Raw genomic sequence first — 72,089 nt, forward strand, 5'->3', positions numbered from 1 at the left:
TTACACTGCTCCCTCGTCTACTTTCTCCCGCCTTTTCCTTTCTTCCTCACACAATATCTTTCAACATAAAAGTTGCATAAAACGTCATTTTTTTTCTGCGATAATAGTTGATCATTATTTTACCAGCCGTTTCTTGACCCAACTCGCCCCCTGCAGGTTGAGGACGATGGCGATGGAGCTGCTGATGTCATGTAAGCTTTGAGCGGAACCTAGTGACCTCCTTAAAACTATTGTAACGGACAGAGTCAGAGAGAGAGAGAGAGGGAGGGAGAGACAGCTGTACAGAGATGATCTATAAATCCCATCGGATTTCTCTCAACACAGGCCGAGGCCGTAGTTGGAAAGTCTGGAAAAATGTGTGCACAGAGTTGCTCAATAATCCATGTCCAGTTCTCATCGGCATATGTTTGGCTGACCAGAGGAGGGGGCGAGAATGGGTTGGTCAGGTCAATTGTTGGGGATGCGTCTTCTTGCCTCTCCTCGATCTCTCTCACACACGAGCGCGCGATGGCGGGAAGGAGGTTTCGGATTTCGGTCCTGAGACTGCGTGATAATACAGTTGGGGATGATTGACGCTCTCGCTCGCTCCCCTCCTCGTTCTCTCACCCCGTCATTGTTTACGTGATATGTATACTTTGTGAAGAGGTCATGTGGAAATTAGCAAAAGAGAAGCGAACGAGCTTCCAACGCGAATTAGAAAAAGAAAACGTTTTTAGAATTAGAAAAGAAAAACTGCATTTTATTTATTAATCTGAAATGAATATATCCGAAAGAATACAGGTGTATTTATATGATACATTGTTATTACAGCATAAAAAATGAAATATACAATTATTATTATGAGTTTGGGGGAATAGCGTAAATAGGACTACATTAGCTGTAGAATAAAAACATTTGAACATCTAAAGAAAAATAAAAAAAAATGATCTACAAAATGATATTGTAGCCTATTTTACTTAAGTGTTACCAGTTTTCAATAGTTACCTTTAAAGTTTATACAAATGAAACGAATTAAATTCATGACTGTTGAGGTATTTTGATTGATTTACATATAAATGGAGCACGGCGGAGAACCCAACCCATCCGAAGGCGCATTCCCCTTTCTGCATGCTACAACTCTCCGCACCCGAGCCCCGGAGATTCTCAACGGCCGCTTGTCTAGGATTTCACCCGCGGCAACAAGGTCAAATACGGGAAAACGCCAATTAAAAAAACAAACAATAAAAAGGATGCCTTGTGTGGCCTGCGAATAATTGTTGTGGCGACACCAGTGCGTCTGAGGGAGAGAGAAGAGACAAGCAGGCGTGCCATGATTAGAATTAATGATTTCACGCATCCCCATTCACTATCTCACATTCATTATCTCACACTGAACCAGTTCATGAAGCTCAGAGCTCCTGGGCTTGTTCACTGTCACGCTATTTCTGATCGAACCTGAAGTGCAGGACGCCCCACGCAGCATCCAGAATCATATCTAGATTTGAGAATCAGGCCTCCATCTTTCAGGCCTTCAGTGTTTCTGCGCCTGGAAAAAACGTGCAGCAAAATAATAATTCAAATCTCTGCCCGCCTTCCAATTCTAATGTCATTCACAATCCAATCTATTGCTCACGCAGGATTACATTGCTGAGGTTAAAATCTTGTTTTTCCCCTCCAGAAGCGGAGTCTGGCTATTTTAAGCCTATATTTTGATATTGCTTTTTATACAGTGGATTAATCTGCCACAGTGTACTGGCTTTTCCTCCCTCTCTGGTTTATTCTGAAGCAGGAGGAGATTATCCCCCGACAAAGTATCATGGTATCTTTAAAGTAGGGGAAATAACTTTTTGTGTTGTTTACATGATGAATTAACGCCCGTGCCCTCAGAGGCCTGTTCCTTGCAGATTTATGAAATTTCCTTGAGTCTCTGAATTTCAAACAAATTCATCTGATGACGTCCATTCATTGAGGAATAGTAGAGATCACTGGGTTCTCTCCGCGACACAAGCGTCTGATTTACCTGGCTGTAGAAATTAAAACACAAAATACGGAGGTGGTGACGCGCAAACCGAAGCGCATGTTTGGAATCGTTATCTGGTGTGGATTTCTGAAAGGTGGTGACACATGTCCCTGCTGACGGGGGTGTGGAGGTGGGGGAGGAGGGCTGCATCAGACGCAGCTGCGCGGGGTTTCGTTGCGCGTGACATGCAGCAGAGACGGGAAGATTCACATGATCTATGTTTCATTTTCTCGGCATTTTAAACGCTCGCCGTCATTACAGTAATACTCCAGTTAGCGCAAGTGGAAGGTGTGAGGAAAGGTGTCGGGAGGAAGGAAACGACAAGTCATGGATTGTGCTATTTGCTCTCAGGTGGGCTAGAAGTGAATTGGACCCCCTTAATGAATCGTCCGAGGTGTCTGGACCTGGTCGAGCTGATGGAGCTGTCAACTTTTGAGCCTCTCCGTCTTTCACTTTTTCACGCGACTGATAAAAAAAATGTGTTGAGGTGACAAAAGAAAAGAGCGGTTTTGGAGCGTTCGCGTCATGACGCAGAAGTGAACCCGTGTTTTCCTTCACAGAGGTCAATAAAGCTTCAAAGAGAGAAATGCGCCTCTCTGTTCAGTGGGACGCTTCCAAACGTCCCATACGATGACAGATTCATAATATATGTTTCTATTGGATGTTGTTAAACGACGCCAATTAACCATAAATGAATGACCGTGAGATGAGCAGTCTGATTACAACCAAGCGTGAGCAGGTTCAATTTCCCCGCGTCTGCCTCTGAGCAACAGCATTTATGAATTATGATATACTTGTTTCTTTCTTTCTTCATTTTACGAAAAATCTTGTAGTCGCCTTAGGGACACATGACTTCTTCTGGACTGGTATAAATACACGATTGCTGTGCTCGTGTTTCTATATGTTTCTATAGCTTCCCTCCTGATATTACCACTATATCAACTCAGTAAAAATGAAGTCGTCCGAACTTCTATCGGTTCCTCTCTTCGCGCTTCGCGCTCAATGACAGCTGGAATAGGGCTCCAGGACCCCGAGCTAGAGGAAGCGGCATATATATATATATATATATATATATATATATATATATATATATATATATATATATATATATATATATATATATATATATATATATATATATATATATATATGTATATATATATATATATGTATATATATATATATATATATATATATATATATATATATATATATATATATATATATATATATATATATATATATATATATATATATATATATATATGGAATTTGTACAAAGGAAAAACGATGATTCACTGCACGAGTTACTGACCTCAGGTTTGCATTGTTGGCTATTTCCCACGTTGTAACAGTGCTGAATCTTTAAGTATCTACCTGTCATTACGGCTCTCCGTCGTGCTCCCCTCCATGACCAGGAGAAGCCTCGCTCAGCGACCGAAAAAGTGTCTCCCCTCATGGTGTGCGATGCTCGCCCTCCGCCTTCACGCACCAACAAATGACAGTTTGTAAGGGGATTCTTGACGATCTGTGTCTTGGGTGTGCGGCATAAATAGAAGGCAAACAGCCCTGGCCGGGTTCTGATGGGAGAGACTTGACGGTTCCCACTGCCCTCTGATTGGTCCCGGCGGCGGCATGACGTCAGCAGGCTGGGGATAAGGCTGAGGCTGAACCTTTTAGACCATCACAGTCTATAGTGAGAACCAGCGCATCCCGGCATACACGCTCGTGAGAGGGAGAGGGGCGTCTGTACACGATCACCAGACCGCATCCAACTGAAGGTTGGTGGAGCTGCCGGTGGACTGAAGATTTTTTTGTGCGCGCATGTGCTGACGGTGCGGACGGAAGAATGGATATCCAGCTGTGCTCGAGTGCGCTGAGTTATCCTTCGGCGTGACTCCATGTTTTGTGACAGTTTTGTCTCCACAGCATCTCACTACTTCAGTGCCAGACCCGCTTCTCAACTGATCCGATTTGCAGGTCCTCACAAATAGTGGATTCATACAAGACTGTTATTTTGCCGCCTGTGGTTTTAAAACCGCAAGAGACAGAGGACGCTGACAACCGCCCTTGTTTTTGGATTTTTTTTTTTTTTTAAAGCTCGCTGGGAGACACCTTTACCACATTGACCCGGAAGACTGAAAGAAGTTTCGGTCAGAGGTCAGGTTTGATTTTCCTGTGAGTCTTTATCGAACCAAAGCCATGGTACACTGCGCCGGATGCGAAAGGCCTATCCTGGACCGGTTCCTTCTGAACGTGCTGGACCGAGCCTGGCACGTCAAGTGTGTCCAGTGCTGCGAATGCAAATGTAATTTGACAGAGAAATGCTTTTCTCGCGAGGGAAGACTGTACTGCAAAAACGATTTCTTTAGGTAAGAGGACGCAAGAAGATTGGATGAGTGCTTGTGTTTTGTTCAAGTGTATCTGTTGGGACCGATTTAAAAATGCATTTGCTTTCTTTTCGTTCTTAGTTAAATAGGAAATAGTTAGGAAATAGTTTAAAAAAAGAACAACCAAACCAAAACACGCAAACAAAAATAATCAAAACCTGCAAGTTCAATAGAAAAGTTTTACTGGTCTGAGGTGGAGATGTTGTTTACCTATGTAAGCAGGTGTGTTTGTGCACACCATAGTGTCGGTGTGCTCGCGTGGCCGTGGCCGCAGGCCTCAGCGTGGGACGCGCAGAGGCGAGAAGCTTTGATTAGACGCGAGTAATTAAATGCTTGTTAATTTGGATTCTCATGCAAAACCACAACAAAAAGAAGTGCGCGGAGCGAGCGCACACGGGGGGCGGCTTGTTGGGAAATCGAGGAAAATCACACTTGGGTGGGTGAGAGGGAGGGGAGCGGGCTTTTTATGCGCTGCACACGCAGGATCAAGCCTGAGCCGTGGCCTGGTGTGTTTGCTGAGTCCGGCTGAGGAGGACGTGATAAGTGGATTTGAATAGTTAAAATATGTCCACAAGATCAGGCTCACAGACAAAGCAATCGCAGACGCGCAGGCAGCGACTGCTGCAACACCAATACACATTTCTCTAACACATAGCTGATTATGGGCTGCGGTGAGAAGACTGTTGATTTAAACATTTGACCTAAAGAGCTGAACTGCAACCCCCAGGCGCATAGTATGTTTGGAAAGGTGAATCGATTCCTCTTGTTATGTGTTACGCGCTGTATCAGAATATATCCGACACTACATATATAGAAATGCATGTTTGAAATCACCCAAACAACGTTTAATCCACAATCCACGTGTTTGATATAAAGTTAGAAAAGTGCCCCGAATGGGTATTATTATTATTATTATTATTATTATTATTATTATTATTATTATTGTTATTAATTCACATCTCGCAGTGAGCGAAATATGTGACCCCATTCCTTTTATACTGACCGTATCTTGACATTATTTTTTTCCCAGACGCCTTTCTAATTTAACATCTTTCCTCCCTTTTTAGGCGGTTCGGGACGAAGTGTGGCGGTTGTTCGCAAGGCATCTCACCCAACGACCTGGTCCGGCGAGCCCGGAGTAAAGTGTTTCACCTCAACTGTTTCACCTGTATGATGTGTAACAAACAACTTTCCACCGGAGAGGAGCTTTACATCATCGACGAGAACAAGTTTGTTTGCAAGGAAGACTATTTAAGCAACGCCAGCGTCAAAGACACCAACTTACTCTCTGGTGAGTGTGGATATATATATATATATATATATATATATATATATATATATATATATATATATATATATATATATATATATATATATATATATATATATATATATGGGTTTACGCAAGCCTTAGGTAACGGAATGCAATTTACAAATATATGTGTTAGTATAATGATTAATATCATCTTTTTCTTTAGAGTAAATTCTTAAAAATGTATTTTGTTTTTGCTTGTGCTAAGCGTTTGCCAAACAACATGGGATAATTTGGTATGAATATATTAATGGACAAGAAGTCGGTGTTTAAAATATTTTTCTGCTCACCATTAAGAAGTCCTCTCTCATTTTCTGATGAAGTATGAAATATTTACTCCATGTTCTGACATTGTCATTTAAACAGGTGTTGAGACGTCGAAGGTTTATTTATCTAGTCCGCTAAATTGCACGTTTTATTTTTGCTCACTAAAATGCTCGTTATTCGCTATTAAATAATAGGTTTTACATAATTGCCTTCATTTTGCCCAACAAGTTTAGTCCCGTTTTTGCAGACGCAGATTTTAATGTACTTTAATGCTCTCTAATAATGATGACAAAATGATGTCATTCTTCAGTCACGGCGTGCAGCGACCCCAGTCTGTCCCCGGATTCTCAGGACCCCCTCCAGGACGACGTGGTTTTGAAGGACACGGAGATGGCCGCACTGTCCGACAAGGAGACGGTCAACAATGAGAACGACGATCAGAATTTAGGCGGAAAGCGACGGGGACCGAGGACCACCATCAAAGCCAAACAGCTCGAGACCCTGAAAGCAGCCTTCGCCGCCACGCCGAAACCCACCAGACACATCCGGGAGCAGCTTGCTCAAGAGACCGGACTGAACATGAGAGTCATCCAGGTAACATGACATCCTTTCCGACTGACTTATCTCAGCATGTGCCAAAAATCCGACGTAACAGCGTGAATGTAACGCAGAAAGGCCAACAACCATCAGACTTTTCGCACGTGATGCCTTTTGTGCGTCCTTGGCGCTCGGCGAAGCGCAATGGAAGCTCAGGGAGCGGCAGTGATCTGCGCGATTTCGGCTTCCCCGTGTGATATGAAAGTTTCAAAAACGCGTTTTCAGCAAATACCGAAATGCATGTATGCCAAAGTATACGAATGCATCACAATCACACCAAACCTTGAATTTTGCGCGTTCTCAGTAGAACACGGAGTAGGTGACAGCATTAAGTGCACTCCACGTTTAATGTGGACTTGGTTTCCACAACACTTGGCATGCCATCCAGGAAATGCCATCTAGGACGACATATCACGATGAATATAAGTTAAATATGAAAAAAAAAAGAAACTCGCAACGTCCATGGAGACGATGCTGTTGCAACTTACTTTCTTTCAGAAACGAAATACAAACAAGATACCGGTTGCAATTATTATTATTATTATTATTATTATTAGTAGTAGTAGTATCGTTGGGGTATAGCTTGTTCAAAGCGTGGTATCAGTCATCACTTTTTTTTTTATATTGGCCCATTGGTTCGCTAAACTCCTGTCGCTTCAAAATGGAAGAAAAGCAGATTTATGGCGATAAAACGAGAGCAGCAAATGATCTAACATGCATGAGCGTGAGTGGGGAAAAGGCACGGGCGCAATTAAAGGAATCCGGCCTATAGATTAGGAAATGATAACCTCTCGCAGCCCGCTAATATCTGGCCAACAAGCCGCTCATTAAGTATTAATTGCAGATTTGAAGCCCCCGCTGGCCCCGCAGCCCGGCTGAAGTAAATGGAGGGTTAAAAGATCATCAGGGAGGTTAGACGTGTGGCTCCGGGACGATAATTGGGCGCAGGCTCCTCCGGCGCGCAGCCTCGCAGATTTTACGCACCGGCTCATCGGGCACACTTATTTTCTCGGAGAAAATGATGCAAAGATAAACACGGATCTAATTACACTCCCTTTTATATTCGATAACTGAAGCCTTGCAGATCGAAATATGACCAATAATAATGATTCATTTATCATTCAACAATGATCAGAGATGCGTTTGTGAGCGTTCTTGCTGAGAACACGCGCCTCTCCGCTTGGTGGCATTTGTTCTAAATTGCATTTTTGTCCTTCTTCGTGCTGCGTGTCCAGGTTTGGTTCCAGAACCGTCGATCGAAGGAGAGACGCATGAAGCAACTGAGCGCACTTGGTGCCCGGAGACACGCGTTCTTCCGCAGCCCGAGACGGATGAGAACATTGGTGGACCGGCTGGAGCCCGGAGAGCTTATTCCAAATGGCCCCTTCTCCTATTATGGAGGTAAAAGCAAGAACGACCCCTGCGTCACGTGTAATTTTGCTGCCAAATTGTATTATCGATCAAACAATCACAAAAAGAATCCCCAAGATATATTTGCGTGAAGAGCTGCCGTATAAGGCATGTCAACATTATATATATATATATATATATATATATATATATATATATATATATATATATATATGAAATTGGAAAGGAAACATTGCTCATTGACATTGAGTAATATGCAATGACATGTATTAATAATAATAATAATAATAATTACCTTTTTTGTCTTTCTAAAAGTGCAATATTTTTATAGTGTTGGTAAAAAACAAAAATGAAACAGTGACAGAGAGAGAGTAAAGAGAGAGCAACAGCGCATTAAGAGAATGTGTGACCCATCTGTTCTGACTATTCCTTTTCCTTGCTTTCCAGATTATCAAAGCGAGTACTATGGGCCGGGAGGAAACTATGACTTCTTCCCTCAGGGGCCGCCATCATCGCAGGCTCAAACTCCCGTTGATCTCCCTTTCGTGCCCTCATCAGGCCCAACTGGCACACCCCTCGGCGGTTTGGACCACCCTCTGCCAGGTCACCACCCCTCCAGTGAGGTGCAGCGCTTCTCTGACATCATGTCCCACCACCCCGGGGACTCGCCCAGCCCCGAGCCCGGCATTCCCGGACCCTTGCACAGCATCTCTTCAGAAGTATTTGGCCCGAGTCCACCCTTTACCTCACTGTCTCTGAATGGCAGCGGATACAACAACCACCTGTCCCACCCACCCTCGGAAATGAGTGAAGGCACTGTCTGGTAGCTTTTGGGATGAAGGAACTCCTCACGTGAGAAATGGATGGACTGGGAATGCTGACATGGATAACGACAGGGTTAGGTCTACCGTTTTTTAAGTTATTCTGTTCGTAGTGTTCATTTGGCAGAGAGTTTCAGGCATTAAAATGCTCTTCTGTGTTGTGTTTTGGTGTTTGCGATGTTCATTTTGCTCCAAACCCTGAATCTAATGCCTGACCCTGAACCAGCCACTTCCTCATACTTTCACTGGACTTGGGGGTCATTCTGTCCCCATACTATTCCTCTTGGTGGCTCGGCCCAGCAGCTAATCCCTCCTGACAAGTGAAAGAAACAACCCAAATATCCCATGGTATGCCCCAAACCGAAAGTGCATACCGTCAAAGACATTGATAGCTTTACAGAGAGAGAGATTAAGGAAGAAGGTCAGTGGGTTGTTTGTACTGACCCATCACCGCAAAACGCCCTGGCACAGTGGGATGACCAGAAACTGCGGGACTAAAAAAGGCGGCCTTTTGACTGTGTGCTGCGCTCCGGACATGTGTGTATTTATTCAGACCTCTCAGCCACTCCAGGCGCTGCCATATTGACTCTTTTTTGGACATTTGATTTGTGAAGGCAGGAGGAATCAATCCATCCTCCCATTTGGACTATATTTATTTCTTATATTTGGGTCTTTTTTAGTTTATCACTTTCCACCAGGTCTAAAGAAGACCGCCTTCAAAAGGCAAAATGGATTGCAAACCCTTTATTTAAAGTGGAACTTGAACTTGTTGCAATGAAGTCTACCTTCTAAAATGCTCTATATTGGGGTTCTAAATGGGACTTAGAACAGTCAACTGTTTACGTATTCTATTTAATTCAGGAGGCCAGAAGACCATCTTTTAGAACCCCTCAATCCACATAAAAACGTTCCAAGCAACCAACCAAACTTTTGTATTGATTTCATTTTTATTGTATGAAGATAAAAAATGACAAACATTTCCTGGGGTTGTGGTTCACTGTGCTAGTTTGTACACACTGTTGTTTACATAAAAAGCATAAAATGAACAAAAACAGAGTAGTTGCCAAATAAAAATATCTATATAGCACAAATACTGTAAAAGTGCTTTGCACCGTCATCTTCAGAACATGTTCAGACTAAAATGTAAGTGTTTTTTTTCTCAATTTTTTTTTAGTCTGATGAGGTTCATAATATTGTTAATATTACTGAGACAGGTTTTATTTTTGTGTCTTCAAAGAAGGAAAGATATCCAAATTATTAAAAATTGATGGTCAAATATGCAGTGAGTAGTTGCTCTCAAGCCAAAATGGTCTGTCTTAAATTGTTCCAATAAACCGAAGCTTATGTGACCCCAAGTGCATACCAGAACATTCACTGCACACAGCAGCCACAAATGATCTGCTTAGAAGACCAGAAGGTATGAAGAGATTTTGCGGATCAGCAATCTGACGGCGGTGCCACAAATCAAGTGTTCAATCATTACTGACCATTAGAGGTTTTATCTGCTTCTGGTTTCTTGATGTGTGCAGTTCACAAATTCCACTGTTCATAATGATCCTGTTTAACGTACGAAACAAACTAAACGAAGATACATGTAGGTATAGTTGAACAGCAGAATGCAAGTCAGCCAAAGGCCTATTCAACGAATGCAGTCATGGAGTAAAAACTGCTGTACTGTTGTTTTGATTTATTTATCCTCCCTCCCCCTGAGTATCATTCCACAAAATGTTTTTCTTTTTTTTTCGCCATGTTGAAATTAGGAAAGTGATCTGTCACTTTATATGCCACCGTACCAAGTGAAAATCCCCATCACATTAAAATATATAATCTAGAGATAAGTCATCATTATGTCATGAAAATGTCTGAATGAATTTCTGATTCGATCTTAAAGAAAGGAAAAACGTCTTTTGCGAATAAATTGCATCCCTGCTTTTATTTTAATGCATTTAATTTGGGACATTTGCCTCTGAAAGACAAAGCTAATCTCTGTTCTTGACCCAGTGTGTCTGATGGCAACCTTTGGTGAGTGGATGCGCTTGATCTTCTCTGGAGAAAGTGACCTATTTAAAAGAAAACATGAAACGACTAGGGTTGGTGCAGACCAGGAAACTAACCTAGCTTAAATTAATGATTTTTTTTCCAGAGTAGGAATGTATTGGGGAAGATATTTCAGATTTTTTATTTAAACCAGGGCCACGTAATACAGAAGACAGAAGTTCATCCCTGCATGGTCAAGCTTCCTGAAGAATGACAGGAAGCGGGAGCGAGTTCCCAACTTCTTATCCGCATTTGCACTGACTCCTCACATGCTTTGCTCCCTCACACAGGTCTTCGACTCATCACAAGCCCCGCGCGTTTCTACTGTGAAGGACGATGATAAAATTGCCATGACGGTTGCTGTCCTGCTCCTTATTTTGGTTCCTCCATATTTCTCAAAACTTCAGCCAAACAGCTAAGGCCAAGAAAACTGGGTCAGCTGTGATAATAATCAAAAAATGCAAGCGCTGATAAGTAAATAAAAAATGGAAGTGGGGTGTGCAGTTCCTTCGTCACCTAGCATGGAGGTTTAGGACTGGTGCAATCCCAGCCTTGGCCTCTGTCTCCAGTTCATAATCCTCCATGAATTAGTCATGTTCTTGAGCGTTAACCAAGCTTCGGGAGGTGGGGCCATGAATGGATATAGGTCTCTGCTGAGCCCCTGGGCTTATCCCCCTGCCCCTCAATTGCAACTGGTAACATCCTGCACAAGCTGACCACCCCTGAGGCCACGGCGCTTTAAATTCAAATCTGTTATTGATTGGCCATCAGCTGTTGGTGCAAATTGACCTTGTCGTCTATAGCAGAGAAAATATAGCAAGTCTGAACAGCAGTGGATTGCTATTAAATGGCATGTGAAATCTCTGAGTCAGGGCATTTGTGCAACGTGAGTGCCGCTCCTGCATTTGTGCACTTGATAAGGTAGGTGATGCCAAAATATTCTATGTTAACTATGTAATCCAAGCTTTAATACTGAAGGAATTCTATTTCAGCGTTGCTCTCAACGCACTTGGCTAATAGTTTTTCAATGAAGACTAGCACTAGTTGGAAATATAGTTGGTCCTCAAGTCACAAGTGCAGAAACACGTGGCACAGAACCTGGTTCCTCCATATTTGTGCATTTGACACTGCGCACAATGTCTTAAGACTAAGTGCGTTTGGCTCAAAGGTTCGACATATGAATACAAGCGAGTTGGTAATGACTTGATCCCGTCTGGAGAGCTGGAGAAACTCTCGGTGGCGTGTGACCTTCTCGCCTTAGGCGACTCCGTGTTACATGCCGGAAACTATGTGTACAGCGTGACTCCACACAAGCGTGATAAATGTCGGACAGCAAAGGGTCTGATCGCTCTCTGCGTGGACGGCATTGTTCAAAAACAAACTCCCTGAACACTGAGGTGTGGTGGGGAGGAGCGCACTGGTCCGGGACTCGCTATATGTGCAGGTGTTTGATAACTCACGTGTTTTCGCCTTTATTAGGATGATAAACATCTGATTTTATTGACAGACAGATTAGCTTAAATGCATAATGTTGGGATCAAACTGTTGCTGTGCTGTTGCAACTGCTGTGATCTCACAGCTGCGCAGATGTCTCCATGAGGAGAGCAGCGAGGAGGAAAGACGGTGAAGTTGTGAAGCTACTGAAGATTGGCAGACCATTCACTGATCATTTTTGACGTCTGGACCTGTACTTCCCTGATTAAAATCTTTTCGATCGTCAGTCTCTCTTTGTTCAGCTTGTGCGAGCGGCATGGACAAATCAAGACGGTCCGTATTACTCAGTTTGTTTCATTTGTTCACTTGTTCATGTATACTTTTGGCTGAGGAACACCACATTCTGTTACAGCCATGGTGGAGGTCCATCGCAGTTAATATCTGAGGTGACAATGACTCATATTGATAAGAAGTGACAGAGAAATAAGGTGGTTAAGCCGATGGTCATAAATAGCTTCGGGCGTTGCCTGGCTGATGACGACTTACTTGAGACGTGCCTTGTTGTGGGCCACACACACACTATTTTGCGCCGACCTGAGACATCCCCAGTATGAAAAGCCCCACCGTACACAGAACCCCAGGCGACAGGACATTCCACCCCGAAATGAGCAGGTTTGTGCAACAATTTTGTTCAACTTTTATGAGAAAACTGCCCATTACATATGTAAAGCTCATTATATGTCATGTACATGCTAACTTGGCTACAACATACTGTTCTGCTTCATTCAAGGCACAACACTGGTAGATTTATTTCAAAACGGAGTGTATTCATATTCTACTTGGGCTTCTTTGCCATTGTTTTTTAGGCTTCTAGTGGCACCACATAACAACAATAGAATTTCTTATGTGTGTTAACTCGAGTCACCATCAGCGGACTCCACAACACAAAAGCTTAACAAAGTCTAACAAATAGCACCAAACTTTCATCAGTGTCTCCTTGATGAATATATTGCATTGCATCTGTATCTCCACCGTTGACACTGTTGCTGTATAAAGCAAACAGAGCACAGACGCTTAACATGCACTAAGACTTGCACTTGTTCAACAAACAATGATCTTATACCAATGTATTCCGACACTTAATAGAATTCACTATGAATTCAGAGTAATTCCGCTCTTTAAAATGTCTTGTAATTATGTTTTTTTAATCGTACATTCTTATTATTATTATTACAAATGATAAATAAACTTTCATTCTAGAGGGACGACAACATCATGCTGCTTACACATGCACGCACCTTTTCTTTCACCTTTTGTTTTCTCCATGTGAACAGACCCCACACAGAACATTCTTGTAAACAAGCATTCATAGGCTTGACAAGTTTTTTCTGTTGATCGGAAAATATAATTGTCTTTGTAAAAACAAAAAAAATGGCTTACGGCTTCCAAAAAAAACTCACAGCTGACAAACTGAAAAACATAACTGAAAAAACAAACAAGTAAACTAATACAAAAAAAAACCGCTCATATAGTGACTGTGAAACCAAATCAACAAGCTGTTGACACTTTTAAGTCAAGCGACATGATTGTTAATTAGATCAAACTCAGGTACACTAGCCCGTGCTTCCCCTTTCACTTAGAGCTGTTGGTCACTACAACCCCTCCAAAAAAATTACCTCTTCTTTCCAAATTATGCTGCAAACAAATAGAAAAAAAGTGTCAACACTCTTTTCTAAATTACAGTGTTTCAAAGTACTTCAACGCAAACTAAGATGCACCCTTCCTGGCTTTTCTTGATGCAAATTTCTCAACTATTTGAGCAAAGAAATGTTCAGTCCAATTGGAAAGTTTATGTTGATGACAGCACGGCCCATGGAAGATCTCAGGTATGTTTTCATGAGTTTCAGTTTTGAGAAGCACCTCTCTACTTGGGCACAGTGAATACGTTTACATGCAGGCCCAGAAAACCGAATTATTGCATTACACCTAATGCAGATAAGCAGCTTCGTACGACTGCTGGAGAGAAATTCGACTTTCTCTGAGTTGGACAACACAACCTGGATAATGCGGTTAATAGTTCGACTATGCTAGCATGTAGCCGAGTAGCTTGACTATAGAATAATAATAGGAGATTAGGTGATCAGTGGCATAAGCTGCGCGGCAGAAGTAAACAAACTCCTGTCTAATAACTTTACAATCGAGGAGTCATGTGTGTAACCTGATGTGTCTTCCTCAGTATTAGCCGATGTCTGCGGTGCACACCTAACAAATGTGATATTAGCTGTGTCTTGGAACTTGGGACAATGATGATCTGCAGATGTGTAGAGTCTTCAACTCGTTTTGACCCTTAGTTCTCACAAGACGATTAGAAGACCGGATTTGTTGGTTTAAGCCACTCCTTCTCAAATAGTGGGGCGGGCCCCCCTGCAGGGGCATGGAGCGATGCCAGAGGGGGGCGCAGGTGAGCTCGGAACATACTTTCTTGCTCTACCACAATAAAGTGTCATAGCACAACCACTCAAGATTTTTGTATTTTCATTTCATGCAAATTGATGCACTCCAAGTCTTTTCTGTGACAAATATACAATTAATAATTGTAAGTTGATCGATATTACTTTTTTTTTTTCTTTTCTTTAATGTTATGCAGAGGTGTACTTATGAAAATTTTAGAGATTTGGGGGTCGCAAAACATTGACTTCTTCCGTTGCGGGACGCTGCAGAAAATAATTGAAAAGCACTGGTTTAAGGAGACAACATTACCACATAGCACATAGTTGCTAAGTTAGTTGAGGCTCACGATGGTGATCAAAAGCACAACTCATCATTGAAAACATAGACAAAACAGTCTCTGGCATATTTAAATATGGGAGCGTGTTTGACAGCATCATAATGGTGACGTTGTTGAACCATGGCTCCGACGTGTTGATTCTAGACTTCCATAGTTAAAACTAGTTAAACTAGTTACTCTGTCTGCACGATCGTTGGCTACAGAGTTCAATATGACTGAAATAGCTTCTTGTCACATGTCAGCTTCAATGGTTCTTCCTCTACGGTCATAGGAACCGGAAGGACAGAAGAGCTCACGGTGCCAGGTGCATTACTCAGTAATATCCATTGCATGTAAATCGGACTCAGTGGCTTAATCCAGCTATGCCTTTAGTCGGGCTATCTGCAAGTAACCACAGTCAATGACAGCGAGTTAGAGTGACATTTGTGCCTTTCACTTGCACCTGAGTAACACGCTTGACCAGCTGATGCGTGCGGCAGTAGCGCTGGCGCACAAAAAACAAACAAACAAACAAAAAAAATCCATCATCCATTTTGTCTGTACATGGCCCAATCACCTCCCCTATAATGCCGGCGTCTGTCCGGTTTGCTCGAGCCTAAGACCGCCACTCTAGGCGACGTATTTTTAGGGACACATTAATGTAATGGCAATAATAATAATAATAATAACAAACTACGTATTCTGTGGTCCATGGTGAAGTTTGATTTTACAGTCATGACTTGTGGTTCCCTTTGCTCCTGACCTTGTTAACTTTCCCATCTCCCTCCACATTGCAGATAAACTATTTCATTCACACTGAAGAAGGAAAGGCGATTATGGAAATACTACAACTGTATGGCTAGTCGAGGCCACTCTTAGTATTAGTCTCAAAATGGAATGAAAAGGGATTTCGCGATTAACAAGCTCCATACATATGACCAGATCTCAAGGTGTCACACGAATCACTGCCACTAATCCTCGACCCTCTCCAGATTACTTCATACAAAATCACAATTATGACTAGTGTGGGCTGACACTGAAACCCTTCCTAACTTCTATGGAGAAGGCCAAGGCAGAGCATAGCCTGGTCATGGCTGACTGTGACGGCTCAGTCCAGGTAAGGATGCAGACCACCAACTCTCATTTGGTATCTGAGCCAAAACGCTGAGCAGAGAATCATATGTTTCATTCTACTTGGTGTATCCTGTGATTCTGTCTGTCAACCAGGTTTGTTTTTTTGTTTTTTAGGACAATCTTTTTTTGTTTTCTCTATTGGAAGAGATATGTTTTCTCCTGTAGCGCATGATCGCAAGCCCAAAAAAGTCATGTCCGTTATTAATTTGTCCACTGTCCAATAACAAAATGTGTTTCAAGCATCAAAGTGTCAACTTACAGGAAAGCCAAAATCAGTTTTCACCTGAACACAGTATCAGTGGTTACCCTGTCGGTGCTCACTGTTCTGTTGCTGTCCCTTACACGCTCAGCCAAGTTGCTAATTAAAGCAATCCCCATGCTTATCTACGTAGGAAATACCTGGATTAGTGGGAGATTTGCCACTCAAATGTGCGACATGTCCGATCAATTTAAAGCCATTAGACAATTAATTTACTTTGGTGGTAGCTGTATGCAGTGATGAGTATTGAGTGTGGCTACACAGTAATGATAGTTGGGAGGCAGGCCATGAACTGGGAGGAATAAACCGCCGTCTTCTGTGTGGGGTCAATAGCTGCTGTGGATTATTACGCTGCATTGGAAGAAACTAGGGTCTGCCCAGAAGACACTGTATCGTTCCCCTACAAAAATACCTACAGATGTGTTTTGTGAATTCCACCTTCTGCAATGTCTTTAAATACAGCCATGCAGAGTTTTACAGATTCCCATCTCATTCCTCTTCTTTCCATTTTAGGGCTTACCACAGCAAGTCAGCCACCTCATCCTACCTCATGTGATGTCACTGGAGGTTCCATACACTAGTGGGCCGTGCGATATTAATGAAGAATTTGTCAACATTTTTGAAAGAAGAGCAGGTTCATGTAAACAAACACTCATTTTAATTCTAACCATGTTGTTTCATGGTGACAGCTATGACTTAGGATAGTGTAAGAGGATGAGGTGTCTGAATGGCAACACTGAATGCTAATGCAAATATAATGTAAAACTATCTTAAGAAGGGTCAGAAGGACAAAACATAATGCGTTTGGGTAGACTTGGTCTTTTGCCAGTGAGTATTGACACCACCTCACTGCAGTTTTAATGGCTTTTCTCCGCTGTTTTGATAGTGTCGGTGTCACTGTTTGTTTAGGTTTAAAAAACGTGGGCATTTGCAGTCGGTTTCAAACCCGTTTGAGCCTTAACTCAGAGGTAAATAATCCTGCAAAGCAACGAAATGCAGATGGTTGCCACCGACACTTGTCTTGCTTCACCTATTTATTATGATACTCCTCATCTTCTGTTAGCTGAATAGGCTTACATGCTATGGTCACTGGAATCAGTAGCTCTCAGTGTAAGTATGTGAATGTTTGATATTTGTTAAATCACAATTCAGTATCTGACTTTATTATTATTATTATTATATTATAACTGACTTTATATGTGATCCGCACTGGATGTGCCTTAAAATACATCTTTTCATGCATTTTTTTAAATACCCAATACGTATCTGCAGGGAAAAGACAAATATGACCAGATGTTAGTTGACGGGTCGACCTGGTTCTACCAGGGCCTACCTCCATGATTACTTACAACTACAACTCGAACCAGGAACCCATACTCGGCAGAAAAAAATAAACCTCAATATTTTTATCTTCAAGAGGAAAAAAAATATTCCAATTAAAGCAAGTCTGTGCAAGTGCAGCCAAGCAGCTTTGTTATTCAATTCCATTAGAAGGAACGATGCAGTGGCTTGCAACCATGCAGTTAACAGGAATTAAAACCAGAGGCAAGATGACGGATTACAAAGGACCAGCGTGTGTGTGTGTGTGTGTGTGCTGGTGTGTGGGTGGGTGGTGGGGTGTGTGTCTGCTTCATTCCACCTCTTTCCAAAATTGCATATATTGACTATTTTCCCAACAAATGTAGTTGAATATTGTACTCAAAAAAGGTTTACTATCATCACGTGCAGTCAGCTCCAGTATACTTGTCAGTATTCGCTGTAGTTATTGCATGATGCATGACTGTGTTCTGGATGCATGCATGACAGTTGGCTGACATTAATCACCCAGCGATAGGACATGGTTTAGGATGTTCTTGTTTTGAGTCTCATTGAAGGTTACCTTGCGTTGCCATCTTTTTCCAACTGTCACAGCATAACAGCGTGCACAAACTGATTCCAGGCACTCGTTCATGCAGAGTATGCTTTGTGTTCCATGTTCACTTATACAGTTTTAGACTTTCTTTGTTCTGAGGGGTGATGTTTTATGTGTTGTGTTTGGGACTATATCAGTGGCGTGACACACCCACCTAACAGACTAGACCAGCCATGCATTTAATTAAAAACAAAACTAGCATATAATGAATTAAAAGACAGAGAAGGGAAAACAATTCTGTCGAGAGAAGTGTAGTGGCATTGAAATATTATGGACATGCAGGCTTGGAACTCACAGCTATTGTGTTTCCCAGTATAAATGCGGTACAAGCTGCAACTCACCAATACAACTTACTGTCTCTCTCACATAAGATGCTGCCGCTTCATCCTGCCCCATGGACATGACTCTTCTGTGTGATATAAATCTCTTTGATCAAAAGACATACGCTATAAATTCAATATTCACTGACTGACGGCTATTTGGAAATATACAGCCACACTCTGAGATTCCCTGTTTCCTTGTTATTTGTATTATATATGCTGACTCCAGGGTTTGAGAAGTCAGCATTAGTGAGCAGCAGTATGGCTTCATGCCTGAAAAGCATCACAGACCCAACGTTTGCACTGAGGGTATAGACAGAGGGGTGCAGAGAAGACAATCAGGAGCATCATAGAAGTAAGTGATGGTGGTGCAGGACATGTAAGAGGACAGTGAGCCAGTGGTGTCACTTCTTCTGTGATGGTCAGACTGACAGATGAGCTTAATAATGAGTCTCCTTGGACATGGAGGACCTCGTTGGAGAGAACTGGAATGTGTAAATGAGAGAGAGAGACCTGAGAACCAGTCAAGATGATGGCGTCGAGGAAGTGAATACAGAGACATAGTTCACATATTTTGGATCTGGCACACAGAGTGATAGCCAGAGGTTAAGAGAGGTGAAGAGGAGGGTGCAGTGTGGTTGGAACGGGTGACAGGTGACAACTGACAGGTGTGCTCTGTGGCAACTAGAGTGAAACGGAACCTTTTTCAGTCCCTTGTACGATACAAAGCAGTCCACAAGCAGAGCAACGTGGCAGAGGCTGACTTGCTTTGGCAACTAAAGAGGGGAAATGAGATGAAGAAGAATATTCATAACAAACCCAAACAGTGACGTAAAGTTCCCTTCCTTCCTAACAACCCAATTGCTATTCTTTTTTCATTAACTCATAGATATTTACAGACACAATTCATAGCACTCATAACTTTTAAATTCATAATTTGAACAATACTGACTTTTGTTGTCAATAGTTATATTGACCTTTTGGCCGCGATCACCACAAATTATAAACATAAAAGCATTTATACAAGCCAAGATGCAAATATTGAAGCGTGATGTTGTTACTGCTTAACACAAGCACACAGCAGTAACTTCAGTATGAGCAGCATTTGTTGCCGTGTCAGAGTGAATTAGACTGACTCAGAGGAGAAATATTCATAGCAGCAGTGGTGTTCATAGTCCTATTGATGACGCGCAGCCATCATCAACATCGTGACTTCATGAGGGATGACCAGTAGATTTGATTAACGTCTGTAAAAAAATATGCAATTCACTATGGCCAGCACCTGGTGGCGTCATTCCAGAGGTGGGAGCAAGTTATGCTTGCAAGAGAAGTTTTAGCCCTCAAGTCTCAAGCAAGTCATGTCATTTTTGCTGAGTGTCAAGTCGAGTCATCATGGCTTTGCTCAAGAAGGTCACAAGTGGAAGTCATTAAATACTACATAAGGTAGAAGGTGGAAGACAGCCATCTTAAAGTGCTGAACTTCTATTAGTTACTCTATCATTGAGCACAATAGTCCCACACTGTCTCACTCAAACCTTATAAGAAAACAATTACAAAAAAGATATACAACCACTCCAGCCCACAACCACTACCTATCCTGCAGCTAACAAACTCTTTTTTGAATTGAAGACCTGATACAGCAGAACTGATCTGCCAACCGAATCAACACATTTAGCAAATCTAAATCTAAAACTAAAATATCACTAATGTCATTCTTGCATTGTTTCAAGGAGTAATTATTCTACACGAGCTTTCCATCCCAGTCGAAGTAATTTACACAACTATTCTCATCGACTTTAGTGCAAACTTGAACTCTGTGATTTGAAAACACTGTTCTGTGTGTGTGATGCTGCATCTACATCAATCATATTAAACATCAGAATGACCACAAAACCATGATAAACAAATCACAACATGGGCTGCGTCAGGTAGATTCAGAAGTCAAGTCCCAAGAACTCAATCTGGTGACCTAAGGACTTGGGACTTGAGTCAAGTCACTTAACAAGAGTGCCACATCTCTGTGTCATAATATACATATGACAAGAATGAATTTAATCCCATCCCAAACTCTGGGTCACACTGAAGATTGCTTTCTTTAAAGCATGCCTTCACTTCTAACAGTTATAAAGCGTCAGCCATTTGAAAACGTGATATCAAAGTTGAATATTTCATTGAAAAAAAAATCCTAAAGGGTTCACCTTCTCGTCATTACTTTGGAGTTTTGAGGAGCATGTTTTATGGAAATGTAATTGACCCCCATCATGTTTAGTTTGTGCTGTTAAGTAGTCTAATTCTGTTTAGTAAAATATACTCACGCACGTATTTTTTTTTTTCAGTGTGATATCGTGACATAGTGTGATCCTTCAAATAGTAAAGACATGTTGGATAAGAAGTACCTTAAAGTCCATTTTTAGGGGATGCAACTGCAGTTAAAATGTTCAATTTCGGTTTGGCCAAATATATGTAAACACAAAACAAAGACGTAAGTGAGCAGATCCTGGACAAAGGACACATTTCTACGCCAGTTAGTGCTTTTACTCACTATTGGTGGATCAAAGGCAGGAGACGAGGGTTATAAACCGTACACTATAAGTCATTTATCCTGGGCTTCCAACAGTGCTCCTCCATCACTGTCGCATCCACTGTGTGCCTCCATCACATTCCCATCGGGACCAGGTCCTGCAGGCATTGATAAAGGGTCTGCGAGCACTTGAAAGCAGGTAGTCTAATTCCTTGAGGCTTGACAGTTGTGGTTGAAGTTCACTGTCCATCACCTCTCTGTTATTTGCATCGTTCCGGTCAGGTCAATGTGCTGATCGATGGAGGGCCAAACAGAGCTTTCTCACAGCATTAGCAGCTGTTTTCCATCACTCTGTCTGTGCAGTCAAGATGGCATATCCAGCATTCAACCAAATGATAAGATGCTGTTTGCTAATGCAAAGATAGATGCTGTGTTTACATGATTGTAACACAATTGTTGACAAAATAGGACTCAACCCAACCCAAATCCGCGATGTTGTGATTTTGCTGACAGTACATTGGGAAACAAGACTAAAGTCCAGACCTCTCTGTCCACTATTGTGAATTAAGGTTCATGTCTAATTGTGATGTACATTAAACAGAGCACCACACATTCAGAGTTTACAACTGCAAAACAAGAAACAGAACATTCATAAAGTACATTTACTATTCATTTCAGAAATATACCTCAAGCTGTCTTTTTTTTTTTACATGATGTGCTGCGTATGGCGTCAAGATGGAACGCTACAGTCAACTTTTCCAACATCACTATACTACGCCATGGAAGTGAGGATAGGTGGCACACATTTGTAACAAAAGTAGTCTGATGAAGCTTCATGAAGCAATACCCTCATTGAATGAATGACAGAGCAAGATCCTGGACAAGAGTCTATATAGGAGATGCATTTACTGCCTGGCAATAAGTGAGAAGGCTTAATATCAAACAAAACTTTTTGACACGAATAAGTCACTTAGATACATGACCAACATTTTTAGCTCAGTCTGTATTTTTCATTTTTTTCCCATGCCTTTACACATTGTGGGCAAACAAAGGACAGCATATATTTATCATGTAAGATCAGGGCTCTTGGTCATCACTGACTCGTGTCCTCTGATAGTAATGGTTTTAGTTGTGGTCAAAGATTTACAGCAAGGTTGCTGATAAACTGGAGTACAAAATGTTTTGCAGACCTGGCAGCTTTCAACTCTTGCACCCATTTGTCACTCGACATTTCCTTTTGTGGAGCAGCGCTAGAATTAATTAGGGTGCACAGCAGCAAACGTTTATGGCTATAATTTATGAGGAGGGGAGATTCCTTGGACACCCTCTCCGACCTATGTCAATGTATTATTTTTATTATTATTGCCCTGCGTGCACACGCCTGTGGTTGACTTTTGAATGAGGTTGATGGTTGGAAATGCAATATTTCAGCAGCTGAGGCATGTGGCAGGACTGACTATTCAGCTGTGGCGTTGATAAGTAAATGAAGGACCTTAGATATTGTCTAATCTTAACATTCATTGACAATGGCTCATCTTTCACCCCATTCGTCTTTAAAGCACACTCAAAGTCTCTTGACCCTATAGTGGATATAACCTCATACAAACTCAAGGGATTGCCAAATCTAAAATAACATTTAAATGAATGAATAAAATCATCATCTGTTATCCTTTCAAGAGCATGACTAGTCCATATTTGGGTGATAAATTCAGGAACATAGATTTAATCTACTTAACAGTGCCTTCTTTCCTCAAGCTTCTTTTTAATTGTGACACGTGAAGAGGATATTATTGGAGAACTGTGGTTTCGAAGCATTGTGCTGATGGGAGAGGCGGTCCCTTACTGAGTGACATTGGCCAAGACGGATGAAGCTGCAGTCATGCATGTCCTTGTAAGTCATGGGAGCGAACCAGGAAGCAACGGCTTTCTGTACATCCATTGCGCTACAGAGAATCCCAAGCTGTTGTCAGGAGAGGGGGTTCCCTTTTTCTGGAAAATATTCCCTTTTTTGGTTGCCGCCTTGGCTACTTTCCTTCAGACAGTTGGGTTTCCAACCATACCACACAAGTACAGCTTCTTGTCATGTCCATGGTAATCTTGTGGGTGCATTAAGACGTAACCTGAGCTGCTAAAAGTTGTTCCCTGTGTACTAAAGAGGGTGAAGAATGTAGAAATATGGCGCCAAAGTTGCATGAGAGTGTGGCAAAATGTGACAGATTAAAAAAGCTGTGGTGGTCTCCTGACCAATCCTGATAGTGATCATGCCATCCTTCTACAGATCTCTTGTTTCCCAAGGTGGGTGAGTCAACAGCTTGACTGACCGACACAACAGCGAGTACTTCACCTCATCATCATCAGTAATATCAGTAACTTCAGCCAGAGTTCAAAATGGTCATTTGATTATGTCTTATGTAATTACACACTCACAATGAAATCACTTGTGTTCAGTTATGTTCACTTCGATGTTTCACTTAAATGACTGAGTATAATATTCCTCTGTGACATTAATAGAGTTTTGCAATCGACAATCACAGCACGTGAAGACATTTCACAACCAGAAATTACATACATTATGGTCAAATAAGCAGAATGCACTTGGTGTCCTCTTATTTTAACAAAACCTTGAGGGTACGAAATGAGATTTATGTGCCAAAAGTGAATTATTTATATGAAGTACATGTTCAAAAACATCCAAGGAGATGGTCACAAATAGCAAGAGCTCCTGAATGAAACCAGATATACAGCTAAAAATAAAGATCTGACTCAACCATTAAAAAAAAAAAACTGAAGTTGGAGAGATTGTTGGAACAACGAATATTGAATCCTCATCAAAGGCATTCCAACATGTGGCAGCCTGTTTCAGCTGATCCTGTTCTTTACAAGCTTTCTCTGTTTTATTGTTTATTCCATTTGTATTTTGGTTTTTTTTTTAATGAAAGCTTACCGTGAAAAGAAACACTGATCAGAGAACGGTGAGTCATCTTAATGATGACTAGACAAGAGCATTTCCAACAAACACAGACCAATAAGTCCGTTGGAGGAAACCATGTAATGCTCAGCAAGGGAGTCTGAGATAATGGCGAAAATAGGTTTTGGTCATTTCAGTCAATCCCAAAATGAGATGATAAAATTGAATCAAAGGAAGAAGTGCAAAAACGAATACAGGATATGAAGGCAACGATGGCTGCACTGAGCAAGTAAGTTCAAAGACGAGATTAAATTGTCAAGATGACAGATTTTCAGAAAAAACAAAGGGAGAAAAATGCAAAAGTAAAGAAGGTAGTTAAAAACCGATTTGACGATTTCTCACTAAGAGATGAAGTAAAAGAACAGGAACGACATAAGACAAGGATGGAGGTTTGTGTCGATAGCATTTTGTCCACAAACAACTAAAATGAGATCAAAATTGAAAAAAATGAAGAATTCATCGGCCAGGGCTCAGGAGAGCATGGCACTCTTGGAAGCTAATGCAAGAACCAAGAACATTACATATACGCCAGAAGACATGGGAGCTGGTGATCTCAAGCTCATCGCAGGGAAACTAGTCAGGGACGAGGCATGATATGGATCGGCCAAAGGCCCACTGAGGTCGCGACCCATCTTGGTGAAATTCTTGCGGGAAGTAAGTAATTTCAACGTTCTCAGGGCAGCCTGGAAGACTAGGAAAGTCAACGTCATTCAACGATTACTGTAGACCCCGATTACGTTCAACACAGTCAAGAGGAAGCAAGTGGCAACAAGAGATTGCTGGAAATTAAGGCAGTGGAATGCATTTTCTTCCCTGGAAAACAGAGAGTTCAGTACCAAGGAAATTAACCAAACACATTGCTTCATTTCAAGGGGGCGTAATGGCTGAAAGTCATGTTCAGGAACCTTCTGAAGTCGTCACATTATGGACATACAGGTGTAATGACATGGTCAAAAACATTAATAATTAATGTGGGAATGACACGATATGCCATCTTCATCTTCAAATATATGACGTTAAAACAACAGACACATTGCTGACCATTTGAACAAACCCGCACAGCAAGAGGATCACTTGCAACCATCATTTGCAGGGTTTCCGCCAAGATTTTTAGAAACTGTGCCACCCCCACACCTCCCTAGACCCCACCCAAAAAAAAAAACAGAACACAGCCAATCAGTGATAGATTTTGTCATGTACTGAATTGGTGACATGACTTGAGTTCCGTGAGCAGCCGATTTCAGCCATTATGATGCTTCTGTGAATACAAGGGAAAAATCATCATGTTCATGTCCACCTCCATGATGCGTGTTATCCATGCAGTAACTGTTCTCACTGCTGTGATCTCACAGCTGCACAGCTGTCTGTTGCGGCTGACCTCCGTCATCAGTATATAACTGAGTTGACGATGACTGAAAGTGTTAAGAAGTGACAGAGAAATATGGTGGTTAAGCCGACAGTCGGATATAAGTTCAGACTCAAGACCCTAGTCTTACATGGCTGATGACAAGCTTCTTGTGGGTCACAAACCAGCCATGTTGCGCGGTGCGCTGCCAACTGAGATGAAAAAGGACATCGCCTGAGGCACAATGGTGCGAGGCTACACAGCAGGGGGCGAATCGGACGCAGGCCACCCGAGACCAAATCTGCACTGTGATAAGCCCCTGAATGAGGTTGAGGTGACAGATTCTCAAACCAAAAAATATAATGTTTCAAATTAAATGCCATCGGGAAAGTCAGCAGGAGTGAGTCTGGCATGTCTAAGGTGTCATGATACCATTTAAAAAAACAGGACATCAACAAAAAGTTACATAAACAAATTGACACGTGACTTTTATCTGATGGCCAGCTGTCATTCTCCATCTTCCAAGTCAAACACACACCTCTAACTCCGGAATAAATCTTTCTCGCCAAATTTTTTTAATCAATGCCCACAGAAAATGGGATTCCTCTGGCCGCTGGCAATTAATACATTTGAGTCCTTTTTTTAACACTAGTGAGCCGAGCTTGAAATTACCAATGACTGGCTTCGACTCATTTGCATATTTATTGCAGTGGAGGACGGGGTGGCGGCAGCAGTGATGGTTATGGTGGGGGGGGAGTGAAAACTGGGGTGAATGATTGATGTGGAGCTCACCTCCTGCATTACAAACAGCCCATTATTGGGCAGGCCATGGCAATGGGAAAAGAGAGAGATGAAGTGAAATAAAGGAAAAGAGGACGGATGATAAGCAGTCTAGCATACAGTTGATTAAAGTTGAAGACAGTCGGATCAGTCTGTAGCAGTTTTTTTGTCTCCACACTTTCCTCTTCCTCAGTGTTTTTTTCCTCGCCAATGACTTGGGTGGGAAGCGTTAAAGACTGCTCTAAATGGATGTTGACGGGAGTGGACCAACAAAAGCCCGGGCTGTAGGATTTGCTTGAAAAGATTCAATCAGACATGTTTTCACTGCGATTAATTGGCAGACTTGGAGGGGGAGGGGCGGCATGTCGGGGATAAAGGGATTGGTAACGGAGGTGTGAATGAGCATGATTGTTCTGAGCAACCTCCCCGCGCCTCCTCCTTCCTCACACATGCTTTTCTCTGTCATTTTGAGCGATAGTTTGGAAATGTCCTTTGAATGATGCTAAAGAGCAAACTCTTCCACCCTCCCACTTCTCCGCCCCCCCCCTTCCCTCTGAATTATGAGTATTATTTCAGGGATGTGGGATGTGGTGAGCCAGAGAACACAATGGCACCACGGCGAATGGCTCTGGCCCTCTCTGTCTGTCTTCCTCGCATGCTCAGGCTCACAAAAAAATGATTGTTGGCCAAGGTGTGCGTGAGCTGGAGCAGGATAGGTGTTCAACATAGACTAATTATATCACTGTTCCAAAGAGTTCTGCTGAACTGACAATGAACCTAAAAGATGTGACCTGGGTTGTTTTTGATGGCCATCTGCTTATTCAGTTACATCTTACAACACTCTTTCACAGCATTAAAATACATGTTTATGTCGTACAGAAGTCCAGTTGGGCATATTATATTAGTTTCACACACTTTCCACACACTTTGCAGACTCTGTTTCGAGACAAAGTGAGTTCTTTTCAGGGTTGCGGGGAGTGCTGGAGCCTATCCCAGCGTCATTGGGCGAGAGGCAGGAATACAACCAGGACAGATCGCCAGTCCATCGCGGTGTGCGGGATCCGTGGCCAAAACCCACGTTCACATGTAGAACTTCATCATCAACGGCCGAGGCAAAAAAGTTGTTCTTGCGATGGGAGGTTCTGGTCTGGATTGACCATAGCCACCTGTCAGAAGGAAGAGGGCCAAACAGTCCATGACCAGGGTGAGAAGGGTTGGCTCTGACCTTTATGTCTCTGGGTCCTGGTGACATACAGGTCATGAAGAGGTGGCAGGCTGCAACCGATGATCTTCTCAGCAGAGTGTATAATGCGATGTAGTCTGCCCTTGTCCCTGGAGGTGGTGCTGCTGTACCACACGGTGGTAGAGGAGGTGAGGAAAGACTCGATGATGGCTGCATAGAACTCTACCAGCATCTTAGTCTACAGTTGTAGTTTCCTCAGTTGCCGCAAGAACATTCTTCGCTGAGTCTTCTTGATGAGGGACCTGATGGTCAGCTCTCATTTGAGGTCCTCAGTGATGGTGGTTCTCAGGAAGCAGAGTCCACAATGGAAATGGGTGTCATCATGAAGGGGGGTGGAGGAACTGTGACTCTTCTAAAGTCCACAATCATGTCCACTGTCTTCTGGGTGCTCAGCTCCCTGTTGTTGTGCCGACACCAGTACAACCGCCAGTCCACCTAGCTGCTGTAAGCATACTCATCTTCATCTGAGATGTTAGTTGTTCAAGTCCTGGCAAGAGCAAGGTTGTTTACAGTGGGCTTGCCATGTGCATAACTCAGCTTGCTGTGCATTTCACACTTCACAGTAGCTGATCTATAAAGCCACAGTGTATGTATACTCGCCTCGATTATAGGTAGCAGCCCTAAACACCTCCCAGTCTGTGGTCTCCCCACAAGTCTGCAGCTCCTCTACAGCTTCACTTGTCCAGGCTTCGCAAGCTTGATTCTCTGTTTGTAAGTGGGAACAAGATGAACCATCAAGTGATCAGAGAGTCCCAGTGCTGCTTGAGGGAGGTTATAAGCAATGTGCAGCAATGTGTAACAGTGATCCAACACGCTCTGCTCTCTGGTGGGTTACCTGCTTGTACCTGGGTAGCTCCTCACTCAAATTTGCCTTGTTGAACTCACCTAGCACAACAACATTGGAGTCCAGAAAAGTTTGATCCATATGCAGGACCTGGTCCGCTAGCATGCACGGAGCCTCATGAATGTCCACGCTTGCGCTCAGTACCTGTTCTTTCTCAACATCAGCGCCTGTTCATCCATCTTATTGTTGAGTGAGCGGACATCGGAGAGGATTTACTTATTCAGCAAAGGCACGTTTCCCTCTCCTCCTCAGTCTCTTCTGTCGAACCAAAAAGTGAACCAACTCTGAAAAAGACGTCAAAAATACAGGTGACAAGTCAGACAGAGGGATAGACCTGATATTAATCAGTTCATCTCAGGTGTAAGAACATGCGGATGCACAGTTAAAACAAGCCAAATAACATGACAGATCATGTCAGACCAGCGATTGTCTGCTGCACGTTGAACAAACCAGATACCGTGACACCGGAACTGTGTGGACCAAATGTCTATACGACACAGAACTTGTGCGGATATGTCCGACTCTGTCGCTGTGTGGACGCAGTCTGAATATGTTTCCAACTTGATATTTAACAAAAAATAAATGCCATGACCACTATTGATCTATATATATGTATGTGTATATATATATATATATATATATATATATATATATACATATATATATATATATATATATATATATATATATACACATACATATATATAGATCAATAGTGGTCATGGCATTTATTTTTTGTTAAATATCAAGTTGGAAACATATTCCAACTTGATATTTAAGTTGGAATATATGACTCTATATATATATATATATATATATATATATATATATATATATATATATATATATATATATATAAAAACACATAAATTGACACATGCCACACAACTGACACTTGAAACACTGATTGGAAAAAAATCACTCTTCCTTGACTTTCAAATAAAATGACTCATTAGTTGTAAGTAATATTTCAGCATCTTGTACTGTGTTCTCAAAATGCATGTTCCACACAGGAACATTGTATGTTTTTATGTACTCTACAGTCCCATACATGGCTCTTCTCCTAACTTGAGGTCACTTGACTGAGACACACAGCGGTTAGTGGGGCTTTAAATAGCAATTGACACTATATAATTAACTGAATAAAAGTAGTGGCGCCCATGGCTAATCTAACTACAAGCTCCTTCTTTTTCCATGTGATGCTATGGCGCCAGGATGAGCTGCAGAGAGCGGAACGTGTGTTTCAGCCTAATGCGTCAACATGCAACGCTGAAGGCTGTCTGTGGCACCACCACAAGACAGAAAAGTCCACTTTCCCAATGGCAATATGTTTGCCGTTGGGAATATGTGCATCATTGAATTGAGGATGGGTTGAACAATCCCATGTTTAAAGAGTGAAGACGATGATCTGATGATGATTTTTTTTGTGTGCAGCGTGTAAGTCGGAAGATCAGAGTATTTTCTGAAAGTCAGAGTTACTCTTCACATAAAAGTTCTCGCCATGGAATGATGACAACATCTAATTGGTGTCCTCATATTGTGTAGTATCTGCACTTGAACAGGGTATTGTTGTGTTGCGCACTTCAACTGGGCATACTCAGTATTTGATGCAGCAAACCTGCTCATGAGCTGGTTAGGTTCATGGTGTCTGTTGGCCCAGCAAGTGACACAGGAGTACCCTGAATCTGCTTCATGGAAACAAAAAATCGGAATTTCTGCTCACTTCTGGGAAGACCAACTATCAGTCTGTGTTAAGTGTTGAGGAATGGCTACTGGTCACCAAACTTACTTTCACAGTTGCCTTCGCTTCTGGAAGACTACTAGAGCTACTCTTTCAGAAGAGGTTCGTGGCCCTCCACCTGACCTCCTTCCTAGACCCTGATCAAGTTGTACCGATTATCAACCCCTAAGCTTGCACTTCATGCTATAAGGAGTTGGTCAAGTCTACGCCCCAAATTTCATTGCCTCAAAATGCCAAATTGCCAATGGAATGGCATTGCACAGGTGTAGACTCACTTTGGCAAGATCTGTATGACTTTAGCATAGCCGCAGGACAAATTAGACTTGTACTTATATTATGTGTACTGTATATGGTGGCACCACCGGGGTTTTCCAAAAGGCTGTGTGTTGCAGAAAATAGCTGCTGAGCAAACCGAGGATTAGCTCATTTTTTGACATCTTAAAATCTAAAAGACATTGAGATGAAGCTGGTTGGAGATGGGAACACAAAGGCGGAGAGCGACAGAGATGGCTGAATCTCCTGCGAGAGACTAATGTTAACAAAGAGTGGAAAGATTTATCAGCGAGAAAGCAAAGACAAGGACAAAGCTGGGGTAGAGGTGATTTGTTATTTCCCTTGATGAATGGTGAGATCAGACACATAAAATGTATTGCTTACGCTGTGCGGCAGTGAGAACAGTGACAAGTGCATTGGACTGGCTGTCTACACCCAAAGACTTCTCATCTTCTGAGTTTGACATGACAAAAAAAAAACCTTCATCCACATCATCCAAGAATTTATCCTGTGGTCATGTGCCAACTGAAGATCAAGCTCTATATCATTCCGTAGTGAGACATAACCATGGACCTGGGTGATACAGTTTATCTGGACGTTTTTGGTTTTATGGCATGAAAATACTAAATGGAAAGCTATCAAACGTTTTTCACTCAAACTACCGTAGATATATTAGCACCCCTAATGTACAAATATTGCATATCTAAATAAAGGAAACTCATTTACATCTGAAATTTGCAATTTTTTTTTCAATAGTTTATAGTAAACCCATTTAGTTGTTTTCTTTTAAGTACAACTGTTTAGATACATTTTACTTGAGTTAAGAGTTTTTAGGGAACTGAATCACAGTCATTATTATTATCTACTGGACTCATGCAGTGACACAGTATTTTATTTTATTAAACACATTTTAATGGACACATTTTTGTATTCCAATTTTGAGATCCAGAAGAAGTCAATATGCTGTTGAATATTCAAAGAAATAGCGGTGTAAAAAGTAATTGCCCACTTACTGTTTTTTGTTTGTTCGTTTGTGACTGTGTTTTGTTGTTGTTGAATGTTTGACAGCCATTTAAAGAAAAAAGAAATTGCACATGTGAACTCATTTTTAATCAAGGTTTTTACTTTTTGGTGAAATCAAAGTGGGGCCACCTGTCATGTTCTCTCTAGGAGTCAGACCCAAGTGCTTAATCGTTACCAATGTACAGAAGGCTGGCAACAACGAGAGTAAATCTGACAATGAGTTAATTAAGAAAAACACAAAAAAATAATACACAAACAGGAACGAAGAACCGAAGGGGTCGACACCAGAAGTGGAGCGAGGACGACAAACACACAGGGAAAAGGGTCAAAACCTGAAAACAGAACAGCAGGCGAATTAAAACTCAAACCTGACTAACAGGGACAACAAAAACACACTCTGAAATAAACTCACGAGGACAAAACAACAAAAAGTGCATGGTGGTGGAATTATACACACACACAAGGAATAAATCTATCGAGAGAAAATAAAAGGTGAGTTACAGAAAACACTCACATGCGATTGTAAGGAGAAGCAAGATAAACAGAAAACAAAGTGAGGAGTACAACAGAGAAGGCGGCTAAAAAAGAACAAGCACGCACACAAGAGGAACAATCGAATAGAACGGGAGATATGAATCACGTTGGAATGGCAAGTAACCGCCTGGCAACACGAACTGCCACCAAGGTGTAGGGATATATCTGGGTTGATTAGCTGAATTGGGCCCAGCCACGTTGCTGACAAAGCTGGACGGAGACAAACAGGAAACGGAAACACAAAAAAACGGAAATGCACACGACAAAATAAGCAACAAATAGCAACGACTGCAATCAAGTGTTTGTGATAACTATATATATATATATATATATATATATATATATATATATAATGTTTCAAACTCGCGGCCTGCAGGCCACATGCGGCCCACATGAAGCAGTTCTGTGGGCAGGCCCTGGGTGGACAATTTGATTATGGGTGGCGCCCCCAAAGCGCATGACCTCCTTGTCCAATGTTAGATTGTCAGGATACATTTTATTAATGAATCCCGTAACTTCAGATATTTTTCCCTATCAATAGGGTGGCAAATACTGTACATTGGTCACCTTAGCTGTCCCCACATCAACTGCTATTTTGTGTTACTAACTAGGTGACAATGGCAACCTAACTCAATGTGATTTCTACTGGAAAGCAAACACATTTTCTTCAATAGCTTAAAACCACCAAATCACTGAAATACATCCAGTGGTGTATGAGACCCTGGCATTAGAAAATGCACACAAGCCCAGCGTCCCTGGGAGCTGAAATCTCCTTCTCTCCAGTTCTACTCTGACTGGTCAGGAGTCAAGGGTAGGCTCTACCTGCAAACACTGACAGATGAGGGGAGGATAGGAGAATCTGGAATCTGTTTCCACAAAAATGTTTTTTGTGTATTTGTGTTTTGTATAACTGGTTAAATCAACGAGACATTGCTCAGTTACGTGCATGTCTCTTGAGGCTATGTCAGCAGATCAGTCTGTTGAACATACCCCCAGACGATACCTGACACAGCTTAGTGAAGGTCATACCAATGTGAAATGCTAAATGTATTCACTTAAATCATATGCTGATGCCCAATCTTATCCATTGCAGATGATGTGATGTCACATTTGGCATATGAATACGTCAGAAAGGGTGGACATGCCGCATGGAGCTCTATTAAGATCATGCCATCATCTGGCTCATCATCTGAAATTCCACTGGCATTTCACGCCAGCATTCCATGTGTCTGACTTGCTATTACAAAAAAGAGAATAGGTTGGTACTTCCACCATTAACTACACTGACACTTGTGACTGACTTGTGATATATTCTATAATTTGACCAAATGGACCCGGGACAGTGGTTGGGGGTCATTGTTCTTTTGCACAACTCTACCTCCATTAATGTAATGCATTTCAAATCAAACCTCTTTCCTGGGCCAAATCCATACACTGCTCAAACTGCTTGCATCCTGTTATCCGACAGATTAACGGCAGAGCATGAAATGTGACGTTTGCATCTACAAAAGTAAAATGTGGAAGTAAGGAGGCGCTGGTCGGCTTTACTATGTGGATTACGCCTTGCGAAACCCCCTTAATACCAGCATAATTTGTTGGAGCTGCCAATTTGCTGTATGCGCACTCTTTCCGTCTCACCCCCCATTTCCACAGCCAAAGCTGACTTTGCTGCAGCACTTTAGAAGAGGATGGGAAGTTCAGAGAGGCGGAGAAATATTCTGGAAGGTGGGCCTGGCAGCCATCTATGACGCCTTATATCACTTCCCCGTCATGTCACTTAGATATCTTTCTTATTTGCTTTAACTTGGGGTAGCACAGCCGCAGAAAAATACTTTTATGACTTAACAACACAGCTGAAAGACGATGTAGTGATGACGCAACTGAAAGCCGCCACCAGCACATGATGGTCTCATGACTGACATGTCCGTGGTGTGAAGGCGATTTTTATATACAGGAATGCACAGCACTTATTACATTGTGGAAAGCCTTTGCGCAATAGTGCTTCCCCCTCTGAGACGCTAACTACAAAGAACTGTTCCTCGGATGCATCTGTTGCAGATAGTATTTGAATTGGAACACTATAACGTCTTCTGAGCAACAAGATTGAGAGTGAACGCTATGAAAAATACACCCAGTCAACTCAAAATTCACTGGAATCTATTCTATACCCTCTGTCCCTCATCTATCTCATCTGCATTGCTTATCTTATTTCGTACAATCTTATTCGCATGGAAAAGCAAAGCAGCTCAGGTGGAAGCAGAGAATAGTTACTGGAATTTAACTTCAGTTCTTAGAATGAAGGAGAGCACAGTGCAGAAAAAAAACTCTATACACTCAATGTCTGAGATGCCTACTATTCACCTATGTGGCATGGCAATCTTTCTTTTGATGTTTTCATCCTACAGTGGAAATAATGTTATCTCTTTCGGCATCTGCATTTGTTCTGAATGCACTTTGTTGTAGTCATCCCACAAATTAAAAGTTAAAATGTACGCTTTTGTGAGAGACCATGTTTCATTTTACAATCTTTCAGCAGGCTGTGCATCATTCATGAGACATAGTTTGACAACAAACCATTTGGTTTTGGTTTGTTTTATTTTGTATATTGCACATAGTTGAAATGTCAGTGCTAAATAAATATTTTCATAATTTTGCGGTTGAGTTATTATTTCAAGTATAGATACTACTTCATAAAGATGCCAACTCAGCTGCACTGCGTAGTCTTTTGTGAGTTAAACTCACAATAAGCCATTAATGCAATGGTACTGACTGATGGTAATTATTCTGAGTTTCATTTTTTGCCCTTGGTTGAGGTCTGTCCTACTATATTAGTGCGTAGATATTATTTCGGAAGAAAAGAGACCCCTTTAAGTAGAATCACTAATCATAAGAATTTGTTTCTGTCGTCTATCACAAACAAGTCGTCCTATTCCCTGACCACTGAAATCCTCACAACTGCTGTTAGCTGGGCATTTTCTATTTGGGACCCTTCTGTGTGAACCCTGGAGATGGTTGTGTATGAAAATATGAGTAGATCAGCATGACAAGCTGATGTTGGTGGACAAGGCCTGACTCTCAGTCTCCGCTCTAATTCATCCCAAAGGTGTTCCATCGGGTTCAGGTCAGGACTCTGTCATCCATGGCTTTATAGACCTTAAGGAAGGGGGCCGCTCCAAATTGTTCCCACAATGTTGGGAGCATGGAATTGTCCAAAATGTTTTGGTATCCTGAAGTTCCTTTCACTGGAACTAAGGGGGCAAGCCCAACTCCTCAAAAACAGCCCCACACCATAATTCCTCCTCCACCAAATTTCACACTTGCAACGCAGTCTGAAATGTACATTTCTCCTGACAACCTCCTAATCCAGACTGGTCCATCAGATTGCCAAATGGAAAAGCGTGATTCATCAGTCCAGAGAAGGCCTCTCCTCTGCTCCAGCGTGCTTTACACCACTGCATCCAGTGTTTAGCAGTGCAGCTGCTCGGCTATAGAAACCCATTCCTCTCTGCTTACTATACTTGGACTAATGTGAAGGCCACATGAAGTTTGGAGCTCTGTAGCAACCAACTGTGCCATCTACATACATTTTCATCGCGTCTCATCTCGACAAACGAAACACACAGACATAACTGTTGTGTTATTGTCAACAGACCCATGTTTATTTCATCATCGTCATGTTATATATTATATATATATATATATATATATATATATATATATATATATATATATATATATATATATATATATATATATATATATGCTGCCATGGTTCGTGATTCAGACGTGAACGATTCAAAAATGTCCATCACCCAAACACTATACGGGGCAGATATGAACTATCACATTGATGATCTTACACTCCTCATGACATTTATTTTATGTGATGTAAATGTATGGCATTCTGTTTTTATTCCTTGGCAACATGTGTATTTATTATTGACAGTGTATCGTGTGAGTAAAGTGTAAAGTTGAACAAACAGAATTCGGCGTTGCTTAAGACAAGTGGAATACACCATCAAATAAAGATATTTTTAAAATCCTGTAGCGATGAAAGTTTGTGCTCTACAAGGCATTGTCTTGAATGTTCCAGTCACACTGCCTCCACTGCATGTTCCAGCCACGCTAGATTCCCCTCACTACTCACTGCCTTCTCATTCCTCCAGCCCCTGAGCCCAGATTCATTACAAGCTCCATCCAGGGTATTAAGATATGGCCGCATTAACAAAGTTGTCTCTGTATCTTAATTGAATCTACCCCGCCAAAGCTGAATCTGGATTATGTTTACCTGAAATATAAGCTGCTCAACAGACGGAACACTAACCTGCTGATAAAACACCAGGTTGTCCCCGCCTCTCCCTTGCTAATATCCAACCAATTTTTGTCCTTCGATTGCGTGTAGCTGGGGTGATAGTGATGGGAATCCCTGATTTTGGATTCATCATCAGAACAGGCACATTGAAATGCACTTGAATTTGGGTTGTTTCCTTGTGGTCATTTTAAGCAAGTTTGTTTCGAATTGCATGTATCTTGTGTTTCATTCCTGTGTCACACATTTTCCAGTGTACATACAGGATCACAGTGTCTCAGATTAGGTGAGACTGCCTTTATTTTGGCTGCATGCACATTAAACATGTTAAAGACAAACCTTAAACATTAAAGCCAGACAAAGCAATAACACAATGAACACAGTAGAAACAAAGAAAAGACTGTCAAACAGAAAAAAATGACACAACAAAAACTACTAAAACTGATAAAGCCCAACAGTGAGCAGTGAGTCCAATCAGAGTGCAGCACTGTGCAACCTGTCAGCAGTGGGCAGGACGGAACGACGGAATCGCTCCCTCATGCAGCGAGGGTTGACAAGTGTGTTTTCGGAGGTGCTGCCCAGCACCATCAGAGCGCATGAGAGAGAAGCCTTGGAATGCTGCTAGCCATTGCTCTGTGACCAGCACGGTGCTGCACTCTCCTACCAATGCTGGACCAGCGCCGCTAGCTTGTCTATCCCTCGCGCCCTGTCTGAGTCTTCTGCAAACATTTGCACCCAACCATGTCCATAAACCACCCTTTCTCAAGCATGTCTTCGCCTGTCACATACAATAATGTCTCCCTTTTAAATGCCCTTACTACCCTGGAAACACTCTATCATGCCATCATCTCCATCACTGTGTGTTCTTATGATCGATATTCCGCTCACCCAGCTAAGATACCTGTATTAGTGGCATCAGTTTTGCAGTTGGAGTATACTCTGGGTTTTTACCCTGATACTGATGCTCATTTTACAGATCCAAAACAAGCTCACACTCCTTCTCAGTCATTGTTATTTTCCATATATTTTCTGTTTAATCTTGAAATAATTGCGTGTGATCCCACTCCTCTCTGTTCCCATATGACCCAAACATCCTGTTTCTCGATTTAATGTGGTGGTTTTGCCATGTGCGCCCACTTGTGTTTGATCAGCCTCTCTGGATACCTGTGCCTGTGTTCTGCTCTTCATGTCTCCACCTCGACATTTCTGCAGGATTCTGAATACCTCTGCCTTTGTATTGCTCTTCCATGTAACAACCTTGACTGAATAAACAGACATTGTGAACTGCTCTCTGTCTGCATTTGAGTCTCCCAGAGCCTGCTCATGACAAGCGATGTAATTATCAGACGTCGAGTGATCGATTCTGGATGATTACGTTACACGATGCAGCTCTTGTTTGATTGCATCATTTTTAAAGACACAAAGCATGTTTTCTGCAAACATTAATGTCTAGTTTATCGACAAAAGACCGAGCAGACCTAGGAAAAAATAGTGCAGGGATGGTCCATTTTCCTCAGAGCTCCACTTGTAGTGACACCACAATATCAATATTTCCTTGAATTCTAAAATTTTACTCTCGTAGTTGATTTTCTAAGACTGGGATTTGGCTCAGGTCCAAGCGCAAATTTTGTGAAAGAGTTCAGTTATTCGGGTCAACAGGCATCAAGTGGTTTGAATCAGATACAAACCTCGATCCAAGGTTTGCTAGTTGAGTCCAATAAACAGCTTAAGTTACTTCATTGCAAAGTACAGTGGTACCACGGTTTTTGAACATCTCAGAATTCAAACAAATCGGAGTTCAAACAAAAATTTTGAGATTTTTTTGCTTTGGATTTCGAACGAAAATCCAGAACGCGAACACCCCCCAAAATAGCCAGAAAAAACATAACGTGCACGGACCGATCAGCTGATCCATGACGCTCTTTGTTATTGTATAAATTATGTATCACGCAGCCTCTGTATGCAGACGTGTCCTGTTAGGTACATTTACTGACTGTTTTTTCTTCATATTGAGGTGTAAAACCTTTCCTGTCTCCACACTGGACTGTAGTAGAGTGTCTCAGGGGAGGTGCTCTCTCTCCACACCACCCAGGGCTGGAGCGCGCACTCCAGGGTTTGATGTGCTGTTGTTGGCTGGAGCTGGGACAGGGATGAGGTAAGTCTGGGACAGAGCGTTACTTGGTTTATGACTTTGTCACAGCCAAACTGCACAGAAGCGCACATTCAGAGCTGGACACGCACCGGGCACCTCTTCACTTCTGGAGAGACGTCACTCACTGTGCAACCCCTCCCACATGCAGCGGCCACACACATAAACGAACAGCGCACCTGCAGCAGACACTCTACATTCACTCCTACAAAAGTCTATTTTAAGGCTTGGAATGCATTATTTCTTTTTACATTAATTGTAATGGGAAAAATTGATTCAAATTTCGAACATAGCGTTTCTCGAACGGCCGTCTGGAACGGATTGTGGTCGAGAACCGAGGTACCACTGTACATGAAAAACTTGTGAGGCAGAAAGACAAACCCAGATGGGACGATGTCAAGGTGACTGGCCAGACGGGTGCAAGAACTCAACTCAAGTTGATGAAATTCCAGGATCATAATTAACTTCTAAAAGTGGAAAAAGACAGAAATTAATGAAAGATTTAACTTGGCCTTCACAAGTTCAAAAGGCTCTACCTCGGTTAGAGATGAAGGCATACCGTTAAAAGAGCAGAATCTTCAGTGTGACTCTAAGATTGGGATGAAAGTGTTGCATTTGAACTCATCTAATGGGTTTCGTACATCATCTAAGGCCATAGAGTAGTACATAGCTTTTACAAATGTTTATCTGAGACACTGAAGATACACTGTAAAAACGTTGTGTAGTTTGTATAGCCTTATTTTTAGTCATAATATCTCATCCCACTTGATTTTTTCAGCAAGATGGAGGGACTTTTTCTACAATACAATCTTAAATATATTTTTAATTTCCCTTGCTCTATTGGCAGATTTTTTCACTTATTTGACCATACTTTCACCTTTTGAAGTCTTGCTGGCACGTCATATGAAAGTGAATATATCTTCAATCATGTCGGATGATATTTGTGACTAAAAATAAGTCTTTACAAACAGCAACAATGATGATGGCTGGGGATCATCACTGCCGTCCTACCACTTCTGCCGCTATTCCCCCAGTATGCACTGCCTGTGGACAAATGGACGTGCTCTCAGCACGTCCAGCAGCTTCACTTTCTGCCTTACTGTATGACTGAAGCTCTTCATTTGATGATAAATATTCCTCTTCAGTCAGTCAAATTCCCTTACTCGCTGCACACTGTGTAAATACAGCCGCCCTAGTCTCCTCGACTCCTCGAATAGAAGCACGCCTACAAATGTTCCTTGGATTGAAGTTACAGGTATCCACAATCTGCCTATGTAGATTAGTCACTACATAGTGCTTCATATTTCACATACAGCTCAAAACACACACCAATGCTGAAAGACTTTGTGACAAATGTTCATTTGTGACATCATCTGTGAATAAATATGAATAAAATGTTATGAACTCTTGTTTGTGCACACCACTGGCAGAGTATAGCACGGCAGATGATTGATGAAGTGTTTCCAGTGTTCTACATTTACCGAATCAATATTTAAACACTTCAGCATTTTCCTTTGATTATGATGATTACTACTTTGTGTGTGCAAAAAAATATATATATTGAAAATAAAAATAATAATAATAATGAAATAATGTGTGGCTCATGTGTGAAAAAATATGAAAGGGACTATATGGCTCAGTCAAGACATTTTGTTCCGACATTGACACTGTATTGCAACAGATTAATGCTACATCCAGTCAGAAACATGTTTTCCTGTCCGATGATTTTCTGCGCCAGTCAGTAAAAGTCTGTTGTCCACACAATTCCGCTGAAAATGATTTTTTAAAAAAAATGATGTGGTACATAAGAGAGGACTGTGGCATTGTAATATTCTTACAAATAACGAATGTGGCATGAAGCATTTGCACATTAAGTGCGTACATTACGAGTCAACTCTGTGCATGTCTCTCATGTTCTGAGGGTTTTCAGCAGCTCCGTGGTGACCTTCTTCATGGTCCAACCGAGCCAAGTAGTCTATATGAATTTCAGTCCCTTTAGATCTAATTTGATGATCATTTGTGACTGGCAACTCTGTCGAACTTGTGCTTGGCTCATGTCCACGTCACGGTCGTCTTCTGCTCATTTCAGTGAAAGAGAAGCAGACGCTTTTGTGTTAACAATACCAAGTTGCCAAATGTACACAAAGCTGTATACTGTCTGTATTGCACTGAAGTGAATTTATTGAGTCTGGAACCCAATTTCAAAAAAGTATCAGAGTATCTGTGACTGAAAACGTCAGATCCATGTGGATGAAAGGCCTGACCGACATAGAACTTGATACATCTGACACCGTCTCCATGTGGACGGTATCTAAGGCTGCATGTTGATAAGTTCTAAATTTCAAAACAGTGAGTGGACCTGTTCTTTAACTTGGATGTCGCTGTAACTGCACATATGGGGAGTTTGTGAGACAGCTCTAACTACAATCCTCTCCAGGCAGAGAGAGGACAAAGATACTCAGTTGTATTGCACTCAATCGTCACAGGACTAGAGGGGACGCTTTGACAGCTTCCTTATTCTAGACCTTCCACTGGCGAGGAAACAGGTGCTGTAGGCTGCACACATACTCTATCCACACACTCTTATCTCCAGCAGGAGGGCTTAAGATAGAAAGCGTGCTGTACAGTAATTACCTCCGCCCCCTCCCCTGTCCCTCTCCCCTCCATCCCTGACTACTTCATCTTTAATTCTTTCAGCTTTCCAACTTTCCTATCTTTTCCACGACACCCTCCCTCCCCTGATGTTGCAGCCACCACCCGCTGGCCATTACTAAGCCATGTGTAGCCACTCCGCAGGGAAGTTGTAGACAGAGAGACAGAAGCCCCCCTGGGGCCATCGTGGCGAGCCAGGCACAGTTGGCGCACACTCGACGTGATGCAGCTTCTCCTCATGTGACAACAGTGCATCCACACACCCATCTCAGCTTTCGACTTCCCGTTTCCCCCGTCCCGAAACAGATGCTCAGGATGAGGGCGGGCACTAGTCAGGGGAGACTTGGGTTAATTGGGGTAGTAGTGGGGGTTAATTTCAATTAAAACTTCTCCTAATGGAGGTCAGGGAAGTGTCTGCAAACACCTGATTAAAACAAATGGTCCTGCCAGTCAAAACTTTATCTTGCTCAGCCTCTGGCGGCTTGTCCCGGAATGAGGCAGAGCAGAAAAAAGGGGGGCAGCCTGGAGTGGTGAGAAAGACAGATTGGGGGACACTTGTTAGCACTAGATCTATGGCACCATCAGGGATTAAACCATGTGTCTAGCACTCTTCCTCTTAAATCTAAACTGTGTTTAAGCCTATAAAGAAAAAAAAAAAAGAAAAAGGAAAACAAAACAAAGAAGTCCATTCACACTACATGCAGTTTACTCCCTGTATTAATGACATATGGGACATACAGCATGTTCATGGTCAATAGATGTTAGAAGGTCAAGGTAGTATTCATATAGACAACTTTGGACTACCAAGATTTACACTTGTTAGACACTTTGTAAGACACAGACATAAAAGTCTTCTATGCCGTGGCATCAGAAGAATGTGGATTGTTGGGCTCCACCCATCCTGTCATTTTAGTTATGAAGTACAGTACATAAATAGCAAATGTCACGCGTGGAAGACAGATGAGGTTCAGGAACAAGAATCACTTAAATCTGGTGCAAGGAATAATTTACGAAGCTATTATTTTGTGAACATAATTTTAGACTTATTCGACTGTAGTTTTGTGCATTGTTACCAAGCATGTGCAAAGAGTATTATTATTGTTGTTGAAATAGTCAACTTTAATCAGTCTGTTGTGACAATAATATGTTGTGCATGTTCAAACCCTCAAGCACATTTTCTTGTAGCTTTACGGTGGGATAGTGGTCAGACCATATCCCTATACATCCTACATATCTAAATGTAATGTGTTTTTTTGTGAGTCAGTTCGACATGTCAAACTGAAACAATGTGATGATATTTAACTGCTGCTCTGCGCGGCACCAAGTGTGGGAATGACTGTCACACTAAATTAAAAACGTGCTACAAAAACAAGAAAACGTGGGCCGTCAACACAGGTCCACTAAAACAATTAGAAACGATGTAGTCCATAAGCCAGGACTGTCGCGGCACTGTAATGTAATGTAATGAAGCCTGAGCGCTCATTATTAGTACTGGACAGCAGAAACAAATCGATTGACAAGAGATATTGGAGTTCACGGACTATGCGGTTGAGCTTTCATGAGTGTCCTCCCTGGACTACAAGCCTTCAGAGGTATGAGAGAACCGCAGGGGACATATGGTGCCTGTGTTTTTGGCAACGCTGTGGTCATCTGTTTCATGCTTTATTGACACTACACGGAGTAGCTTCAGCTTGTATTTATGTTCCATGTTGTTTGGTTATGGTTTGAGCAAAGAAACATGCACTTGAAGTATTACACTTATGTTTGTGACTGGCTTCTCTGTAGAGTGTGTGCTGCTCACACAAGTGTATACTACCCTCTTGTTCGCTGGTGTGTGTGTGAGGTGGTGACTATCGGGGAGAGAGGGGAAGCAGACAGGACCATGACATCATCATCATCTTCAAAAGTATTTGAATCCAATGTCCACATGGAGAAGTGTTTCCATATCCATGTTGGATTATTCACTCTGGGACCCAGTTTGAAAAAGTACCAGATATGGTGGGTGGATCCGTCAGATTCATGCGGGAGAAATGGGTGATGTATGCCAGGTCATAGTGTGACAGGTATTTTTAGGATGGTCAATAAAGAACAACACACGACCCATATCCAAACATCTTAGGATTATTATTACTACTCTTTTGCCCTCACACTTGCTATTTCATATATAGTGTGCTGTTTTAAGGGGCAGGTGTCAAGGGCCAGGATTAATTACATTAAAAATGTATCCAAAGTAGCGCCGTCAATAGATCCAGGGTCCAAAGTCTATCGCAGGGCACACACACAGCATTTACATTGAGCATGTCTTTAGTTTACTACAACTTGCCACGTATCATACACTGGCAAGCACATTCTTCTGACTAACCTGAGAAACACTGAATGCCGTATGCTAAAAGCAAAAACCTACAAAACGCACTCGGAAAAGACGTACAATTTTGATTATAAGTAAGTGTATTGCTGCAAGTGATTTTAAGTAACTAGTGTGTAAATCCAAGATTTAACAGGCCATTGAGGTACCTGCAACCAGTTTTCATACAGACTTGTTAAAGAGCAACTAATGTCCAAATCCAACTTTCCTGACTCACTCACGTTTCAAACAATGAAGTCCTCCTCTCCACGATGTAGTCCCTCATCATGATGCTCCGTTTCAAAGTTACTGCTTTAGTAAGTTATCCCTGTTCGAGTCAAGCGCGATATTTCGTCACGATGAGCTTGACGGTGCCGACAGCGCAGCTCTTGACCCCGCCCACCTCCTTATCAGACCGAGCTGTGGCAGAGACTTTGCGTTGCATCAGATCGCAGATTTATGATGGCAATTAGCACCTGCTGTATGTGGACATGAACAACACACTGTTCTCTGGGGGACATGATCTCTGATTTGGAGCGATGTGTCTGTCATCTCTGGAAAACACAGAAGTGAGAGACTAAGGAACAGAACCAAGCCATGTCTCAGTCATTTAACCCAAAGACCCACTGAAGTCTGCGCTGTGCATTAGTTTGTCAACTTTTCCAGCTACACTCTGGTGCTACTCTGGTCCATTATGGATAATGCTGTTTTTTGTCTCCCTCCTCTCCTCACGGTCTGCATATACATGTTGATGTAGTCATATGAGTATGTGTTGATCACCACGGGTCTTTATTTATACATTATACATTGTTTTTTAGTTTGAGGGTTTTGGTGAAATGCTTGGTACAACATAACAATTAAAGGATATTTATTTTGAAAATCCATTCTTTAAGATTAGTTGATGATTTGGCATTTTATTATTGTTTTGGGTATCATTAGAATCTCAAGTGGTCCTTTTTATGAGTGTTTATGAGAAACCGTGGCTGTCTTAACACGACCCCCACATGAAGTAAGTATAAGGTATGTTCTGAAAATAGCATTTGATCTATTGAAGGAAGCGACATCAGACGTTTCCTATGACTCGATCCGATAGATGGCTCATTCCAGCTGCACCCACAGAAGCACACTTCTGGAGTGACCCTCGTGAATACTTTTGGCATCAGTTAATTTCCCATCTAGTACAGTACGGCAAGTGAACCATGACCTGCCTTCACGCATGCAGCTCAGTAAATGTCACCAGTATTGCCCACTCATTCATTTCCCAGAAAACAAATTCCCACAAAAGACAGACTGTAAGTGTATTTAAAAAGCAAAAGCAGCCAGAGAGAACCTTCTTATCCACTGCTCATTTTCCCATGAGCTACTGCTGCTCTTTTAATTTCCCTCTTGGAAAGGTCACAAGCAATGTTCTCCGTCTCGTCCTTAATTGATTCGTGAAATGCAGCTGGTCTTTTACAGGGGGAGTCGGCAAGCGGTGTTTGCCTACCTTTAGTCACGGATAAAGGCCTTAAACGGTGGCCTGTCTTTTTTTAATTGAGGTCTGGATGTGTACTTCTCCAACCCCTCTCCACATTTTTTTTACCACAAATATATCGAATGTACAAAGTAGAACTGATGCTTTTTATAAATGTCAACATTTACAGGAAAATACACCACATTCGAAGAAGTTTATCATACGATTGGTGTATATCCCAAAGAGCTCATTTGAAAATGACGTGATGTACAACTACTATTTAGTTACTGAACACAAGTCAAGACATGGTCAAGTTAATCCACAATGCAGAAATTAGTGAAGGAAACAGTGGAGGATCCTCTTAATTTGGTGGGCTGGACAATATTTCATCTTTTTTCGTATTTACAGTGCTGACCAAAAATGGTTCAGACATTTGTCTCCAGAATCAGAATCAGAATAGAATTTATTGCCATGGTCAGTGGGGGTTCCACCAACTAGGAAAGTGCTTCGAAATTAAGTGGTGTTAGAAAATAAAATGAAATAAAATAAAATAACCCACGAAGAACAAAGGCTGATCACAAATTTAACAGTCTGATGGCTGAGGGGAAGAAGTTGTTCCCGTGACGGGAGGTTCTGGTTTGGATGGACCGTAGCCTCCTGCCAGAGGGAAGAGGGACAAACAGTCCATGTCCAGAATGAGAAGGGTCGGCACTGATCCGACCTGCACGTCTCTGGGTCCTGGAGACATACAGGTCCTGAAGAGGTGGCAGGCTGCAACCGAGCACCTTCTCAGCAGAATGTACGATGCGTTGCAGTCTGCTCTTGTCCCTGGAGGTGGCAGTGTTGTACCAGACAGTGATGGAGGAGGTGAGGATGGACTGGATGACAGTTGTGTAGAACTTCACCAGCATCTTCGTCGGCAGTTGTAGTTTTCGTAGCTGCCTCAAGAAGAACATTCTCTGCTGGGCCTTCCTGATGAGGGACCTGATGGTTGGCTCCCATGTGAGGTCCTCGGTGATGGTGGTTCCCAGGAAGCAGAAGGAGTCTACAATGGAAGTGGGTAAATGGGTCTTAAGGTCATATTTAAACATTTTCTAAAAGAGCTAGAAGTTAGCAATGGTTCTTCTCACAGTATTTACTATCATGGGTTGCCACACTAAGCCCACCTCTTCCACCTTATCCTCACTTGCGTATCCTCCCTAGACACGAATGTGCAGTCTGTAGTGGTTTCAGGCACGGGCAAACCTGACATCCGCCGGGGGCGTCATTTTAGTGGGGGTAGCATGGGCCACGTAAAAAAATGGATGGTATTTTTGTCTCTGCTTCTGTCTATTTTTGTCCTCTGCTTCCTCTTCTCTCAAACCTATAAACTTCAGGTCCTCCTTCATCTCCTCTTTGACCTTCCTCTCCACATTCTGCCAACCTCAACGTCTTCCTACCAATGTACTGGCTATCTCTCTTCTGTACATGTTCAAACCATCTCAGTCTCTCTGACTTTGAATTTGTGATCCTATCCATCCTGCTCACTCCCAGAGGGAACCTCAGCATCTTCATCTCTGCTACCTACAGCTCTGCCAGTTCCTACTACCATGGAAGAGCAATCGAAGCTGACTGGTGACCAGAAGCTGTTTCAGTCTGTCATATTGAACTCTGGAGACAGCGATAGTGCTGATTAGTCAACTAGTTTAACTTCAGGGGTCCAGAATCAACGCGTTGTAGCGATGGTTCAACGCTGTCGCTGTCATGGAGCAGCCACCATCGTCAAACATTCTTCCTTTGTTGTCTACTTTCAGGTTTTGGCAACAAACTTGCAAGTATCTGAATAAATTGAAATATTTCAGAGATTGTGTTGTCTATGTATTCAAGACTGAAAGATGTGGAGTATCTGAAGTACACAGTCACGTTTTTGAACACCGTCATCATTGCATGCAGGGCCATTTCTAGCGGAAACATTTTTTATTGTTATAGATCCAACATGTGTCGCAATATAAACAAACCAACACTTAAATAATGCTCAGTAAGCACACAAATCAACAATATAGATTGTCTAGAGTGTCTTCAGAACATCTGCTTCCTGGCTTTTTTTAGTAGAAAAGTCATGGATGGTGTCCTCATATATGATAAAACTGATTACTGCAAGACCAGTGAGGCGACCGTGTCCCATGGATGACCTCAGGTTGGTCTTGGTGAACTTCAGCTATGTGGAGCTCCTCTCTGCTGAGGCCACAGTCACAGGCAGAGTGCAGGCAACTCTTCAAACAATCCACAGATGTGGAACATTTGGAGTTTCTCCAAATACAGCAAGAAACAGCTTGGTCACGAGTGACAAAACCCAGACGATATCAGGTTTGTTATCTATTCACCGCAGACATTGGCTTAGACCAATAAACACACATAGTGCACATTTGGGTACACACAACTTCTCGATTATACCGATAGTTATTAGACATCATGAAACTGTCATTAGTCTTGGAGCTTGCTTAGCGGAGCTGAAGCTATTTGTTTGCAAACAGTTTTAATAAAAAGATCCATATGGAACGCAGGGGGGGCGTATTTGTACAAATATTAGATCAATTCTTGCACAGGTCTTTTGTTGCTTTCCAAAGTTGTTTTCCATGACAGTCTAGATAAAGTATGGAAAAGCATATGAACCTGACATGATTTTGATCACGAGTCGGTACTCGAATTATAGCAAATCAAAGCTTGCGTAGGCTTTGCTACGTGTTCAGCAGGGAGGCCATCACTGAGTAAATCTGGGAAGCAAGCCACCTCCTCGCAGGCAGAGAAGACGTAATGAAACCTATGTGAAGACTGCAGTTGAAACAGTAAAGGATTCAAGGATACATGGAGCGACATGAAGTCAGTCTTGGGGAAGACTATCAATATGGAAAAGTCTAGAAATGTCATTTGGATGGTGAGCAAGCATCCTGAAAAATATATTTGTAGACACAATGGCAGTAATGTGCTTAATGGCAAATATCATGTCAACGAGAGACTATATATATATATATACGATAGAATATATATATATATATATATATATATATATATATATATATATATATATATATATATATATATATATATATATATATATAGGAACTGAACCCATGATCACCTTAAGTTTATTCTGTTCTTGGTTATTGAGGCATCTTTATATTTGCGCTACATTATCTCTTACCACGGGACACTGTTTTGGTTCACAGCTCCACTGTGTTTTTCACTCCATGATTTCCAGCACTTCTCTGCTGAGCTTGGCATATATTGACTTCTGTGATCTATGAGTGGTTATTCATGCCAGGGAGCAGATTAATATAGTTCATCAGCATCACAGGCCCCAACACTGACCCACTTGTCAGCCCTGTACACGCGGCTGTCCTCCCTCTCTGCGCATCAGATAATCCATTCTCAATAGTGTTGCTGTTGTGGCCTTGCCTGAATTAGACATAGCCCTATTGGTGTAATCATTTACGTCAAAGTAAATGCGCAAATTTTACATAAATGCTCTTATGTCCAAAAACTCAAATGCAGGCCGTCTGGATTGTATTATGGTCAGGTATGGTATGGACTGTTTGTTTCAATATTAATTTTAAAAGAATACAAAACTCTCAATGATGCCATTACTGATCTCTGAGACTCTGACTCTGAGTCTTTAGTTTGTTCGAGCCTCCTTAAACAAGTCTTTCTTCATTCTTTGATCAGATTGAAACGTAATTTCAAGTTCATTCTTTCATGTTAATCCGATCTGATGGGTGCCTTCTGCATCAGCATGGGGAACACACAAACAAAGCATTTCCGTTACATTTCCTTCAAACCTTATGTGCAGAATTCAGCAGGAATGTGATATTAACTGAGTACACAATGCTGCTGTTACACTCGAGATTTATTCACAGGTCACTTGCTCTTGTTCTGATTGTCATTTACAGTAAGTCATCTCTAAAATCAACATTGATGCTATTGAATGATGTTGTCTTTTGCAGAGTGCAAACTCTAGTTCTAGTATTAAAATTCATCAAAAGTGAACACTGGCAACCTCTGGAAAACAAACCATGGCCCAGTTTAATGCTCATCTATAATATTACATTCACATTACAGCAGTCACCATTAGGCTCTCGTAAATCACTTGGCTTTTAAGTTCAACTACTGGCCAGTTCTTACCTTTCTGCTGGGTGTGAAGTGTAGTCAACACAATGCCATATTTCCTGCTATGTCCACAAAAACCTTTATTTCTGAGCAACATGAATGGTAGCGAATCAATGCCGAGCTTAGCTCATGAATCCAGCTTATGGGGACAACTATTTCGAAAAAAAGCACCCGCATAACCATGTAGTTATGACCGTCTTACGCTCTCAGAAGTCACTTGTCACAATGACTTGTGTGGGGCACTAATCGACGTGATGACATTGTGTATGTGTGAGAGGCATCATACTTGATTTGGGTGCACATTTAATGTGTATTTTAATTCATTGAGTTAAAATCTCCAATAATAAACGTATAACGTATCACTAATATCTTTTGAGCGACCACTCTTTGACTGGATAAGGCTACATGTGCGCAGACTGTGGGCCTAATAAAGGTCATCCAATCTAATGTCACCTCCACTCACTTCTGAAAAACCCCATGTTTGTTTGTGTATGAAAACATTTTGTCCAGCATTGAACCGGCCAATCTTCTTGCATGGACATTTAACTGCCATGAATAAGCTAACTATTTACGTCACTTGTTTTTGACGTAACCATTCATAAAACCCCATCAGTAGCCGTGCTGTTATCTCTCAAAATTTCTCGAGATGAATTCCGAACAGCCTCCACAGGGTGCACAGGCCCCCAAATAACCCTGATCTATGGCATACAAATGAGCTCTGTAATTTATTCATAAATCATCATGGTGCTTTTGCTGGCAGGGCTCTTTTTAATTGTCTTTGATTAACAGTGTCGTGTGCTGGAGAAAGAAGCTTGACTGCTTTCAGGTCTCTTTGTTCTCAGGTGGCATCACCATCTTCCCAGGGAAATCATGTGTCAGTGCCAGGAAACGCAGACTCAGATTTATTATGTGTGAGCGTTTTTGTGTGTGTATACAATTTGTGTATGGTCACACATTTTGTCAAGCGATACTGTTGCGTACAAAGATGAATGTGTATCTGCTAATCCCTAAAATAAAATCACAGTCATCTATGAGGGGGAGCGAACCAGAGAGAGAGCCTTGTTTGACTCATGTGGACTTCTTGATGACATTCAGGATTTTGAGAAATGGGTCTGAATTCAGTTTTAACTGTACAGAAGCCATTAGAAGACAAGAAGCAAAGATCGTAGTGAAAGGAGTCAAAAGATAGCATGATCCCCCTGACACATGACTTGATCTGTTTATGATGCATACTCATGACACTTAGTAACATTCAGCATCAATGGCCAGTTGAAAATTAGACTCCACTGTGTTCAAAGTATTTTTGCTTTATTAAAACAATGTCTTCATGTCCTCCCTGCCTGTGCCACTGGCAATTTCATTCATGAAAACATTTCATTCAATGTATTTGACTGACACTTACAACAACAGTAAGGTATTTATTAAAACAGCTGTAGGTAGGAATGAAAATATTTGCTTTTGTCGCAGCCACAGGTAAATGAGTGTAATTGCAGGCTGTGGTCAAGCTGTGTCTCCGATCCCGTCTCGTGTCTTATGTTTGTTCATGAAAATGTCATCGCAGAATGTAATGTATACAACACTGTCCAGCTTGTACTTGCATAGGGCAACTCTAGAAGCATCTATCAGTCAATATCGGCCACCTATATGTTCACTGTACGCTTCGACAGTGCAATACGACAAACAGCAGACAAACATCCATAACTGTCTTGAAGCATGAGCAAGTCATTTTCGCTGGCAATCAATTAGTTGTACTGTTTTCACAATGCACAAAGTATATCTATCCCATTTTAGCACCGCAGTTCATCTGTTTTGTTTTTTTTTTGTTTTTTTTTTTTATCAGAGAGCTGGAGAGTCTGACTCTGAGATTGTGGACTGTTCAAAATGAAACCTGTCATCTCAGGAAGTATGAAAAAAATCTATTCATGTCAAATTGTTATGTCTACAGGCAGCTGTTGCGTGCATGTGTGAGGTGTATGGCAATTGGCAGTGACTGTGTTCATCCAAGTGGTAGGGTATAAGTCAGAAAAATAAATAAAGAATAAATAATAAATAAACTTTCACATGTACGTGATCAAGAATTATCTTGTTCGTGCATCAGACTTGGACACCCAGAGATGCTCTGACAGTACCTGCTTCAACATGGACACTCACGCAGATGTTTTGTTCACCATCATGCGCCATCAGAAAAGTGGGACTTTGGCTGCATTTAGAAGTCAGTTTGCTGCATGCTGGTCAGCTGCTACAGAGTATTAAAAAAATATATATTCACCACTCTTGTATGGAGACAGAGGCAGAGCTGCAAGTCTATCTGAATTCCACGGGGCAAATCAGTTGATCCTTGGAACAAAAATGGCTCTGTTGTTTGTATAAACAATTGTTTATTCTTGCAATGAACTTAGACGTGTATTTTGTTCAATTCATTTCTATATTTATTTTTATGTAAATTTTAACTCGTGGCGCTGTGCACTTTGAAAGGCAAACAATTTTAAATACATATGGCGTATCTCGGAGTCAGTGCTTGATGATAGCATGACGGAACTGTGTTGCAGTGAGAAGCATACTTCAGTTCACAGTCCTTAGCCATGCTTCACTAAATGCCACAAGTCAGCCAAATATTTTAACACTTACATTTAATGTCCACAAGAAAACAATTCACCATTAAGTTAAGAGCTTCCATAGTAGTTGTATAGTGTGTATATATATATATATATATATATATATATATATATATATATATATATATATATATATATATATATATATAGAAGAGTCGTACATGACTTAGTTCGATCCAGGTGGCGACTTTGATGATGATCAAATCTCTCAATAATTCTCTCAGCCATTAGGAGCTGCGGCCACGGACAAAAGCTATCTTCGTAAATCTTTGTGGTACTCCCTCAGAACTTCTTGGCTTTGGCCTCCACAGGGTCAAGAAATGCCATCCTTATTCGAGTTGGAAAAAATAAATATAAAATAAAATCCTGAATAATGAAAGTGAAATCAAGGTAGGTATGAGTGATCCATGCTAATTGTAAAAAAAAAAAAAAAAAAAAAAACATTTTCAAAATTTCGGAATGCTAAAAACTAATTGTCTCAGTTCCTCTCCCTCCCTGCAAGAAGTCAGGACAAGGGGACTTTGAAGAAAATCACTGCTGGAATGCCTGGGCAACAGTCGCCTGTACAAGGTTATGCTATAGCAGGTTATTGAGAACAGCTTGGCTCTGACTACAAATGAGGATGGAGCATTAGTAAAGGTGGGAAAGGTTACCATCTAAGAGTGGACATGATTGATGTGAGTGTGGTGGCATGTGGTGGCACTCACACAGAGTCCTCGCAGACTGTCTCTGTGGTGGCAGGTAGGAAGAGGAAGTAAGTTAACCTCGAGGTCATCATGACAAAATGCTTAACAAGGGTAGCAAAGCAGTCTGGGGTTGTAGATCAGGGTTGCGCCTGAAAACAATGCAGTTGCCTTGTAACATGGCTTCCTTGTAGCATGTGGTTTGGCAAACATGAACGCAGATGATAAGACCTCTTGGTGCACTGCATATATATATATATATATATATATATATATATATACATATATATATATATGCAGTGCATGAAAACAGCACTTGTACCGTACTGTGTGTCCTTCGGCGCCAAATCAGCATGCAGAGCAGTTGGTAGCCGTTAGCTGGATTTTAAATTCTCCAGCGAAGGCAGGGGAGTCTGACCCTGACCTCAGCCTCAGTAACCCAGAACAGCAGCGACGAGCCTCATCTCCATAGGAATCAATGGACTACAGTAATAATGGTGATCTATGGGGCCAACTTCAAAGACGGCACTGACCTTTCTGTGATGGGGGTGGGGTTGACCACCCTGCGCCACCAAAGTGTGAACAGAATAAATGTTTTTTTGTTGTTGTTTTTTATTGCAAGAAATAAAAGCAGCCTATAAAACTTCAATGTAATCTCAGACTAAATATTTATATTGAGTATATCATTTGTATTTGTCATTAAATGTTTTTTCTCCTTCTGCTAACATATGCTAAATATAATACATGACAAATTATGACACTCGTATGTTCATTATATAATTGGCTCCATAACTGTCACATACAATTCAGTGAATATTTCTTCTGACATTACGGATAGCTCGACAAGGACACAGCCATCAGTGCTCTTAGTGTGTCTCTCAAAGTGCTCAGGTCACTTCAGTACTTTTGCTTTAAAAGTTCATTGGTGTGTGCTGTGTAATCTGCCTTATACATCATTCTAATACCCCTCTTCTGTAGCAGAAGCTGTGGTCATGTGTTACTTCGGTAGGTGTTCGCCACACCTTGACTTCGTAGTGTAGGTGTGGAGTATCAGAGTACAGTACAGTGTTCTCAACTCTCCGTTCTTCAAGTAGACTTTGCATTTGGTCATGATACACAGCTGTCTGGATATTTTCATTGTGCTATTTGTTATGTGTCTTTTCTATGTGATCTGCACGCCTATACTGAAACCCATATTTCATCTGGCCAATGACTAGCATTGTGAAAGAAAGACAGATCATTTTAAAATCCGTAATTTAAAAGTCGAGCATAATGAAAGTTGAATGCTGACACTTCTTTTTGTCATGAAATGTTCCAAACAAGAGATGAAGAGGAACCTACATACTGCAGCTATACAAGTGCATGTACAAGTTTCTACTGCTGTGGTTCAACCCTTTAAAATGCTTGAGACCAGCATGCAGGCTTCAACTGTGCAAAAGAGGGCTTTGTTGCATGTGTTTCAGAAAATTGTGTCAAAGCAAAAAAATGCTATTTTATTAGGGCTATTTGACATGATGACATATTATGATGAATCCCCATAATATGTGTTGCTTCACTGATTTTGATCTCTGACTTCATTCGCTAGCTCACCTGCATAACAGATATAAAAAGTGGCCATTTAAAGTCCATAGGAGCCAGTCGCAAGCTTCTCACCTAAACACATAAACCTGGTTAGCCCTCATGGCCTCCCGTTTGCTGTCAAATCTCTATCAACCTCTCCAGACATCTCTGAAAACTGCAGAGTGCTCAGACCCCTCTCTAGGGTCATTATGGGCTGTGACATGCCCTGCTGACTCCATGAATGTTAATACTTGGTGGAAGGCACTGTGAGTCCAGACAAACACTCACAAACACACGTGGTCATGCAATTTCATAGACACGCTTCTGTTTTATGGAGTATGCTCACACTTGGTACACACACTCGCGCACACACACACAGGCCTGAATGTGTGTATCCACAGATCAGTTTCAGACCGTCACTGCAGGTTTGCACTCTAGATCAGAGTGAGCCTGCATCTGATCAGAGATCACAAGGATGGCAGAGAGTCGGTCTGTGTTAGGCTTTCAGCTGTGCGCGAAGCCAAGCTCTATTTTATGGGAGAGTTAGGGAGGGCGGGTTTATATATATATATATATATATATATATATATATATATATATATAAACTTGTTTTAATGATTATTGGTTATTAGAAACCTCTATTTGAAACATCATGCCATCCTTAAAATGTGCATCCACTTAGAATTGACAAAACTGGTCTTCATTTTTATGTCAAGGTGAATTGACTTCTTTTCTAATGAATCACTTTCTTTGTCGAGGGACTAATCAGTAAAGAGCAGTAGATAACCTTTTCACAGTCGCGGTCCCAACGTGGGGGTCCACATATTTAAAAGGCCTGAATCACTGGTGGCAGGCACCATTGCTCAATGAAAACGCTCCTGCCTTCACCAGACTCTCTATCCTGTGGTGGGGCTCTCTCTTTAACGTTCTCTCTCTTCTCAGCACTGTTTCGCTTATTGTCGTGTTTTCTTTCTCCGTGCTTTCTTTTCCTCTCTCTGTCTGTCTCTCTGGCTCTGTGTAATCTCGGGCTGAGATGATCAGCCGCTCCAGTGGAATAAGAATTCCTGCATTATTTGATCATCAGATTCTAATGTAATCCTTGACCCTGGCCCTGCATTTCAAATACAGATTGAGGATTAGGGTTCTTAGACAAGCGTGTGAGTGTGTACGTGTATTGCTCAACAACGAGTTCAAATTATTGTAATGTGATGGCGCACTTGTCCAGTTGTGTGTGAGTGTGTGTGTCCTGTGTGCAGAGTCTATGATGGTGCTGCAGGCCTTTATAGCAAGAATCCAATGGGCAGCTTTTTGGACGAGATCTCTTCTATTAACAGGATCGTGTTTGACTCATCACTGCTATGACACTGAACTCACTGTCTTTTCCTAATCCATGTCAGGGTTCAGCTGGCAGCTCAGAAGCCTGGGTACCTCACTCGCATGTCCCCCAACTCTTGAGTCCTGTGAGTCCTGGGCCACCTCTTTTTATTATAATGATGGAGCAGGACACCTCCCCAGCAGTCCAACCCGGATGCAATAGCAAAGGATGGGTAAGCCACCTCATTGGTTGCTTTCCTCTGAGCCTCCAATTGAAAACCAGTGTTTTATTCCCCTTCTGTATGTTACAGTCACTCATCAGTATGGCAAAAGGTAGCTGTGGGGGAGGAGAAAAAACATAGTCCACTAGTTCACCATGACCTCCGCCAATCACTCATCTGAAATGGTTACTGTACCATCTGCATTTATGCACTGATGAAGCCCCAGATTTTTGAACGACACTCCAAGTGATGGTTTCCTAATTTCTTCTTCTTAACGGGACTCCAATGACGGTCACGCTCCGTCAAAACCACTACATTTTTGTCTTGTTGTTTTCGGTTTGTCATCCTTGACGTTGTTTTTGATCGGGTTAGTGGATGGTCGCTGATATACAGTATATGATGGTTGTGTCATGGCTGGGTTTTCCTTGTTACATGCTCACCTGCCGTAGCAGCACACACACGTGTGTATTCCTACTTATTGACCTCTTATTGACATCATGCTTCCCCAGCCCCCACACCCCAACCAAACATCACCAAAATCCAGAATGTATTACTAACATTAACCAGGACTCAAAACCCAAACACCTAATCATAATTCAATTATAAGTCATTTGAAGTTTTAATCCTGATCCCCAGCAAACTGTCTCCACAAATAGCATAGAGGATGTGTGTTTCCAAGAATCGGTCCGCACTGGTTTAGTTATCCAAGTTCGGACACACACACAGACATTTGTTTGGCTATTTTTGTGAGTACCTCTCATTGCCATTAGTTGAATGTCCTCACAAGAACGTGGCTTGTCAAGGCTTGCCCCGACCACCTCCCTCACACACACACACACCTAATTGACATGTCTGACGTGCTGTGGTGGAACATTTTTATCAGCTTGTACACCAGTCTCCACTTTCCCTATAAGTTTGACAGCTTTCCATTGAAGCGTGCAAGATGGAAGGACAGAGAGAAAACAGAGAAGAGAAGTCACTTTAAAAACAAGAGCAGCAGATTGGCTTATTCAGCAGAGGTAAGCCAATTTGGGGAAAGAAAAATAACTTGTTAATGTTTAGTGGCAGGCAGTACAGATTTCTCTCAACACCACAACAACGCCAATTAATAAATGTAGCAAGAGCCTAATGAGACGGGAATTCTAAAGAGACAACTCTTCTTATCCCTCTCCTCTTTAGTTTTTCTGAGGAAGGCGTTCTCAGTGGTTAATGCTATGGGAAATTCATACTTTGCTGATCTGTGCAAATCTCTCGAACGCCAATGTGAGGTTGAAACCCTCAAACTTTGGTCAAACTGACTTGGCGAGTGCTTTTTAGTGCCAGTGACAGTCATCGCGCTCAGAGGCAAAATTGTTCAGGTTTCTAGATTGTCTATGGGCAACAACAACACATTTTAAGAGGACTTCTGAAACACACATCGATTTAATAGCTTGTCAAATCAAAACAGGTTGAAAGAGTTGTTTAAATCAGTTTTGTTTTTTCAGAATGTCAAGGGGCACAAAGACAAAATCAAATTCAATCTGACAGAAATGGGCCAACTTTTTCCAGGGCAATAAAAAGTGTCCGTCATTTGGTTCTTTCAGATAATAGGACAGTTACAGCAGAAAATAAATCTTGGTACTATTTTTCAAAAGCACTAAAACTTGAAACTCAAGTTGAATTTTTAAAACACATTTTATTCTATAATGATTAAAATGCTGTTGGTTTTTTCTCATCACTCTGACAAACATGAGGCATGCATGCATCTACTTTTAATTTGTGTGTACAATCTGTGTACATGAGCTGCAAATGCTACGAGTGAAATGTTATTGACTGAAAAAAAATCATTAATATAAGAGCATAAGCTCGGAATCTTTCTTCCATTCCAATCTGAATGACACATATTCTACTCTGTGAATCATGCTATTTATTTATTCATTCATTCATTTACATGGGAAAATAGTGAATGACGAGTGATGAAGTTTTCTTCAACACATCTGACCTGAATCACACAACGATACAGAGACAGAGGACGCTGGCTCAACTGAGTCACTCGCGCTGCTGCAGACTTGTCATTTGCCCTCATGCGCAGTGAATGTCACCCAACGCTGCTATCTAGTGGTAATCGAAAGAAGCTGCCCTGGGAACCCATCAACACGGATACACCGTCACACTCCGGCTGACGCCTGCAAAGTCACAACACCACTACCGTTTTACAGATACATACAATATTGAATGACAATATTGCTTAATAGTAACCAGGAAACACAGGAACCGTGTTTAGTTTGTCATGAAAATTCTGCAGAATTTGTGTTAAACTAACAGTAAATGATCTGTGCTGGATATTAAGGCGCACAATTAACATGACACACTGGCACAATTTTAAAGGCGGTGTTCTGAACTTTCTGCTTTATGAGTTGTGACTAACAGGGAGCATGTGGCAGCTGGAGTTAATGAGGTTTTTCCCGAGTGATGGGGAGTAGGGCCAGGTCTGCAGAGACTGAGGGACACATGCTTCCTCCTCCTCCAATATTAAATTTAAGAGGCGTTATTCTTTTAATTCCAATGTCATTTTCTCTGCATTACCATCGTGGCAGTGGTTTACTTGTCCGCAATAATAAAAGATGTGTAGCAAGAATCCTCTGAAGATGCAAAGAGATAATTAAAAATATATATATATATAATGTATTAAAACATAAAACAAGAAACACACTCAGAAAGCGCATTCATTTAAACCCATATATTAATTTGCTTACACAAAATGCTGACTCTGCATGTTTTCATTTCTGTAATAGAACACCTTTCTGGTCCATGAAAACGGTAATAAAGTATCTGAAACAGTATTAAGCACAATTGGCTCAATGGCACAGCAGGTGGCAGTGGTATTCTGGACCTTACTTCCTTGACAAAACGTAACACAACAGTTGTTGAAGCTCACACTGCAACTCTCTGGACACAAAGCTCAGACGATTCAGTAAGACGGTTATTTGGAACACCACCAAAATTTCTATCATTTCATCAGGACATGATCACGGACGGTGAGTTGAGCCTTATTGTTGGAAGTCTTTTAGTAGTTTTCATTGAGCGAGTAAAGGGAAAAACTGATATATATATTTCTATTTAAATCAATCATTTGATTCTTTATATACTGTACTTAATTTTTCACAGAAACTTCTTGGTCACTGACTCCCCCACTTCTCCTCCAGTGGCATTGTCATCCTCTTGTGACTCACCCGGGGATGCAAGTTCCAGTCATGTTTCAGGCTTGACTTTCAGATGTTTTGTTGTCTTCCTCTCCCTTGATTTCTTTCTGTCCAGGTTCAGGTGAATAAACATGTAATAAAAAGCCAGGTGTTTTGAAGCTGGAAAGTTGGACACTCAGGATTCTAGGTACTTAAAATGTGTGCGTGTGAACTTGTTTACCTGTGGGGACCAATTCTTGAAAACATACCTCCTTGTGGGGACCTTTTGCTATTTTTGGGGACCTTTTGCCAGTCCCCAGAAGGTTATACTTTTTTTTACAAATTTGTTTTGGATGGTTAGGTTTAGGGTGAGATGCTTGAGAAAGCATGAAAGTCAATCAAACACAAAACATAAAAACATCAAAATGTGTATGTGTGCATGTATAAGCATATCTATCCTTGTGAGCTCCAGTTTTCCCTGTGGGTCCCTTAGGTGTTTGTGGGGCCCTTTTGCCAGACCCCACAGGGTTAAGCCTCAATTTCAGGATGAGGCCTTCAGAATAACTTAAGGCCTGGTGGAACATTATAGCAATGTGCGGACAACACAAAGATGATGCCACAAACCTGTTGGTGCATGTGCATGTATGGGTATTGTATACTTGGTCAGTGTTTGCAGAAAGATTGTGTACTACATATGGAAGCTACAGTTTAAAAAAAAAATAGTCGTTGAGTAATGTTTTTATCGATCAAATGTCTTAATATTTATTCACTCATTTATCCCTCAGATTATCAAAGGGTGCATGGGTCTGTTTGTAAGTGTGTCCTGCCACTGATGTCTCTGATCTCTCAATCCTCCATCAAACACACAACAGCAATCCAGAGGTCCAATCAGATCTGCTCCGGCTGAACTCAAAAGGGAGGAGACAGTGGTGGGGGTACGCTTGTGCGGTGTTAGGGGTGTAATTTCAGTTTCATATGCCCCAGTCCCCCCTCCCTTCAACTTGACAATACTTGAAAAACAATGAGAGTGACCCAGTTGCAGGATTCCAATTAGTATTAGACATGCAACAGTTGAGATTAGAAGACGGCTCTTCTCTCCGTGGGGGAGGGGGGGAGGGGATGGGAGAGCATGCTCTGATTACCAGCCTGCGCCCAAGTGTCGGGTCGCGATAAAACTTGGATGTGTGTGTGTGTGTGTGTGTGTGTGGAGGTGTGTGGGTGTGTTTGCAAGCAAGCGAGAGGAGAGTTTCAAAGATAAGGCATCAGTGGGACACCGTGGCACACTGGCTTACCGACACACACTCTTTCATTAAAAAAAAGAGCCAGTAATCTCAGTCTGTCCCAGAGAATATTTATTTCTTAAATAGCTTGACCATTTTATTCAGTGGCGGCGGAATGGAAACAAAAAATATTGCCACAAATCTGTGTGTTTGTCTGAGAGACCAAAGACTGCATACAGAGTTGCAATATGAAGAGCAAGTTCTTTAATATGAGTTCATCATTTTAGCGAGCATCCCCTCAGAATAAGGAGGTCACATTGCCGCGACTATAGGAAAGTTTTTGAGCGTGTTCTTATCATGGAATTTAAAAAAAAATTACAGTGAAGCTGTCCAGTTTTAAATCTTCTGCCTTCATACTGCTCTACTTGTCAGTCCGACTAGCTGACAACAGCTCAGGCTGTGGCTCATGAGTAACATGATGTGTTGGGGACACACGATGTGGCGCTAGTCGACTTCTGCCCTGATGCGATCAGATTAGCCGATCACAGCCAGCCTCTGCTTTTCAGACTACACAGACAAATCTATAGGTTCATTTGGAAGTGTCAGTGGCGGCGCTGAGCTACAACTAAGCCTCGTACATCCCACACTCAAAAATGGAGTCTTAAAGATGATCTGTTAATGTGCGCCTGCTTCTCTTCAGATGAGATTCAGAGTGGATAAATAAAGATGGAAGGATTAGTTAGCAGCACTTGGGAAACGGGCATGGTCAGTCAATGAGCCTGACACCTAAACTGTCCGTTCACACCGATTGCTGGCATTAGTTGGTCTTTGTGTGCGTGGCGATTATGCTCAAGTCTGAGTGGCACGGAAATAGTGACACTGTGTCATGGTCACTTTGGCTCCTAATTTGTGCTCCGAGCCTTAAGTCCTGACCCTATCCTGTCATCGCCGCATGTTTTGCCTCTGTCAGATTATTGCACCATTGAAACTTGTATAGCTATCACTGACATTTACTTGAGCCAGAGATGGAGCTGCAGGCTTTGTAGAAAGCTGCAGTTATCTTACTGCGTCAGCATGGAAAAGCATGTTGTTAGTGCCTCACCAGTCGTGGGCTGGTACAGGGTTTTACTGGCGCTTCTTTCATTTGTATGATTGATAGATTTTTGTCAAAAAAAAAAAAACACACAAAAATGTTTCTATGAAATTCAGGGTAGTGTGGAACGGGGCGATTTTGATTTTGGGGGTCATCTCATTAACACTAAAACATTAGGTAATGGCTCTTTATAAAACATGTATACTATCAAATCACTGTCACAAACCAAGTGTCAAAAGAATCGGGAGACAAAATATGGACTTACATTTTAAAATGGTTGGTTGGAAGTGAAGAGCTTGTCTGAGGTACGTGCTATCCGTGATGCCTTTCTAGATCTGGTATGATAACACGGTTTGTGTTGCACATCCTTGTCAGTGACGAAAAGGAGGATAGGAAACATGTTGTTGTTTTCCATGTTCCATTATACCTAGTGTACTTTATTTATTTATTTATTCTTCCAATATACATGAATACCGGAATTACCAATGCAGGTGAATTGACTCTTTCTTGGTAATTCCTGGTCCATTTTCCGTCGTGATTCTTTGGTCCTTAATCTTCAATAATCAAATTTGAATTTCTGGTTTTCTCTCCCTTTGGTCACCCTTGTTTTTCTTCAGTGTGTGCCTGTTTCCACCACAACCGTATTTTTCTTTGTTCTTCTTTGTTCTTTTGTGGGGTTTTTTTTAATCACCAGGATTGTGTGTCTGCCATGTGTATTTTGTGTTTATGGACTTATTTTCCATGAGTGAGATTGCTGTGTGATTGTGTTTGTGTTCTGATTCTTGTTTGTGCTGTTTTCAGATTTCTCCCTCTGTTCTGCCAGTGTTCGGTGATGCCCCTGGTTTTTTTTACTTAAGTTGTTTCGTCAATTAATAAATTATTAACTTGGATTCTCATTGAGTCTCTTTGCTGTTGGTTACTACTTGCACTTGGGTTCCATGCACATGTGGCTCCTGACTGTTATTTCATAACGACAACAACATAACTACAATTCCACAGCAATGACATGGTAATTAATTAAAAGATGAAATATTGCAAAGTTCTAGCAAAATTGAACAGATATAATGTGATGCCCTTGTCGGGAAGCGAAATATTAACATTTGCCTTCTTCAACTGCGTCTGTGGGCATGACTTCTTGTGCAGGACACACCAGTCATATTTTCAGGTGGGTCACGTGTCTTTGAATTAGTGTCTGCCACAGAAGAGGGTCCACTAAAACACAAAAATGACCAGTTAAAGAAAACAAGAAAAAAGAGCTTTACAAATGTGTCAGAAATTGCTTTTTCAAAGTAACTGTGGCAACACTGCCACAGAGACAGAAGCACATGTGTTTTTTTCTTTTGTGAATGGATCACAATTTAGTAAGGTACCAGAGCGCTCTGCTATATATCGAGGAAAGAACTATACAGTATGTGCACTCCGCAGATTTTCAAGTGCATTTACAGCCAAGGTGACACGGGGCACGGCTCTTATTCAAAGGAACGTAGGTCCAATTTTCGAGTGTCTACCTTCTTTCATTGCCAGTGCACATTATGCTTACACCCCTCCACTACCACCCTCTTTCCTAATTTTCTATTTTGAAAATGGAAGTTAATCACCAAGATGAACAGCAAATAAACAAGACAACAAAAACAAAAAGAAGCATGACCACACAATCACATCTCCCTCTTTGTTGTATTTGTGGAGCTCAGCACGCCGCTGTGTTCCTTGCCGTGAACTGAAAATGGTATTTGAGAGACAAACAACTCCATTCCACAGTGCATCAGTAATTAGCTGCGGAATTAGCGGGCTTGACGTGCCTCCACAGATCAGCCGGCCTCCGGGGAGGCCTGCGGTCCAGGCAAGCCGCATTTCCAATTATTGTGTTGAATTGCTAATTTAGTTATTGTGCCTGGCGTAATTGTGATGGGTATTGGGTATGCAATTCAATTTGTTTTAAATATTTGTGGGCCTGCGGATTGGTAATGGAGCTGACCTATCTGCAGGCTCTGAGTTCCAGTTGGGAAGAAAGAGAAAACACAAAAGGACACCACTGCAGAGATGTTATAGTCCCTTGTCACACACGCACAGTGACTCAATCTCCCCCTCTCATCATCTTAGTGTGATCTGCTTCATCCCCTCTAAGACTGTTGAAGTTAAAAACCTTGAAATACACAAAGAAGCCTCCCTTTGATCATCTGCAGGCTCGGAGCACTGGAAGAACTTTGGGGTGTCAGAGGAGGCATTTCTTTTCACTGAACATCATATCAGGAGAATGTTGCCCTTGAAGGTGGGACTGAGTCTTCAAGAAACCAGGTCTGTCTCCAGATTAGACTGTTTAGTCTTCAACGGCAGGGAAGAGACAGTCAAAGTCTGTGAATTTTTTTGTGTGTAACCATCTATTTTCTGTCTGTAATCGTGTGGGAGTTTCAGCTTGAGTGTGCCTGTCTGCATGAGAGTGGTGCTCTCCCTGTCAAACTAACTCAGAGACCCACAATCATTTGAGATTTTTGACCACATTCACCGTCACTGAATTGTGTTTTTGATCTGTTAAATTATGCCACTGAATTCAATGAATTGATTCATTGGTCTACTATTTTATCTTGACAAGATCATTATTTGATATAAATCCACTGACAATTGGTCTTGAATTACTTTTCTTTTTATCCTTCATTTTAGCATTTATTAATGTAGATATTGAATCTGTCAGTATCTTGCCAATTTCAGGTAGCTTTATGACTTTGTATGAGCCTTGACTCAACACCATTCCACCTCAGTAAAACTTGAGAGAGATTTGTTTCTGAGGCCTAGTGTTAACAGCAGGAGAACAGCCTTACAAACAAAGCCAAACCAAATAACAGCCAGCTCAGTGGAGGTATGACCATACTCACATCCAGTAACAGGATCACTTCCCACTGCTTGATGCTATTGGGAGCATCTTGCATTCAGATATATATAATTGAATAAAGAAATAGTATCTTGAAACAGTCTCCCATCTGGGTGGGTGAGGTTACCACAAAATCTATCGATAAATAGCTAGATAAATAGGTCATTTGGCTTACACAGGTTTAAAAAAAAAGTCAGTTGGTTTTAAGACTAGCAGGAGAGTGAATTAATCTAAGCAGTGAATGTGTTACATTAACGTCCATCACTATATAAAGTAAGCTAATTCAGAGGTATGTACCAAACAGTGGTGGTACTCCTGGTGACTCAGTGCCCTCGCAGTAGCAAAATGCATGTTATACAATGGCGACTCACCGCAACAGTAACATTTTTGTCCAACTGGCCAACATGAGCTGAGTTCAAATCAAACCATAAGACTTGCGTGGCGTCTGAAAAGACTGCCACCTCTGCTGCACTGACTGTCGTTGTATGGAAATGGAAATTGTATGAATCCTCCTGCGGCTCAAGTGCTTAAATCAACTCACTGACCCATCTGAACGGCAAGGCACAACGAGTTTCCTTGACATCAGATCATAGCTGAATCACTTAGCATGGTTTGGACAGTGGTCAGTCTGACCATAGGGCCTAATGGAGAGCAGCTTTCTTTCTTTGAAGATTTCAGATTTTGAGGCAGATATGTGATTTGATCTTTTACCTGAGTCTTTCAAGTACCTCTCACAGTTTGACCTGTGTAAAGATGACATTGCCACATGACGAATCATGGTAACAATCTCTGTTGGCTAGTAGATCTTCACTGGGCTTCTGGAAATACATCTTGCTACTGAGACCACACAATATTTGCTGAACTCAACCTAGTCTCTGCTAAGTGTGATATCACCAGAGAAGGGTAATCTTTGAGGGAAAAGGAGGAGTGTGTTCATTGGTTAAAAGCATAATATGAAAATCCTTGGTATGGCATGATGCCCCTCTTCACAGAAATACCCAGGAAGAGGGTCTTTAGAAATCACCGATGCTCCGGCTTACCTTTACCAAAACTGGAACGTGGGCAAAACACACAAGCTCTCAAACCCAGGTGTCTGCAATTGCTTGTCAAACCTGACAGTAGTGCAAATGTAAATGTTTCCTGTTGAATTTTCTGTTTATGCTCCTGCTTCTTTAAAGAGGATGAACCTATATATTCCCCCATATGTCCCCTGAGTCAGTGGGAGAATGAGGATCCTACTCGGACAGATCAATGGACACTGACGCAAGCAGAGGGGAAACGATAAACAGGAAACAATGTTCTTGTGGCGACGTGTGCAAAAGCCCACAGGGCCTGAAAATCCAGGAGGGACTGGGCCTGGAGTCAAACCACTGCGCAGAAGTGCAGAGAAACACCTGTCCTAAGACGGAAAAGAGCAGAACACCATGGTCCTAAAACTAACAAAGAGCAGTAGTAGCCCCAATTTGACAAAGGCACTGAGTACAGCCTCATGAAGGAAAAAGCTCGATTAAGCCGCTAAGTTCGATGATGTCGTGCTCTCCCGTTTTACATGCAGTGGAGAGGAAATCAGATTACTGAGTAAATCACTTGTCATAAACCATGACAAGGGGTGATGTCAGGACCTCTTCAGTCTTTCCGTTGCGGCAGTCCATAGAGGAGGAACAGGCAAAGCAGACAGGTACAGAGAAGGTTCAGGCTGCAGACTGGTCAACTGGTTTAATGTAGGGGTCAGAATCAAAATCAAAGCACTGAGTCTCACTTTTGATCACCAATGTGAGCTTCAACTGACTTAGCTCGAGTGAGGGAAAGGGGGAGCGCGAGATTGATAGACGGGTTGGTGCAGCGGCAGCAGTGATGCGGTCGCTGTATCAGACCGTCGTGGTGAAGAGGGAGCTGAGTCACAAGACGAAGCTCTCGATTTACAGATCAATCTACGTTCCCACCCTCACCTATGGTCACGAGCTTTGGGCAATGACCGAAAGGATGAGATCACGGATACAAGCGGCTGGAATGAGTTTCCTCCGCAGGGTGGCTGGGCGCACCCTTAGAGATAGGGTGAGGAGTTTGGTCATCGGGGAGGAGCTCGGGGTGGAGCCGCTGCTCCTCCACATCGAGAGGAACCAGTTGAGGTGGCTCGGGCATCTGATCCGGATGCCTCCTGGACGCCTCCCGGGGGAGGTGTTCCTTGCATGTCCTACCGGGAGAAGACCCCGGGGAAGACCCAGGACTCGCTGGAGAGATTATGTCTCTGGTCTGGCCTGGGAACGCCTCGGGATCCCCCTGGAGGAGCTGGAGGAGGTTTGTGCGGATCTGGAAGTTTGGGCTTCCTTGCTCCGAAAGCTGCCTCCGCGACCCGACCCCGGATAAGCGGCAGAAGAAGGTGAAGGTGAAGGTGAAGGTGACTTATCAACCACGCTTGCCAATGGTTGCTAACATGGAGGGCACCTCCTTCAGTCTTATTGTGAGACTTCTTGTGTCCTGCATGACTGTGGCTGAATAAAAGTTTACACATCGGCAGACCAGCTTCGTCATGAGTGATAAAACACAGTTGATATCAGGTTTATCATGTCTTCACCTCAGACATCAGCAAAGACAGAGGAACACACATGCTGCACATCAGGATACACACACGACTTCTCCATTGTACATAAGATTATTAGACATCATTAGACCATGATTTTTAGTGAATAGTTGACTTCCACTGTAGCTTGTGCCGTCGCACCACCCAGTCCGATCATAGTCAAGCTACATGGTTACATGCAGACTTAGTCAAGCTACTAACTGCATTATCCAGGTTATGTAGTCCAACTGCAAGAAATAAAAAATTCTCTCCGGTAGTCAGACTAATCACACTGCAGTGTCAAACAGTGAATGTGACATTGGTGTTGGAAAAAGTACAAATGATTTTTCATCTTTATGCAAATCATATTGGTGGTTTGGTTGTGCTCCTCAGGGTTGACCCCATGCCCTCCATTTAACTTGTTCTGGATCCGCCATTGGCCAGAGTGAAGAGTTCAAGGTGGGTCGTGTGTGGGAGAAGCTGGAATGCATGGAGTCAGAAGTTGGCAGGCTAGGATCGATGTGAAGACAGGGCAGAGGTGGAGGCCAGCAGAGACTGCGTTAAATTCAACAGAACCAACTTTGTAGAAGATATGGGATGCGAAGATCATTTCTCGTACAGAACATTTAGGTATCGTATTAGGAAAAGTAAATGAAATACATTTATTTGAGTGCATTTTTTTTTAGAATATTCAACTGTGGGACGACACTTTACTTATTTATTTATTTTTACCATATCCCATACCATTTTAGTAGCTTTTTATCCAGCCATGTACGTGTCATCTGATCACATTACTGTCTGGCATTTATATCAGTATGTCATGGTGCATTGTGTCAGAGCCAGAAATATTCCTATTGCATTCTTTTATGCGACAGAAATTGAGAGGCTTGAACTGGAGATTTTACTTTCACCAAATGAACTGGAATTTGCGACAGCTTTCAAATAGTTGAACTAAAATTAGCCAGATGAGCTTGTGGCCATTTTACTTTATGAGTCTCTCTTAGAGAGAGAGAGAGAGAGTTTAACTCAGTTGTGTGAGTCATTCTCACACACCACCGGCTCCTCCTCATTTCTGGGGCTGATGCTCAGCTTCCAGTGACTACTGTTATATGTTATGATGGGGATGTTATTGCATGTGTTATGTTATTGCGTCAGTCCGACAAAGGTTGGACTTATAAAATACATACAAACATCCAGATTAAAATGTAAATGTATCTGTTATAGCCACCTACAAAGTGTGAACAAGTATAGGAACTTTGAAATAATCCACAAACGAGACAAAATCGTTCCTTATACTAGTGGATTAAATGATTCACATTGGGAATAATGCAAGTATGTGACTGCCGTAGCTTGTGACTAATGTTTCAGCGCTGGAACTAGTAGATGAATAAATGTGAAATGCGTCGTAACCAGGAAGGAAATGCAATCAAATGGGTATGATTGGCCTTTGACTCCTGCCAAAAAAACACCTCATCTTACAATAAAACACAATAATCTGCCTTTTAATTGACATTTCAAAAATAGCTCTCGTGAAATTAGCAGAGAAAGGGTGAGAAAAGGCTTGTATAGTCAATTACAACTAACACTCGGGTTTGGCACAGGAGCCATTGGACAGCAGCCATGAGCATTAAAATAAAAATAAAAAAAATCAAAACAGAAGGGCTGATTATAGCTGAATTTAGAAGGAGTAATTGTACTTGCAGGCTCACAATGATGCTTTCTCAGCCTCTTCTTGTGGGGTGGGTGTAATGCACTTATTAAATTTCCAGGTGTTAGTTGGATTCAGGACACACTGGGCATTTCATTTAGTGGAGGATATTTTCATTTAATCTAAAATTAGCTTTGCACATCTAAAAGAGACAGTGATCATGATGGCCCAGAAAAAAAAAAAACAGAACAGGGCCTTAGTCTGATCTGATTTTTCAAATACATTTATCTGACTTTGAGAGAGAAATTTGAATTTCTCTCAGTTGGACTGGTCTTCCTGGATAATGTGCCTGTTTATGCCAGAAACCCCTCAAGAAGAAGTGAAGACGTAGAAGTTGTGTGTGCGACTTGCATTGTTGCTCGGGTCTGTTAATGTCTGTGCTGAAAGCAGGGTATCAGATGTGTTGTGACTCGGAGGGATGCTGAATTGCAGATGCGTAGATTTGGCCTTCAACAACCTTCACCCATTTTCAGTTTTTTTCTGATTCAGATTTTTTAAATTTTACTTCATTTTAGTATTTTATTTATTTATTTATTTATTTTTTGTTACTCCCATTGGACGTTCTCTCAGTCCGTGCAGCCAGCATTTCAATGACAGACAGCAATAACTCACGAGGGAACGATATTTATAGACGCCCCATCTTTCTAGCAAAGAAAATTGCATAATTTTATTCCAAAACTTGCAATAGTTTACTTCATTCCGGAGACTACTTGAAGGTCACTGCTAATTTGACTGCTTCCACCAGATGGTGACACACTGAACAAAGAATAGCCTTATTCAATATTGTGGTGAGCATGCAGAAGTTTGTTTGCCAACAGGCCATTTACAGTTGTCAGGATGTAGTTTTATGGCCGAACACTGGATGGCCAATTTTAGCAGCAGAAGTTTAGTGAGTGTTCGGTCTGGCATTGCATGATGGGATCCCTCATGCCTGACATTTGTAGGATGACTTGTGGTCACTTTTTAAAGGTGTGTGTTCTTTAGACATTCAAGAGGCTCATATAGACATTAAGTGGAAAATGAGTGTTATTTCCTTGCCATTAAATAACATCAGATGAAGCAAAAGGACCAGTAACTAGAGGCAAAACCACAAGACACCTGGCTCCGTCGGCCTCCTTTTACATTTGGATTTATAGCAGATATCTGCAGGTGCACTAAGTGTGTAAATGGACTTTGTTTTTAAATCCAATTCAGTGTGAGACTCTCAAGTAAGGTGACACTGAGTAATATACAGTAAATAAACATGATTAGTCAATTTTATATTGGGAGTCAGATGCATGCGAACGAATGGTGTTGCCGAGAACCATTTCATTTATTTATTTATTTAAACAACAATTAGCAGACGGGAAGGGTTAAGCTTAAAAGACAGACCGGGAAGTGTCGCAGCCGAAATATTAAAAGTGAAAGTTACACATTCACATTCACTGAGGGGAAAATCTAACACCACAGTCTCACCATGATATTGCCTTTTGGTCTGGACTTGATAGAGGGAAATGCATATTCATGAGGTAAGCAACTTGTGATCCCAAACAAAGTAAAGCCCTGGCTTAGGGAGATTGGGCCCGCCGCTAATGACTTCTTCGTTTTAAGCCCGCATAAGAAAGCCCCCGATTTCCCCGCGCTTGTAGTCCATGAGAATATTTAATACCGTTATTAATCATTTTTAATCCGTTTGCTTTTAATTAAGAAACAGCATGTTGCTGTCCTATCAGCCTGTGCCAGCGCACAGATTAATTGTAGCTTAAGATAGCTGGCCGTGATTGGTGTAATGTATTAGCTAACAAGACGCCCAGCTTCTAAAGATACTTGTACACTACCTTGGGAACTTGGCACCACTCCAGGGTCTCTCGCTCATACTCCCTCACTCTCTTCCCTCTCTATCTGCCGTCCCGGGTGTCTGTGCCGTTTGATGCTGCAGTCAGGCATCTTTGGGAAACCTCTCTCATCTCAGCACGCCGCTGTGTTTGTAGCACCGTGGCACGGATGACAGACTAGGCTTTCCCTGATGAAGCATGAAGGAACCGAGTCTTTCAATCTGCCCCAGGCCTGCTGCGATACACTGGAAGCTGGTCCTGGTTGTGGACTAATTTCCAACCTGGTTTAGTTTGGCACACGTACTTCAGTCTGGATTAGTGGGGAAATGTAGAATTAATTGTTACATCATTTGTTGCTTCACTTTGGATGGTTTCCACAGTATACAGATTCAAAATTCATCCATTCAATGGTAGATGGTGTCCGCCTGGACAGGTGATTCAGTCAGGGCAGGGGGTTGTTATTCTTCTCCACAGATTTCCCTGGTCAGTCTGGGGGACACCTTACGCTTCCTTCCATGCCCACTGCTATGTATATGATATAACCTTTTCCTTTACTGTGGGCAAGCACAAGACGTCGACACAGATCCTCACTGAGCTCCGACTTCTTGTCCAAACCACTGCTAAGTCCTGTTCAGGGTTGCAGGGAGTGCTGGAGCCTATCCCAGTAGTTATTGGGCGAGAGGCAGCAATACACCCTGGACAGGTTGTCAGTCCATCACATGGCACACACACACACACACACACCATTCACACACACCTAGGGGCAATAATGATCAGTAAATGTGAAAGAACGAACCAGAACATTTTCCTTCACCCCTGGAAAGATGCTATTTTGATCATAGATTATCAAAAGAGTTTTAATTCATTAGAACATCTTGAAATAACTACAGATAACAAAAGTCTCTCCAAAGACAGCAACTCAGAGCTGTTCTTACTACCAAATCATGTCAGGTTGGAGGATCTAACCCAGGTAATAGTGATTGGTCTCTTGATGCAACCACTGAAACACATTCTCATCTATAAGACCATAAATAGCGGCTTTGTGAGAGTGGACTTTGGTTCAATTGAAGTACATGCTTTGCCTTCCGCAGCATGTTCGGCCTGTCCTTCCAGAAGGTCACGTGGAAGGTTAAACATATTACTCCATTCAAACATCTACGCATCAACATGCAACACAGAAAGTAGACATCCGTGTCAACATTGGACGCAGAAGTCCACTTGAACATAGCCGCTATTTGACACCCAGGGAGTGAGAATGTGATGTTCAAAAGCAGGAAAGCCTTGGATAACTAGCATTACCCCAGTTCTGCGTATACATGTGATACCCTCTCACAGGTGCTTTGCTTCATGGTTTACTGGGGGCAACTATAAACTAGTGTGTTCACCCTCTCATCCTGAAACCACGGAACTCAGTGGTGCTGAAACTCACTGTCTTGTCCTTCTTTCTGCATGGTGACAGGATACCTTGACTCTACAACTGCCTGTTATTTGATTTTTGGTATCAATCTGTTCAACTCATTGAAGTAAAGTTCAAAGGATGCTTTGACTACACTGCTACTGCAGAGGCAGGTTGAGTGAATATTTGTCTTAACTGTAGTGTACTGAAGACTATGAACCTTGCATAGCATGACATCATCAAGAAGAGACAAGTGGGCTGGATTATTTCACACATCGTGTGTTGTACTAGACACTGTTATTGTTAATTTAGTCAGAAGAGACGAAACAAAGTATGTTCATCAACGCGCCTTTTTCTCGTGACAAAGAGGAGATGATGACTAGAGGACACCATTCTTACAATAACACTAACAAAAACCGACTAAATGTGTGTTATAGTTGACAAATGATGACAAGACTAAAACATTTTCCAAGGAATAAAAAATGAACAAAACTCCCTCCTTGTTTTTGTTGACTACAGAAGAAGGAGCGCAACACCTTTATGCCGGCAGAAGTATACTCCAGTTATGTGTCCATTGCCCTCACAATAATGATGATAATAATAAAGATTAAATCTCATGTGATAAAATAATTAGGAAAATTAATTATTATATTTGATTTATAAAATGTATTACTAAGACAGACGTTGAACCGTCAAGGCATGCGGAAAACACTTAATGCATCAGGGAGCTGAACATGACATGGCCGTTTCAGCCTGTATTTAACAGAAAAATCTGAGAAGCACATGACTAAATGACGAGAATGCAACTAAGTTAAAGTTGCACATCCAAAATATAAGTCGACAGATCCGACTGAATGCACGAAGAGATGGACCGGATGAGGATGACTGCAGACTGGAGCAAAGATTTGTTTCTCATGATTGCAAACTACTGTTATA

General features: G+C 41.8%; 1 protein-coding gene across 1 annotated transcript; it reads left to right on the forward strand.

The window, feature by feature from the left end:
- The first annotated feature begins 3,701 nt into the window (after positions 1-3,701).
- On the forward strand, positions 3,702-11,211 carry lhx1a (LIM homeobox 1a). The gene is made up of 5 exons (XM_053873005.1): positions 3,702-4,371; positions 5,457-5,680; positions 6,279-6,562; positions 7,801-7,966; positions 8,384-11,211. The coding sequence occupies exons 1-5, from the start codon at positions 4,202-4,204 to the stop codon at positions 8,761-8,763; spliced, it is 1,224 nt and encodes a 407-aa protein (XP_053728980.1). The 5' UTR covers positions 3,702-4,201; the 3' UTR covers positions 8,764-11,211.
- Positions 11,212-72,089: the final 60,878 nt, after the last annotated feature.

The sequence above is a fragment of the Synchiropus splendidus genome, chromosome 8 (genome assembly GCF_027744825.2).
Source record: "Synchiropus splendidus isolate RoL2022-P1 chromosome 8, RoL_Sspl_1.0, whole genome shotgun sequence".
Taxonomy (NCBI): Eukaryota; Metazoa; Chordata; class Actinopteri; order Syngnathiformes; family Callionymidae; genus Synchiropus; species Synchiropus splendidus.

Coding starts and splice junctions, on each gene's coding strand:
- lhx1a (XM_053873005.1), top strand. CDS start 4,202: ATGGTACACTGCGCCGGATGCGAAAGGCCTATCCTGGACCGGTTCCTT. Junction 6,563..7,800: donor TGAACATGAGAGTCATCCAG/GTAACATGACAT, acceptor CTGCGTGTCCAG/GTTTGGTTCCAGAACCGTCG. Junction 7,967..8,383: donor CCCCTTCTCCTATTATGGAG/GTAAAAGCAAGA, acceptor CTTGCTTTCCAG/ATTATCAAAGCGAGTACTAT.